This window comes from Coffea arabica, chromosome 3c, assembly GCF_036785885.1.
Source record: "Coffea arabica cultivar ET-39 chromosome 3c, Coffea Arabica ET-39 HiFi, whole genome shotgun sequence".
Classification (NCBI taxonomy): domain Eukaryota; kingdom Viridiplantae; phylum Streptophyta; class Magnoliopsida; order Gentianales; family Rubiaceae; genus Coffea; species Coffea arabica.
In genome coordinates this window covers 11,680,624-11,752,712 of record NC_092314.1, presented here as the reverse complement: position 1 = coordinate 11,752,712, position 72,089 = coordinate 11,680,624, and the positions used below count along the sequence as shown (strand labels likewise).

At 35.2% G+C, this 72,089-nt stretch overlaps 5 protein-coding genes across 8 annotated transcripts in view; 1 reads left to right on the top strand and 4 right to left on the bottom strand.

Moving 5' to 3' along the window:
- Nucleotides 1-6,120: 6,120 nt before the first annotated feature.
- LOC140004340 (putative late blight resistance protein homolog R1A-3) lies at nucleotides 6,121-10,162 on the bottom strand. Of its 3 annotated transcripts, XM_072082248.1 has the most exons (3): nucleotides 8,601-10,162; nucleotides 6,544-8,492; nucleotides 6,121-6,359 (listed from the first exon to the last, which is right to left on the bottom strand). In XM_072082248.1, exons 1-2 carry the CDS (start codon nucleotides 10,043-10,045, stop codon nucleotides 6,569-6,571), a joined length of 3,369 nt encoding a protein of 1,122 aa, XP_071938349.1. In that variant the 5' UTR covers nucleotides 10,046-10,162; the 3' UTR covers nucleotides 6,121-6,359; nucleotides 6,544-6,568. The 3 variants fall into 3 exon arrangements, with proteins under 3 accessions (XP_071938349.1, XP_071938348.1, XP_071938347.1); XM_072082247.1 differs by having other exon boundaries at nucleotides 6,121-6,437; nucleotides 6,544-10,162; XM_072082246.1 differs by having other exon boundaries at nucleotides 6,544-10,162.
- Nucleotides 10,163-31,673: 21,511 nt separating this feature from the next.
- On the bottom strand, nucleotides 31,674-33,695 carry LOC113735606 (protein FAR1-RELATED SEQUENCE 5-like). Its single transcript, XM_027262599.2, has one exon. The coding sequence runs from the start codon at nucleotides 33,693-33,695 to the stop codon at nucleotides 31,674-31,676; it is 2,022 nt and encodes a 673-aa protein (XP_027118400.2).
- A 6,810-nt stretch (nucleotides 33,696-40,505) lies between these two features.
- Nucleotides 40,506-41,201, top strand: LOC113735605 (uncharacterized). The gene has a single exon (XM_027262598.2). The coding sequence runs from the start codon at nucleotides 40,506-40,508 to the stop codon at nucleotides 41,199-41,201; it is 696 nt and encodes a 231-aa protein (XP_027118399.2).
- A 27,888-nt stretch (nucleotides 41,202-69,089) lies between these two features.
- The window catches only part of LOC113734650 (putative late blight resistance protein homolog R1A-3), a 4,357-nt gene continuing 1,357 nt past the window's right edge, over nucleotides 69,090-72,089 (bottom strand). The window contains exons 1-3 of one of the 2 annotated variants that reach the window (XM_027261275.2): nucleotides 71,403-72,089; nucleotides 69,569-71,312; nucleotides 69,090-69,385 (exon numbers count right to left, since the gene is read on the bottom strand). The exon at nucleotides 71,403-72,089 is cut by the window's right edge and continues 1,357 nt beyond it. In XM_027261275.2, the coding sequence (XP_027117076.1) occupies nucleotides 69,969-71,312; nucleotides 71,403-72,089 (2,031 nt within the window). In that variant the 3' untranslated portion in view covers nucleotides 69,090-69,385; nucleotides 69,569-69,968. Of the gene's footprint in view, nucleotides 69,386-69,568 lie in introns of both variants that reach the window. The other variant, XM_027261273.2, reaches the window with a different exon arrangement.
- On the bottom strand, nucleotides 69,599-69,907 carry LOC113735604 (putative late blight resistance protein homolog R1A-3). The gene has a single exon (XM_027262597.1). The coding sequence runs from the start codon at nucleotides 69,905-69,907 to the stop codon at nucleotides 69,599-69,601; it is 309 nt and encodes a 102-aa protein (XP_027118398.1).

The window sequence follows — 72,089 nt, the reverse complement described above, 5'->3', positions numbered from 1 at the left end:
ATATTCGATTAATTTAATAATCTACTGTCATATTAATTGATTGAATCCGTAATTGTTCTATTGATTAATACTAGTGGTGACTAGCGTGATTGGTTTCATGTTAGGAAAACGTATGATCTAATTTAAACAAACCCTCATAGCGTGTTTGCTAGTTAGGGTTGGACTTTTCTAATTCTTAATGTAATCGAGGAATTAAATCCTACGGTTGTACCTAGGGGTATTTCTTGGTTAGAGAAATAGTTAACGGTCGTACCTTGACTATCAAAAAAGTAAGGAAAGGTTGGTTGTTTATCGCGTGTATGACAACTATAACCAATCTAGTAATGAGTAATTGAATAATCTTTGCATCGATGATCAGTTGAATGAACCGTATCTGAAAAGTTGCACCTTTGACTAGAATCGTATTGGCTATTGATTAATCCTTGTTTAATTCTATTAGTAGTTTTATTAGTTAGTTAATTAGTTATTTTATATTCTTCAAAAATCCCCCATACTTTGGATTCTGGAAAAAATGAATTATCCCCATTCCCTGTGAATTCGACCCTACTCACCGCTATATACAAAATTTGTAATTTTCTTGAGTAGGTAATTATTATTGCACAGGCTCGACACCTATCAGACCATCACATAATTAAGGGCAAAAGTGAAACAAAAGAAAAAACCTTTTTATGGAGGGTACTATATATAAAAAGCATATATCCTCAAATATGACTAAATATTTGGGATGGAGGGAGTATTATTTTGCCTCATGAATAATAGCCAACTCTTTATTATTTTGCCTGAAATTAAAAATAAGGGAAATAGTGGACAAAAAAATTTTTTTTTCTTTAAAGCTGAAGGGTAGCACTGCATTGTCGACAACGAAACATAGTTTAGTTGATAAAATGCTTCACCTTGAGTCACATGCACTATCCTGTCAATCTCTCATCGATCCCTTATATAAAGGGCATTTGGAGGCCTATGTAAGTGGTGGGCTGAGTGGTTCAAAACCTCTACAATTGGATCCGGTTCTAGAGAATTAACGCGTGCCCATATTTTTCTTAAGGAGAATTATATACCGGTCATAGACATCCTTCTTAAAGGAACCACACTCCCATATTTCATTATTCACCGCAATTCTCCTCCTTGAAGAAGTAAAATTGTTTCTGGAAACTTTTGCACATTCAAAAGTTGGACATCTTGGGGTTAAAAAATATGACAGAGCAATATACATGTTGAACAAATGCTGCGATAGAACTACTCTAATCTGATGAAGCCACGAAAGGACTTTCGCTATCACAATTGCAAACGTTTTTAGATCATGCTATGCCCTTAACCGTTTTGAGCAGAAAAAAGATGATCATATATAGGTTTCCATATGACATGTATTTGTAGATCAAAGGTCTGCTGTTAATCTTCTAGCTGAATCGTGTTAGATTGCTGCGGTCTCACTCTTCCAAGAGCCATGAGATGAGACATAAATTGATCAATCCAAGTAGTGTGATTTATGGAGTTTCTACCTCCTAGAAAAACAAAAGCTCGGAGAGCAACAGGTTTCTTGACGGTAAAAAGCCAAACCATTTTGAAGTTTTCCAATGTACATTGTCCCCGTTTTCTAAGTCCCAATTCAGCAGATTGAATGAAACAAGTCTGAAAGAATTAGCACACAACAGTCGCTAAAATAATCAACACAAAATCCATGCACAAATTTGCTTCTTCAGCTGTCTTTTTCTTCACACTAACAGCAAATTGTTTGCTCATCAGGCATAGCTGTTAAACCATCATGCTGCATTGCTGACCAGTAACTTGATAACATGGCGCAGTGTGGAAAGAGCTCACTGATTGTTCTCACCATCTTGCAAATTTCAGTTTCATAGGAACAGCTGTTATTAATCTTGTTGTGGATCAACTGGTGGTCATGTAAGACACAATTAACTCAAGCGGAGAACCAAACCTCATCTTCTGCAGAGCTAGCAAGTTGAGTTGAGGGCGAGGAGGAGCCTAAATCGTGCAAAAGCTTTAAACGACTATAACTTTCAGTTCCGGAGGAACTTATCGGCTTATGATATAGCCTTAGGTTCGTCTATGAGAGCCCAGTTTCGGGGTCGAATTCCACAATTTTTCGAACCCCATTTCCTGTTTGTTTGGTAGTTTCCTTGTTTTAAGCCTGATGTTGGCAACTCTTGAAATGGTGGAATTAGATGGATCTGGCTAATCACGTTATAAAATGTATACACTAACACAATAAATAAAATATAGACAAGCACCTGTTGTTGGTTCTGATTGCATTCTTTTCGAGGCCATATCCAAGTATGTAATCAAGCTTATTATAGTGGGAACAAACACGGTTAAGAAAACTTAGATGGGATTGAAAATGTTTGCTTTGCTTTCTAGAGTGTGAATTAGCACTTTAAAGTATCCGAATCATACTGTGTAAGCCTGTAAATAGATTGAAGGTGATCCTTGTAGAATAAAGCTACTACAAATTCATCACTCACATAGCAGATGATGAGTACTACACAAAAAAGTCCTATTAGTTTCCAGATTGACCTCAACTTGCTAAGTGACAATAAAGTTTTTAGATTTCAATTCGGTTTCTCAGGCATAAAGCTGAGGAGCATAATTGACCTCAACTTTGGATTCTTAACTGCTAACTTATTGACTTTGATATGTAAATTATTCAAAACTCTCCACCACTAAAAGTATCAACTTAGTTAAACCGTCATCATATAGCATTGTAATTGCATGCATGGAATATTGCCATCTATTTAGTATAGGTTTTTTTTTTAGCTTAGTACAGCTTGAGAACAAGTGAGGATTTAAAATTATTTGAATCTCAATTTTTTTACTCATTTTATTATTTGTCTAGGTTAATTTTGTTCGAATTTTACTACTCTTACATCCGTTATAAATTGTTGTACTATTAACAATGGAGGAAATTGTTTAAATAATATTATTGTTTAAATGCCATTTCAGTATAAATTAATTAGCAATTCTTAAGTAAGTACTAGTTTTTGTGATTTGGAGTTGTGTATTGTCTCAGATTTGTTCGTTATCCTCTAGTAAACATTTATAACTCTAGCCAATTATGTCTGTGTGTTTATATTTATATATACACACTAAGTTTTAAGACTTTGTAACTAAAAGTGCAGTGGTCTCCACAAAAATAATGCAAAGGGGGGGGGGGGTAATCAGTGACGGAGCCAGGATTTTTTTCTTGGGAGGGCCAAAATTTTTTGGAACAAAATTACCTTAATATGTTATGTTCAAAATAATTTTCATTTATTTAAATGTATGACATCTTAAAATATCAAATATTAATTTTAATTATAAAGGTATGTCTATTTCATAAATATGTAACGTAGTCATAACTAAAATTAAGACAAGAAATAACCTTTGATTAAATATCTTGTAACATCACAAACCACCTAGGTTGCACATTATGAGAAGATGCTCTAATATGTCACTTGTGCAAAAACAAAAATATAACTATGCAATATAAATATAATTATTTTCAATTAATAAAAGATAAAAGTTATGTTAGCATACCTTGAATTTCAACCTCTTTTCTTAAAGTAAACTGAGCGTTACGTTCTTTTATAAAACTAAATTCATCTATAATTGAATCAGTACTAAATTTTTGAACAACTTCCTTTTTTTTTATGTAAATTGTTAGACAATCATTCAAGAAATTATCTTTTATCTTTATTTTGATTATATTCATAATTGAAAATGCCCGTTCTATAGTTTCAGTTGACATAAGAAGAATGATAACAAATATAATCAATCTGTCAACAACAGGATATATCACTTAATTTCTTGTCTTCACCAAGCGTTCAAGTAATTATTTGTATATTTGTATATGGGTCAACAAGAGTATAGATCACTAATTTTAAGTTTTTTATCAATTAGGTTAAGTTGTATATTTGTATATGGACCAATAAAGTAATTATTTTTGTTTTAGCCCATTGATAATTATGAATTGAGCCTTTTATTATAATATATCAAATTGGGTCAATTTACTATGGATTATCAAATTATATGTTTAATTTTTTGAATGTTAAATAATTAGCACAATAAAAAATAAATAACTTTTTTTGAAAAAAAAATTAAATCGAAGGTAGCTAATTCATATACACACACAGATATATATATATATATATATATATATATATATATATATATATATATATATATATATAAACTCTCATAATATAAACTAAAATTGTAAAAAAACTTTGTCTTATACATATATTTACATATTATAAATTAAAATTTTCAAAACTTAGGGGGTGCCATAGCCCCCCTCAACCCCCCTTGGCTCCCCTCAACCCCCCTTGGCTCTGTCATTAGGGGTAATTTTGGTATTCAAGTTATTAGAGACCATAGGCTTTGGATCTTTATGTCATTTTTAACGAGAAAAAAAAAAGGGTGTGGAGTACGTGAAGCTTTTCTGAAGTGCAAATATCATTTCCTTTTTTTCAAATTCACCTCAACTTAGTAATTAAGTGACAATGAAGTTTTTACATTTCAATACGGTTTCTTAAGCAATGCACTGAGTAATATAATTAATTGGGTATATGATGACAAGGAAGCAGAACATATTGCCCCCACGTAGATGTTAATTTTTTTTTCTACTGCAAGATTTAGAGGAAATAAAGTCTTCTATTAAACCGAAAGACTACTTGATTGTGTTTGGATAAAAATATTTCGTAGCTAAATTAGATAGGAGATTACATAACTACACCTTAATTAGTTATATTTATCCCAAACTCTTTTCTTTATCACAACTAAACATTGTGGTAGTTGGTAGACCTTTCTTTTTGGCACTGCTGAGATGTGTTATTGGTAACTAGGATACATATGTCTGCTATTAATTGCAGGAGACATTAATAAGTCTACAAATCATTCAAAGATGTTATCGATTGAAACAAGTGGATAAATTGAATAAGGAAAAGTAATTGACTTTAAAGGCTGAGTTAGACTTAGAGGGCTGCAAGATTGGGCTCTGACTTGGATGATGTAAGCAGAAAGGTAAGCATTTTCCTTTTTTTTGGTTTCATTTCTCGTATACTCATAAAATTTTTCCAAACATTTGGATTTTATTCAATGGTGCATTACCTTTCCAGAAACATCGGAGTTGCCAAAGATGACTGATGCATTTGTTAAATAGCATAATGGATGAGTTTGATTTTGATCACTCCTAAAGAAATTATGACAAACTTGCGAAATATAAAAATTCAAAGTGAAAAATGAAACAACGAGGACAACTGCAACATCAAATGTTAGAGAAGAGACTAAATAGTTTGACAAACAATGAATAATTTCTTTTATATATATAGCAGCTAAACTAAATAGCGTACCAGCTTTTGTTGTAGATCCAAATTAACTTGCAACAACAGTTGAAGAAAACGCTATTGATTTCAGCTCATTGCAGTCAATACTTTGTTGTCCCTTTTCTTTTCTTTTCTTTTTTTTTTTATAATTCAGTTACCTTTTCTTTTTGAAAAAAAACATATGCATAGAAAATGAGAATTATGAACCTTTTTCAGGGCAGATTACTCTTTACCCCCATGTGATTTAGTGTTTTTATACATAATTCCCCTATAGTTTCAAAAGCTATCATAACTTTCTCATGGTTTGGATCAAAGTGTCAAAGTGACAAAATTTGCAATTCATAACGAAATCACCTAAAATGTCAAAATATACTCCTATATAAAGTTGAAAATTATTTATTAACCACAAGAAGGGTTATGTGTATATTTTGAAAATCATAGGGGGATTTTATGATAAAGCATTAAATTATAAGAGAATTATATGATAAAATATAAACCCATACAGAGTTAGTATGTCATGTATATTATGTTTGTATATTTTGATCACGTCAACCATTTTAATTTTTAAATAAAGGTAATTTCAACATTTTAATAGGTTTCGTTACTAATGATAATTTCTGACACTTTAATCCAAATCATGAGGAGGTTATATATAACTTTTGAAACCACAGGGGGTTATGTACAAAAACACTAAATCATAGGAGGATAAAATGTAATTTGTCCAAAAAAATGAAAAAATATAACAGAGTTTCTTGCCGGTCAAAAACCAATCTTTTTGTGGCAGTACCTTCGTACATTATCCCTATTTTCCAAGTCCCAATGCAGCAAATTCATACATGTTTGAAAAGAATTAGCACACAACCATAACTAAATTCAGCAAAACGAAATTACACAAAATACGCCAACAGTAAATTATGTGAATAACCTCTATGCTGTCGTGCAGATTGATAAAGTGGTGCACGATGTACGAATCTCATTCATTGTTTCCACCATATCTTGATAAGAAAAGAGCCATCGATCCTTTCCAACTTTTACCTCCATCTTCTACAATAGCACCAAAGAAAGTCAGACCACACGGATGACCAATTACAATCTCAAGAGGAAAAACTAGCGTAGCACTCCCTGATGATATCATTAAGGAAAAATAGAGCAATAATTAGTTGTTTGTTCATCAATTTCAATGTGCTTGTGCATGCGCTACAGGCAACTGAAGTACAAAAAAAATTACCTGATATTGCACCAGCTGATGCCCTTCAATATTTTTTATAAATGATCTTCAGATTCTCATTTCCATTATTTTTCTGCTCTTCTTCAATTTCCCATACTAAAGATTTGACACCATCTCCGCAAAAATTCACCGCAATTGTTTCAAGAGTAGATATAACCCCTAAACAAGCAGGCATCATTTCCAAATTAGGAATTCCGCGGAGTTTTAATTGCTGAAGGCACGGGAAGTAATCATCACTGTCAGGGTCTGCCTCTGTCCACTCCACAATCCATGCATGTTCCAAAGTCAAGACCCTGAGTTTAGGGAATCCTCCTTCCATCAGCTCCCATTTTTGGCCCTCCATTGACTGGGCTCTTAATTTGAGGACTTCAAGATTGGGTAGTTGTTCGATCAATGACATTTTTCTACCAGGAAGACCCAGATTGATAAGACACAACTTCCTCAAATTCATGGGAAAAGAAAGCTCAACATGTTCCCGTGAACCTAAGAAGTAGTCGTCCCTTAAGGTGAGTGACTCTAGGCATTCTAGTCGACTCATGTTGCAGCATACTCTGTTTTGGTCCCCCAACTGGAAAATTTTAAGTCGGCGAACGTTGGGAATCCTTCTCAATATGTTCTCTCCCTCTTCATCAAGATCAAGATGCAGAGTAGAGAGTGTGTCTAAATTGGGTAAAATAGAGAGGTTTTCAACAACGTTGTTGTTGGAAGGCAGATGAATGACGACGCCACCCCTCAAACATACATGCCTCAAATTCTTCATGTTCCAGATGCTATCTGGCAATGATACCGTCACACCAGAAACGAGACAAAAGGTTTCCAAATGTGAGAGCTTGGCTATAGATGGCGGAATGAATTTCATGTACCAAGCAGTAAGGGCTAAGTACCTCAAACAAAGAAGTGATTCGACTTCAGTTGGAAGCTCCTTCAGCCATAGGTTAATGTTCCCTAAATTCAAAACTTTAAGATGTTTGTAGATGCAAAAAAGGAAGGAGATATTAAGCAACCGACGCCCATATCCTGGAGTAGCCTCGAAGAATAGCAGAGTACCTAAATGTGGACAAAATAGCTTTGACTTTATAAAATCCTCTCCATTGGAGCGAATGGACAACCGAGGTAGGTTGGGAGGCTCAATAAAGGTAGAAAGCTCATCATATCCTCGCAGGACCTGAAGAAAATTCTTTTCTTTTGCCTCGGCCTTACAAAACTCAAATATCAAATCATGAATGTAACAAGTTTTGACTCCACCAATGGATCCGCTTTTACTTACCATAACTAAGTTTCGACCAATAAGGTCCATCAGATATTCTTCTGCAATGACCTCTGATCTCTTTCCTTCAATTTTTTCCACAAACCCTTCTGCAATCCAGAGACGCATCAAATTCTTGGCACCAATTTTTTCATCTTCTTGAAATGCTGCAAAATACAGCAGGCATGCCTTCAAGTGATATGGTAAATGCTCATAACTGAGCTCCAATGACTTCTTCCACTGGTCTGTACCAGACACCGTGGTCGAAGTAAAACTTTCAGCAAACTTTTTCCAAACCAAAATATCATGATCTATAGTTGCTAGAATTCCAGCTACAACAACAACTGCAAATGGTAATCCCCTGCACTTTTTGGCAATCTCCATCATGAATCCATGCAATGCTTTAGGACAATCTTCTTCTCCAAACACCTTCTTCTGCAGTAGTTCAAAACTTTCTTTCTCACTGAGTGGGTGAAGATAGTGAGGTTCTCCACCATATTGAACCTCTGAAGCTACATTAGAAAATCGACTCGTAAAGATGATTCTACTTCCATTCTTGTCATTGGGGAATGCAATTCTCAGCTCATTCCATACCTCAATGTCCCAGACATCATCAAAAACAACAAGATACCGATTCTTCAATAGCCTTTGATAGAGCTTTTCAAGCAACGCATGTTCATCCAGATTTTGAAACTCATCCTTCCTAGAATGTTTGCCATCAGAGCACAAAATTTGAAGCAACGCATTTTTCATGTTAAATTCTTGAGAAACAGTATACCAAAGACGAATGTGGAAGTTACAGATTACTGACCTATCATTGTAAACTTTTTTGGCTAAAGTTGTCTTACCAAGGCCAGCCATTCCCACAATGGGAACAATTTCCACCTGTTTTGATCCGCTTACAAGTCGGTCAATTACTTTTGCTGCCTCATCATCAAGACCAACAATGACTTCATGGGCTATTGGCATTTTACCTTTTGATAGCATGCGGCTGGAAGTCCTGCTAACTTCTGGTGAGCTTAAGCTATGAGAGGAATTAGGAAGACTCTCTATAGTACTTGAGCCACTGATCTGATCCTTAAAATGCTTGATATGGATGTTGGTATTAGCCAGCATATCATAACAGCCAAGGGCATCTGTGGACTCTGAGAAGCTAACTTCTCCTTCTTTCACTCTGTTTAGAGAAGGCGAGCAAATTATAATGCCTGCCTCACTAAGAAGAGCACCAATTTTTTCGTTTTGTTCATCCATTTTCTTCTGATGCTCCCTTAAAATGCTTCTCAAGAATCTCAGTCCGGCATAGAGTATTCCCATTTCATCTTTCATAGAATCCATAAAGCTACAGCTGCAGCATAACAGCTCCCAGAGACAACCTATAAGAGAATCATTGAAGTTGTTCAATATCTGCTTATCCTGCACCCTTGGTGTACGTAATGATGCTGGGCAGTATGAAGCTCTAAGTACTTCCATATAAGTCTCGTAGACATGAAAATCAACAGCCCTGATCTTCTGTTGTTGTTCATATATCATGGAGAAGAACTTAGGATTGTGCATTTCGTCAGCATCATCCCAATAAGAACACATGTAACAGAGGCGTGCCGCGTTCAAAGCCACCACTTCGAAGTGCGCCAATAGCAAGGCAGGAATATCTGCAGTTCCTCGCATTTTGGCAAAGGGAATGAAGCTTTTCAAGAATGTCAGCTTTGCTTCAAGGGCTTGGACTTGAGCACTCAAAGCAGGAGAAGTATACGATTCACTAATTTTCCGATCCATATAGTAATTTGTCAAATCTGCTAGATTTTGGAGGATGAGGTCTATGAATTCCAACAGCTCATCATCTGTCATACAAGAATTTGACCTGCTGCTTGCCAAAGCAAAGTAAATTTGGATGATTTTTTGGATGATTTCTTGCTTCAGTGATTTGATCTGTTTCTCAATTTCGGGGAACACTCCATGATTAACAGTATAATAGTCATTTTTGTCCGTTTCTAATCTAAGGGAAAGAGAGTACTGAAAGTCCTCCTCATATTTGTGAAAGGTATCTTCAATGCAAGATAAGAAAGATGGAAGACTCACCTTCTTCACAACATTGTCAGATTCCAAGTACAAATCATTGCTTTGGCTCCACTTTCTTGCACACATAAGAAATGTTTTGAGAAATTTCATGTGTTTGATTGCATCACGAACATAGTCAGGAACATCCCGGTCTACATCAAGTAAGACACGATATATGCTGCAAGTGGAGGCCATCTCCATCTCTTATGCAGGGAATTTCCTCAGTTTCACTCTCAAATTTTAAGGGAGAAACAAATCTCACTAACTGCAGAGCTAGCAAAGTATTTCTTTCCTGAAAATTACTACTTCTTTGCTTTTCTTATTTGTTTCTGGTGAGTGGGTGAAGAAGAGTATTGAGATTATCAAGGTGGACCCACATAGTGATAATCAATTACTCAACTATGGTTGGGTTAAATTGGCTTCACCCAAAATCCCAAATTTATCTTGAACTAATTACAAATGGAAATTGATAAAATTAAGTTGACAATCTGTCATCATCAACATTTTAATAGGGAAATTGGATACAGAAAAATGCATTCTTGAAACATGTTCTGTTGGTTCATTTCGGTAACCAATGTTATATTAATTGGAGTTGTCAACATGGATGGCCTATTTTAAAACTCTAAAAAATTCAAAAAATCTCATCCTCAAATGCATGCTTGTCTACTCTTATGCAAGGAGTTTCCTCAATATCACTCTCAAATATTAGTATAGAATAAGGAGAAATAAATCTCACCTTCTCCAGGGCCAGCAAGTCTTTCTTTCCTCAAATTTACGTTCCTTTTATTTTATTGTGTTTTATTATTATTATTATTATTATTATTTTTGGTGGGATAGTGAAGAAGAGAAATCAGACACTCAATTGTTTAACAAACAAGAAACAGAATATCAGCAAAGTAAAGAGAAAATGCAGGAATTATCATAAAGTCAACTTTATGTTTAGAAAAATAAAAAATTTTCATTGGCAACTTTATTATTTTTCTACTATTTCATACTCGTGTTGTAGTTGAGAAGGCCTACTCTGGTATGGTCCATTGGCAAAGGGTGCCTACACCTATACTACAGAAGCACAAAAATTTAACCATAGCAGCTCAATTCAGACTTGTTTTACTTTAATCTTTACTTGATTGTTTCTTAAAAAAAATTTAACCATTGTTGCTCCACATAGTCCCATCATATTATTACATGCATAAATTCTGTGAAGTAACTAGTTTCCTTTTAGTTAATATGGAAAAAGTAAAATGACTTTAGAGGTTTTAGTTTAATGACTTTAGAGGGCTTCTTTTAAAATTGTGGAAGCAGAGAATTTGGGATTTCTGCAATTACTAGTGTCAATTATATCATAAAATATATGCATTACCATAATAAATGTAAACGCTAAGATAATAAATATAAACAGGAAAATGATAACGTGCAAAATTAATGTTACCAGCGTGCATTAATGTTACCAATATACAATGGTCAAAGAAAATGATTGGATTAAAGAAGAGGAAATTTCTACTAATTAGTTGTAATACTTCTTACAAGAGTCAAGACTTAAATCTAAACTAATTATTTGTACAAATTTATCTTCTTGCATAATAAACATATTTTTTAATCATATTTTTATTTCACATATACCATATCAAAAGAGTGATATAATTTTATTTTATTTTTTGTAAATTATTCTAAATAATCTCATATCCAAACACAAGTATATGCCCATTTCAGTGTTACATGAGGCCATTGGAAATCAATTCAAGTGTTCTCACTAGTCTTTCTTCCACATTCGGGGGGCAATGTTTTAGATGGGAGAAGATTTTATTCACAATGCGTAACCGATCTCTGGCCTTGTGATTCTAACTTGCTCCATTTTTTATATGTGAGCAACTATATTCAGGTTTTTGGGACCTGAACAATTTTGGGCTAATTGATATATGTCGCAAGAACATTTTCATATTCTCTTGTGGTTAAATTTAATAGTGGTATACACAGCTAATGAATTGATAAGGCTTTTATAGTGTTGTATTTATCTTTTAGGTAGAACTACAAAAGAATCTCGTAAGCCAGCTTTCTAGCAGCGAAACTGCCTCAATATTGGTTGGCTGAGCTCAAGCAGTTTGATCAAAGTATCAAATCAAGTAGTTTGATTAAGAAAATACTCTTAAACCTCATGATATGGAGGCATATTTTTAACATTAGTACTAATCGTCTATTTTAAATTCCTTCAAAAAAAATATTATAATTAATACTCCCTCCGTCTCATATATTTAGTCATGTTTGGGGATATGTGCTTTTTATGCATAGTGCATTCCACCAAAAAAATTTTCTTTTGCTCCACTTTTGCCTTTAATCATGTGTTGGTCAAAGTAAAAAGTTGAAAACAATCCCATTATATTTGTCTTTATACATTATTAATGAAGGGCATAAGGGAAATTTTAGAGTATAAAATAGTTAGAAATATCAAAATTTGGAACAGCCAAAAAAGAAAAGTATGACACTTTCAATGGGACGAAGGGAGTATGACACTTTTCATTGTTCTTTTTCTTTTTGTTGAAAATTCAAGCATTGTTGTTCAATAAGCATGCTACAAAAATAAATCTTATGAGATAGCTAGTTCTTATTTTCAAAATAAAATAGTAAAATGACTTCAATCCCTAATTACATTTCATGGGCCGAGCGTCCTTCCCGTCTAATCGCTTTGTAATCCGAACCAGTTCTATTGGTTCGACAAAAAAATTAAATTATAACTGTGTCCCGGAGGTACCGGACTTAGTACCTAAGTTAAAAAAGAAATCATAGTTTTAATTGAGAATTAGAAAATAGTTAAATGTCTAAAAGACTTTATTTAAATGTAATTCATTACTTGTTAAGAAAGATCACATTACCATCAATACTTGCATATTTAAGGTAAATTTTTTTTAAAATATCACTTATTCTCAACAACAAAAGCTAAATATATTATATAATTAGCAAGTTAACACTTTTATATTGTTGAAATAGTAAAGTATGTCATCTCAAATATAAATATTTGATGAAAGATGATTAGATATTCCTCTATTAATTTTACTTTTAATGGACAAAATTATAAGTATACCCTTGTATATGAATTGGGTTGGGTATCTGCGATTTTCAAAGCCTTTGAATTGTGAGAGGACGTGCTCACTTGTCAATCTGATCTACTACCTGAACTACATAATAAAATTTGCGGTTCAGATCGGATCAATGTTTACTATTTTTTTGGATTTATCCGATCAAAATAAACAACCTATGTTACATAAACTTGCAAATCCTTATTATTGAGGACCAGGTTAACTAGTATCAACATTAATTGGGTAATCATGATTTCTAGATCCAAATCTTGTCTTCCGTTTCTCACTTCCTTCTTGTAAAGTTTAGAGTCCTCTCACTCAATTAAAAAATTTTTAAAGAATTTTAGAGCGTTCAGCATGTAATTGGCATCAAAATGGACCCACGCGACGTTAGACGGATATGGGGCAGGTCCTTCTGAGGACCGCTCCTGAACGGTCCCCTCACAAGACCGAACGTGAGGCGAGAAATGGTCCAAGTCAGCAAGCCTTCAGGTGAGACCAAAATGACGACGTTCTATTAATTTAGAAGGGAAAAAAAAATCTAAAATCGTATCTGGTAACGGCAAGTTATGGAACGGCAGCAACGTTGGTAAGCGTCCTCCCGCCCAAAATGAAAGGTTGAAAATGAAGGTTCCCACTTAGACCCTCTCCCAAACCCACGAAGCAGTTGCCACTATTCGAAATTCATAACTGTCAAAAACTAGGGCAATAGACGAGAGGAGAAATAATAGAGAAAAAGAGGAGATTGGCAAGAACAGTGTGACATTGGAGTCAAGCTGTGGAACTGTGGCATTGTTGAAGGCTGAGCAGAGGAAGCAGAAGGAAGAAGTGGTGGCAGAAGGCCAATTTTGTTGTGAATCGGCTTTAGTAAAAGAAGAAGAAACGTGAACCTCAGCTTCAAAGTTGAAGAGCGTGGGATCCTGAGTAGTTAAAGACCACAAATCGTAAAGGTAAAACATGTGGAAACCTGGGATGATACAGTAATGTGTGTAATTTATACTTCAAAGTGGAAGGACCTTACTTGTGGTTGTTTTTGGTGTACACTATGACGCTTTTGTGTATAGTAAGTAAAAAAGTTCAGCGTGATAGAAGTGTTATGTAAAATTGTATGTGATCGTCGAAATAGGAGAGTGGGAAAGGAAGGGGAAATCTTGCGGCACAACTGCTTGATAAAATGTGTGAATGGGTTTGGGATTTCGTAGGCGTAAAAAATGGGTGTAGATTCTGAATTACAAAATGCTAAGTAGATAGTACAATGCGTTGAGTGTATCATACACTGCGAAACTAAATAGTGACAAGATAATTCAGTGCAATGAAGGGTAATATAGCACGTTGGCTAAAAATTATGTTATGTGGGAAAAAAATGACATGGAGAAACATTGATACGGTGTGTTAAAGTGTAAAACATTAACATAAGAAAGTCAAAACTTGTGAGATGTAGTACATAGTATAAGGAAAAGATCTAGAAAATGACAAATGGTAGAAGCGAAGGACAAATTAGAAATGATAGTCGGAGATTGGTATGTTATATTTGAGATTTCATTGGTGTATGTCTAGTGTATCAGTTGATGTACATGAACATAATGTTGGATAAGTCTTACATGTCGTGGACTAACAGGCACAGAGAAGCAAAGAGTAGAAATGTTAGTGTAAAATTGGTATGTCTCATTTTGTGATTTTCATTAGTGTATCTGTTCTATTAGTTCACGTGCATGAAGACAATGTTGGATAAATCTTACATATTGGTGGATAACTGTTACATGGTGTAGATTAATAGGTATAGGACAGAAAAAAAAGAGAAATGTTAAGACTGAAATTTGAATGGCGTATTTGGGACTTCATTGATGTATGTTTATTGTATTAGTTGTTATGCATGAACAAAATGTTGGATAGATGCTACATGGTGTTGGATAACTGTTACATGGTGTGTATTAGCAGATACCAGGCAGAAAGAGAAGAGAAATGTTAGATTGAAATTTGAATGTCGTACGTGGGACTGCATTGATGTATGTTTATGGTATTAGTTCTTGTGCATGAACAAAGTGTTGGATAAGTTTTACGTGGTGTTGGATAAATGTTACATGGTGTGGATTAGCAGGTACCGGCGAGAAAGAGAAGAGAATTGTTAGATTGAAATTGGAATGTCGTATTTTGGACTGCATTGATGTATGTTAGATTGTATTATTTATTGTGCATGAACACAGTGTTGGATAAATGTTATATGGTGTGGATTAACAAATACATAGAAGAAACAGAGTAGAAATGTTAGCGTGTAACTGGTATGTCGTATTTGAGACTTCGGTGGTATATGTTTATTGTATTTGTTGTTATGCATGAACAGGATGGCACGAATAAGAAACGAAAGACGGAACAAGAGTTTAGGCGAAAATGAAGGAATAGAGGCAGCGGGTACAAGTGAAGTTAGAGAACCAGTTCCACCGTTGAATGCGTGGATGAAGTTTAGGTAATATTGATGTTTATTGAAAATAATAATCATGAGTAGAATGCATAGCTAATTGGTTAATATTTAATGTGTGTAGGAAGGAGTATCAAAGCACTGTTCCAACGAAAGGCATTAAGATAACAGATGTATGTATTAAGAACTAAATAAAGCATTAATTGTTTATAGTTGTTGCACGGTAAAAGTAAAAAACACAATTAGAAAAGGGTTAATATCAGAAACCTCCCTTGAGGTTTCTTTTAATCACACCTAGCACCCTCCATGTGTTCGAAATCACACTTAGCACCCCTGCAATGACAATTTTGGTGTCATTGTCAGCCTCTCTATTTCAAAATGATAGCAAAAAAATGAATTGTAGGATAGAGACTTTATTTTTGTTCCACCTGTACCCATAGCCCAAAAAGAGTTTATTTCCTAGTAGCAAAACAGGTCTAAATCTTGTTTTTTAGTATATGTAAATGATCATCTAATAAATAATAGGATAGCATCAGGGTTGTAACACAATTACATATCTTCATACACCATGGAGTATGCTGATATGTATCGTTTGGAGGGATGTGAGGTAGGGAAGGGTGTTAGATTAATCATCCTTGAATAGTGTAACACATTTTGAACATTCTGTAATTTTATGTAAGTTTCTTGTATATCTTTACAATAGATTGCGTCTCTGCTATTAAGGTTTACAAATAATTCACGTAGAGTTACACATTATTTAAAAAATGTTACATTGATCCGAACGGGGATAAAAAATGTGAGTATGGATTCTCATAATGACAGCAATAGTTTCAGAATGTGGTTGTAGTTGTAAATAAACTTGCTCTTCCATATTTGGGAAAATGAGGTCGTATAAATAGCTTTTTTCTGCATCGTAGTCGAATGGAGTTTGTAAGTTATTAATATTGCAATCCTCAGTGTCTAGATTATTGCTTGTAGATGGTGTTTTGGAAACATATGGATTGCGATACCCCATTATGTAGTAGAAATGGCTCGCTTAGGGTATATACTCATGAATTCCCATCATCTTTGAACTACATTTAGATTGTGTTATTATGTAGTTAGGAATTGCGATTTTGGCAATGGCACTATGTCCATTGCCAAAAGTTAACATTACTGGAAACGGCATGACTAATTAATATTAGGGAGGGGGATAAGAATAGTTAGATCAATCATCCCTAAATAGTGTTACATTTTTTGATCATTTTGTAATTTTGTATAAACCTCTTGTACATCCTTGCAACAGAAGTGTGATAAGTTGTTAGTGTAGATATGGGTATAGTATGTAATAATCGTACTTGTGTTGGTAAGTTTTATAGATAGTTCAATTAGAGTTACATGTTGTACAAAGAATATTACATAATTCAGAACAGTTATCAGCAGTTTGTCAAAAGAATTTTTTGATTTTTTAAAATCTTTTTTGGTATGCAGTTTTCTTCTTAGTTCTTGTAGTGGAGTATTGGTCTCCGTATACTGCATTGATTATTTTTAAATTATGACCGTTCAACTTTGGTTATGGTATAACAATACCTATCCGAATTTCTTTTTGCCTCTGAACGAGTTAAGGTTGTTTGTGGCATGGGATAGATGTTGGTGATTTTTGGGTAATTTCTCACCTTTTGATTAGGAGAACCTGTCACATCCTACTGTCGGGAATGCTATGTGTGATTTCGAAAACTTGGGGGGTGCTACATGTGATTAGAACAAACATTAGGGGAGGTTTCTGATATTAATCTGTGTTAGAAAATGCTGAATTACATATAACATGATTCACGATTATATGCATCCAATGCAGTATAATAAAATGGTTAAAGCAGCATATGATAAGTTAAGCGAGGAAGAAGTCCAGAATCGAAAAGAGAAAGAGGAGTACAAGAGAGAAATGGCGCGGCTTGGAAAGACTATACTGGGAAAACAGCAGATTAAGGTAAGCACAAGACATGGATGCTGAAATAGGTTGTTACGTGATAATGTGTGTATGTCTAACTAGTTTTTGTGCTTGAACTTGATTATAGAATCCGAAATACACCATTCGTTGTTCACCAAATCAGATGGTTTGGTTAGTATCGAACATTGATGAAACAAAAAAACAGCAAATCAGAGATTTGGGGTTTGGAGGGCTGCTGGAAATAAAGTGTTGCTCCATTCCAAACGGCATAGCAACCTGGCTGATTGACAATTTTAATCCTACACTAAGTAGCTTTCAGCTACATAGAGATGGTGTGCTACCCTTAACAGCAAAAGACATCAGTTTAATCCTTGGAATCCCAAATGATGACCTCTTACCAGTTGAAGATACTGATAGCAGTGAGGGTGGAGATTCTGGACCAAGTCGCCGAACATACAAATGGAAAGAGCTGCCCGAAGAGTTAACTGGGCAGAGTACGTTAGAAATGTACTATGCAATAGGATATTAGAAGTACAGAAGAAAAACGGAAAGCAGCACCAATATGTTGGGGGTTGCATGTTTGTCCTACTGGTAAGTTTAGTTATGTGATATTGAAAGTTAGTAAGTGATCTAAGTAGTAGGGGATGCAACGAAAAGAAATTTTAAGTAGGCACATGAAGGTTGTTTATACATAGTACTTGAATTGCAGGTGATATAATTGATGTGTCAATGTCTAATTAAATTACAGGTGCATTACCTTGATCGAGTGACAATACTGAAGCACAGAGTGGCTCGAGTTACACCAAGAGCAAAGGCATGGATAGATGCTTTAATTTCAGAACGGGATGCATTGGAGATCGATAATCTCGGAGGTTATGGAAAAGGAAAACTAGTAAGAGCGATAATTTTTTTTTGATGGATTTTAACTTACTAGTTTGTATGTATAGGCCACACATACCATGTACTTATGAAGTGATGGTTTGATTTTGTTTTCGTAGATTGGGACGCATGAAGAGGAAGAGGCTGAATCTGGTGCACAGATAAATGAACTACCCCCTGAACTAGTTGGAATAATGATGGACAGCGGGCATCATGATATCGCAGTAAGTTGCCTAACTGTTAAAACTGATACTTCATTATGCGCTATTGTTGCTTAAGTTAAAGTTATACATTTTTTATAATTTGAACAATCATTTGTAAGCAGCCACAGCTACGTAACTTAGGAAAGTAATCTTGTCAAGTACAATCATTAAGTGTTGACGTACATCATACAATCATTTTGCATTTGCTATGCTTGATATATAAAATCAGGAAAGTTAGTTGTAAATGGAGTATGGGACAAAGAAGTAGTTAAGCTTTGTAAAAAGGTGGGAAGATTTTTCGAACGCCGATCACAAATAACACTAGTGCCCAGCTATAATCTAGCTACATTTGAAACGTAGTGTGCTCATGTCGTTTGTTCCATATTTTATGACAGAAACGAGAGAGAAAAAAAATTCTCGAATATTATTCATGCAAAATACAAAGTTAATTGTATACTTCATGCAATTCGTGTGCCAAATACACCTTAGTCATTTTCATGTAACTTTTCTTGAAAAATATTTCACCACCTGAAAACAAACAGGCAGATTTCATGAGGTCCATGAGGAAGTAATACAGATCAATGCATAATATGATGAATTCATCTGTTCAGATTAAGTCGAAACGGGCTATTCATTGTGGTTTGTTAATGTATAAACAAGTTGAGCTTTCAGAAGTGTACAGTATGACAGTGAGTTGCCAAAAAAGGATATTAAATATTGCAGAATTGCTGTGTTCTCATCCTAGGGCCAAAACAGCAACAACAGAGGTCGTTTCAAACGAAAAGCAGAAACAGAGGATGTCTGATTCAGAGCAAATACATCTTGATATGGACAGTGAAGATCATTCGGAATATCAATCCGCAGAAGCAGGAAAGGACTCCAATGCTGACGATTACGGTGATAGTGAAAAAGAACAAGATGCAGGCGGTAATGATGATGACATTGGGACCTCAACCAGAGCTGCCGATGAGACTGAACCAACAAATCGACATTCGATGGGGCAGAAGACAGTTGGAAAAGAGCAAAGTGGGAGAACCACTGATGGGAAGGAGGTAGAAAATGTTGGCAACACAAGTGATGGGAAGGACATTTCAGACAGTGTGTACAAGTCAAATGATACCCCAACAATCATTCAAGATGACTCAACAGGTCCCTTTCGAATTGAGCATCCTTTGGATCTGCCACACACACCGAGAAGGTTGCGGTCTTATAGTCGCAAAAGGAAAGGTTAGTGAACAAAAAAACAGTGTCTTGAATTTGATGTACAATAACTCACAAATTAAATTTATTATGTTGTGTCCATAGGATAGAAACCTTGATAGTATTTAGTCTGAATTAATAGTTACATTTGAGTTTTGCATATGAATTGAAGAATTCTTAGCTGATCGGTTAAACGTTATTGCAATGTGCTACCCCATTAAATTTTTGTATAACATGTATACCTAATCATTATTCTGTCAGTGTGAACTACATAACATTTCGATTTTCTGATGTATTGATATCTGCAGCAGTTGTTGAAGATGAGAATGAGCACAGGCCAGCTCGGGCAACGAAGAAAAGCAGCATGCTACGGTCAGCAGAGTACGTTCTGCCTTCGCACGTGACAATCAGCATTTACGACAAAAGAATCGCTGCATTCGCGTGGAAGGTACACAAGAATCCCAAGTAAGGTTCCTATATATTTATCATACGATTATGAGGTTATAATACAGGCACTTAAGGATTTATTGGTGCCACTATTTGTTAAATGCATCCCTCTAGTCCATTCGTAATCAATTCATGCATTTTTATGCTCTTCGAATTGGAATTCAATTTAGGCTAAAATGGTATCAATTGTAACCATAAGATTGTAACATTTCTCCCGAGTTACGTTTCTTGAACATCCTTTTTGTAATGAAGAACTAGCATAAGGTAGTAAAATTGATGAATATTAGGGAATGCATGGTTTATTAGCGCTAGTATTTGTTGGCTGAAGTTGAATGTAACTTTATGATAAAGCATTTACTTTTTTGTAGAACATGGTTGCTAACAACTGCCAATTTTAAAAGTAACTCTTTGTCCCACGTAATGGCAGGGAGACACTCATTCAGATGTTCCAACTTTCTCTAACACGAGATGACCTCAGGACTCTTTGTGATGGCATGCATGTCTCGACTCGGGTTAGGCATATTTTTTCTGCTCGAGAAATAATACATTGTGTTGGTTTGGTAAGGTAAAGCGATACGTTTTCCAAATGGCAGTAACTGTTACTTGGCTGTAACTCTACGCAGGTAATGGACATATTTGCCCGGCATATAAACTGGGGTGGGGAGGCTAGTACAACCAGTAGAGTCAAGCGCTATATTGTCGAGCCTATAGCAGTTGTAAGCATTAAAATTGTTGTTAGATAATGGCTACCATTCAATAAAATATTATCAAAGTTTTGCACAAATGCATGTACCAATCTATTACCCGAGTCAGTGAAATTCACCCTAAACATCTATATCCCCTTGTACTGATTGCTAACAGGATGGCATTTTGAATCTACGAAAATTCGAAACACAATCCGATGACATCCTAACTACTAAGCTTATGAAGTTGTTCAAGATCCGCGGGCCTGATAAAGCTGCTGATCCATCTAAGTGTCAGTTGGTATGGATATAATCTTATCGTAACTATTGATGAGACATGCTATATATTGGCAAGTTATTGGTAAACTACTCTATTATGCTCGTGCTGATGAAATTTTTTTTTATGCTGCAGATTCTTGTTCCTGTCCTCGTAGACAGCTGCTGGTTGGTGTACTCCTTCCATGTCTCACAACGCATAGTGCATCTGCTAGACCCCGACCCACAACAAGCAAAAAGCAAAGATATTACAGTTCTAAAGCGCTTGGTATGAGTGTTTATAGGAGTTGTTCATTAATTTTTATCATACAAATAGTTACTTGACTCTGTTTCAAGCAGCAACGTGCCCTCGGACTGATAATGACAGCTAAGTTTGGGATGGAACTTGACTTTGTAACTTTCAAACTCTTTGTTGCTAATGTACCTCATGTGTCACCTGATCGCATGTAAAATATGGGATCTTTCAATACCACCCCGATACCTTACTATTGCAATGCGTACTACAATCACTTTAGTATATTGTCCATATTTCTGAGTCACAATATGTTGATCTGTACAGGTTCGATAGTGGAGTTTTCACGATGACCTTTCTTGAACACTGGAGTGGGAGATTGGCTGTGCGAATTACTGAGGTGTGATCATATTCTATAACTATCTATTTTTTCTACTTGTGGCAATAAAACGGTTAATAAATATCTCAATCCCCGGGTTTACTAATACAAGAGGTGAAATTGTGCAGGAAAATGTTGCGAAATATCGAATTATGTACACCGCGCGGCTTTGTAGTTCGGAGCATAATACAAAGTTTCAGGACACTATTGTCGCCACGGTTGGGAGTAAACAGTAAAAGGTTGCAAGATCATCATAGTTAAGGATGTAAATTCATGACTCTTTTTGTATAGTAGCAAAGGATATTTTTGAAACAGTAGTTTTTCGACCTGGCCATATTAGCGACGAAATCTGCGTCTTTTTGTATCATACTATTTATTTATCGGTTTTGGCCATAAAATGTGATTTTAAGTCATGTATTTTGCGGTCTTCGAGCTGTAGTTGTCAGTAATAACATTAGCCAACCAAGTATATTTATGTATATTTGCCGTAACTCTATGCCAACTACGGCATTTTACGGGCACTATGAAGAGTATGGACAATGAAAACCCATGGCACCAATACCATTTAGATTGTGGTACGATGAAGCGTATGGACAATGAAGACCAAGTACTTGAAAACCCTAAAAAAATATAGGCATTAATGACATGCCCTTTTACGAGGGCAGAGTGTTACACACCATTCACTTGACCATAGTTACCTTCAATCAAGTAAGTTTTGTGCAAAATGCACGGAGTGTAACTCGGTATGCACATACTGGAACTTACCTTCAACAATGTGTAACTGTAGAACAAGCGCCCAATTGTACCGCAATTTTTTCGTTATGCAAGTGGATGTAACTTGTCTCTATGCCAATTGACATGTGAACAAGTCAGTAAAAAATGCAACGTTGCATTTGTCCTACAGATGTTCTCCAAGTATGCAAATTTGTCACATTTTCAAATCATTAAGATGCATCCTTGAAGTCCAAGCCTGGTGGGAATGACGCTGCCCTTCCAAATCTCCCTATTATATGGGCCAAAGACACCATTTATTGTCACTAATAACCTCCCTTCTACAAGTATTTTTATAAAAACAAAGCGTAACTATATGCTAAGAACTTGTAATACCGACCACAGGCATTAAAGTTTGAAGGCTTTGTCATCTGTATCCATTTATTGTCAGTAACTACCACACTTGCTCAAACGTAACACTTCTTTGAACAAGGTGTAAAGCCACATCAACTACTTGTGCATCAAATATTAAATATAGGGTCAAGACGATAAAGTGTGTGATGAAATAATGTACAGGTAAGGCATAAAGTATGAACTAAAAGCTCACAACATGCCCATTAGTAAAAAAAAATGGATTAACTAAAAGCTCAAAAATCTTTTCTTTATTCACTTTCTCATTTTAGTACAAAAAAGACTACAAAATTTTTAGCCACCATTACTTTCTTCTTAATCACAATGAGGTACACGAAAATGTTGGCAAAAGAAAATGAAGTCAGTGGGAAAGAAACAATTCCACTATAGGCCATAAAAGAAAAATGTCAAACATACCCATTCCAACAAATGTGAGAAAAATATTAATGCAAAAGAATGAATGGTTTAGATTGCCATTTATTCGCAAGATTTTATTTTGTTGTATCATATACATTTCAATCACCTATTTATCTTTTAATCTATTTATTTAGTCTCAAATATATCATATCACCATTTAAAGGGGAAAAAAAGAGATAGTCTTGTATCAAAAAACAGTTGTTGTTATTTCTATAATTTAGTCAATAATTGAATTAAGTATTAATAATACAAATGGGGATGAAATGTGTTCTACATAAGCTTTAGGGACAAAATTGTACAAAATTACAAAATTATGAGGATGAAATATGTTTTGTGTGAACCTTTAGGGCCGAAATTAGTGAACACCTTAAATATTGGGGATGAAAAGTACATTTTTTCCTATATCGTCTCTTCCCACATACCTAAATGTGAACCTTTGTGACTGATCCCGTTCAACAAACATTACCATTACATCATCCCTTATTACAAACATCAATTCCTAACATCTGCTCCAAGGGAGGTTTAGTTCTTTCAAATGTCTTCATCTAGCAATACTGGAGGCGGATCTACTGATCTAAGGTACCAATATCGCTACTGTAGTTGTGAAAGAAGGGCAGCCCTGAAGATCGTCGAGTCACAGAAACCAACGAAGAGGTTGTTGTACTTCGTGTGTGAAACAAAAGCATGTACTTTCTTTGCTTGGTGCCATCCGATAGGGAGGGATCACGAGCAAGTTCAGACAAACTACTGTCCCACCTCACCTAATCGACAGGCTATAAGCAAAGAAAGCTCCTTCGACAGTCCCGGAAGAGTGCTCCATGATTCAACCTCGTTCTCGCACCATATGCACGGCATCAAACACGACATTCGACAAATGAAAACCTTCATGAGGATTTCGGTAGCGGTCGCCCTTCTGTTGCTAATAATAGCAATTTTTCGCTGACTCCACTTTATCCAGATTGGACCCGTATTCGTGAACGGTTTGGCGGGTAGTTTGTCATCCTTGTATGGTATTAACACAAAGTAGGTGCTTCTAACAACTGTTGGCTTCTCATTTTGTCAGTTGATGAGCAAGCTATAGTAAACCATAGATGGCCTGTACTAATTCAATAATTTATCTTACATAACCTTGCAAGTTGTCGTGAAAAATAATGAAACTGTGTATGGACATAGTGAAATTTAACTTCAACGATGTGTAACTCTGTATCCACGTGACCCACGATGTTGGCGTACAGGTTATTTCACGATAAAAGCTGTAAAATTTGTGTTTTTGTCTGTAACTGATTACCCACGCGACGTAACACTTATCAACAGTGGCGGTACTACAAATTTCACGCTTTGTACCTAAATATTCCGAATTGACTTAGTTCAGGCGCAGCAGGTGTTGTAGCTGTGCAAGTGGTAACCAAACAAGGTTTTATACCTAAAAACAATATTATTGTTGATCTCGTCGAGTCACAGGGTCAATGTTGATAATGCACCTTTGTGTCAAAAACGATAACACCGTAAAAGCCAATTTTTTTACTATATAACATAAAAAGAAATAATACACTATTATTCCGGTTGCACAGGTACGAATCGCTCACAGAGGTAGTAAATTTGGGTCATAAACTTAGCAAGGCCATAGAGTGTTACACATCTGACCTGGGCCAAAAAAATGTTGCCGAAGGTTTGTAACTTACCTGTAGACTGTAACTGTGTATGCACATAGTGAAACGTAAGGTCACTGATGTGTAATCGTGTATGCACGTGACCCTTAATGTTGGTGTACAGTTCATTCCATGATAAAAGCTGCAAAATTTGTTTTATTGTTTGGAATGAAATGACATAGTTCAGGCGCTGCTTGTGCCATCAACAGCTTCCACTACCGTGAAGAAATTGTTGGCCTAAAATGCGTTGGCCCATGATATTTTAGCATATTGTGAGGGTCTTGCAGCCTATAAAAGGGCGCGGTTGCAGTTTTATATCCCACAACAACTTTACTTTGATCGTCCACCTTTCATTATTGTTTACACTTTTCATCATTCTATTTCACTTCACACTTCCCATTTCATACTACTGAATGGTGGTAATGGATCCGAATATTAAATATATTATTACCGGTCTTCCACTTCCCTCCAACTTCACTTCCTGTGTCATGAATAGAGTGCATCTCACGGAAACCAAGTTCTTGGAAGCCAAAAAATAATAAATGGGTTGCATGATGGTCGAGAAGATCTCGCTGATTTAATGAGACACCTAGAGAAGGTCTCGCTACATCAATTGTTTTGGGGTTCGGAACGATCATCTCTATATTCTCAATAGACACTTAATAAAGTGTCTAAAAAATTTAATGTGTCGGGGGAATGATTTATTGTTTGTGCCGAGGGCAATGGCACAGACAAGAGAAGAGGAAATGTTCATCGGATATTAACTAGTTGTAACATCTAGGAATTTGTACTTGTAATATCACTAGTTTTAACTACAGAAGACGAAAAGCTGCCGATTGCAAATTCAGTAATTGTAATGAATTGTAAGATACACCTAACCAGTTTTAACTCAATATGTACATGTCGTAATGACAATTTGCTGCATTGTAAATATTAGTTACCCCGCTTTCAAATTTGTTGTCCCAACGAAGTATCATCTTCATCTGCCAAACCGTTACTTATTATGTGATCGTGTGGAGCCAAACCGAGCTGCCAGTTGTAACTTCATTTCCGTTCTAAAGGAATAATACCTATTGAAGTGCCTGAAAGTTTATCTGTAATACTCATCGTTAATACAACAATTGTAAACAAATTGTCTAAGTTTTAACATACAGGAACATGATAAGGTGCCTGTACAAGCACATCAATAAGTTGTAACAGTTTATTAAAAGGTTGTAACGTACACATGCGGCATTTCCTGGTATTTTCGACAAGGCTGCATTTAGTGATCTTGTTCGTCAAAATACACCGCAAATCTGGTGCTAGATATTAAATGTCTGAAAATTCTGGTGCTACACACCGTAAATCTATTACTAGACACCTAATGTTTGAAGTAATTTTAGATTTACAGTCAACAAGCACTAATTAATTGTCTAATTGTGGATTAAAACAAGCTTAAAATACGGAACCAAGGGTATAGGCTGTTACACATATGAATCTTGGACAAGAAACTGTTGTTTTGGGGTTTCTTACTTACGTGTACAGAGTGTAACTGTGTATGCACATTGTGAAATGTACAAGTCATTGATGTGTAACTTTGTATCCACGTGACCCTTAATGTTGGTGTACAGGTCATTTCATCATAAAAGCTGTCAAATTTATTTTATTGTCCAAAATGAATCATGACATAGTTCACCAGCTGCATGTGACTCTACAACTTCCACTGTCGTGACGAAATTGTTGGTCTGAAATACGTTGGCCCCTGATATTTTAGGACATTGGGAGGGTCCTGCGGACTATTAAAGGGCGCGGTTGTAGTTTTATATCCCACAACAACAAAAGTTTGTTCGTCCCCCTTTCATTATCGTTTACACTTTTCATTATATTCCACTTCACACTTTCCATTTCATACTACTGAAGGGTGGCAATGAACTCGAATATAAAATTTATTATTAGTAGTCTTCCACCCCTCTCAAAGTTGGTATACAGGACCAGAACATGATAAAAGCTGTAAAATTTATTTTATTGTCTGAGTTGATTTGCAATAGTTCACTAGCAGCATGTGCCCCATCATGATGCTTCCACATTTGGGACGACATTGCTGTCCGGTAAACGATTAGAAACAGCACATAACACGTATATTCACTGTCGGTACTACAAATCTGACGCTTTGTATGTAACGAAACTTATCCGACATGGTTCAAGCACTGCATGTGAGTCTACAGTCTCTTCTCCCGTGATATACTAGTTGGCCTCATATGCAAAAATGTCGATCTCGCTATTTTAATGAGATATTCGAGAAAGCCTCGCTACCCAATGTTTTGGGGTTCGAAACGATCATTGTAACTATTCTCAATAGACACTTAATAAAGTGTCTAACAAATTTAATGTGTCAGTGGGAGGAATTATTGTTTCTGCCAAGGGTAATAGCACAAACAAAAGAAGAGGAAAGTTTCATCAAATATTAACTAGTTGTATTATCACTAGTTGTAACATCGGGGAATATCTAGTTGGAATATTATTCAGTTTTAAATAGAGCAGACGAAAAGTTGCTGATTGCAAATTCATTAGTTATAATGAATTGTAATATACACCTAACTGGTTGTAATGCAATCCGTACATAGTGAAACGTACATGCCACTGATGTGTAACTCTTTATCCACGTGACCCTTGATTTTGGTGTACAGGTCATTTCATGACAAAAGCTGTATAATTTGTTTTATTGTCTGAACAGATGTGACACAGTTCAATGGCATGCATCGAACTCTACAACTTCCACTGCAATGACAAAATTGTTTGGCCTGGAATGTATTGTCCAGTGATATTTTAGCACATTGTTCGGATCCGACGAACTATAAAAGGGAGCGGGTGCAGTAGTATATCCCTCAACAACAAAAATTTTTTCGTCCACCTTTCATTACTGCACAAACAATTTTCATTTTAAATTACTTCACATTTCCCATATCATTCTACTGAAGGGTGGCAATGAACCCGTGCCTGAAATTTATTATTAGTATTTTTCAACCCGCCTCTAACTTCAATTGTAGTGTCATCAATAAAGGGTTCACACAGAAATCAAGTTCTTGGGTGCCAAATAGCAGCCAGTAGGTTGTATGATGTTCGAGAAGATCTCGCTAATTTAATGAGATGTTCGAGAAGGCCTCGCTACATCAATTATTTTGGGGTTCAAATCGACCATCTTTATGTTCTCATTAGACACTTACTAAAGTGTCTAAAAAATTAAAAGTGTTGGGGGGAGGACTTGTTGTTTGTGCCAAGCGCAATTGCACAAACAAGAGAAGAGGAAAGGTTCATCAGATATTAACTAGTACTACAATCACTAGTTGTAATATCAGGAAATTTCTAGTTGTAATATCACTAGTTTTAACTAGATAAGACGAAAAACTGTCGATTGCAAATTCATTAGTTGTAATGAATTGTAACATATTTATAACTAGTTGTAACTCAAAATGGTACATGGCGTAATCAAAATTTGTTGCATTTTAAATATTAGTTACCCTACTTTCAAATTACTTGTCCCAACGAAGTATCATGTTCTTCTGCGAAACTGTTACTTATTATGTGGTCACGTGGAACCAAGTCGAGCCGCCAATTGTAAGTTCATTTCTGTACTGAAGGAGTACTACCTATTGAAATGCCTGTAATACTATCTGTAATACTTATCATTAATACAATTATAAACAAATTGTCTAATTTTTAACATACAAGCAAAAGACAAGGTGCCTGTACAGGCATATCAATAAGCGGTAACACCTTATTAATTTCTTGTAACGTACATATGCTAGTTGTAACTTCTTGTTACACTCGAAAAGTAAGGTGACTGACGTATAACTGGGTATTCACGACCCAATTGTTGTTGGAGTACAGGTCATGATCCAATCGAATTGAACCATTATTTCATCCACACACTATACATTTGACCAAACGTTGAGTCTATTCTCTCGTTAATAGGTGGTTGCCATGCCTTCATCTACTCACCCAGGAGTACTATCCTGTGGAGAACAGCATGAAATGACACAACAAGCAGTTGGTCAAGTTGCCAAAAGAAACCATTTACTATGCATGGTCTGAAACAGGTGCTCCGTTAAAAATTTCTACCTCTTTTTTTCTCCCACCTATTTCTTTATCAGTAGATCCTTTCTTTCATCCAACCAAAAAGCAGTAGATATCAGCATAGCCATGCAATCCACAAACGAAGGATCTCATACAAGCTCAACATCAAATGTTCGGCAAAAACGACGGAAAGTATCGTTGGGTCCAACAAATGCCATTAGCAAGTACGAAACACCAGACGGGAGGATTTTATATGGTACCAAACGCGAGTTCAAGAACGCTCCGCTTAACACCAACAACTATCTAGGACTAGCTGGTCACATTTTTAAAAATACCGTCAATAATCATCTATCGTCTGGCTATTCCGTTATGGATCATGAATCCATATGGGAGCCTGTTCGTGAGCGAAGAATGAAATTAGAGGTACTTTGTCGCTGGCATGGTCTCCGCGTCTCGACAACAAGGTCGGCGAATCTTGTTATAGGACCACAAGCCAATGATGCAAGCGTATTACATAGACTACAACGAGAAGTTATGCAGATAGAGCGTAGGCTTCACAGGTTTCATGAGATCCAAGCCGCAAAAAGACATGATATTGGAAAACAATTTGAGGTTCAGCACATTTTAGCAGATCCTATGCTTATATCCGATCCGGACCTATCTGATTTCACTGAATCAAGCGACGATGACTTTCAAATGTACATACCCCATTGTCTAATGCATGACGGCGTTCCCAAGTGTTGTATGGGATACAACTCATAACAAGGGATGTAGTCCAATGTTTGTCAGGGTAGCGATAAAATTATACTCATTATAATCTCTACTCAAACAAATTGCTTACCATATTTCGATATTAATCATGCCTGTTAAACAATCTTAACTAGTGGTAACGTAACAGTAACATATCCCTAACTGGTTGTAACCCATTGTGTACTGTTCGTTCTTCCTTTTTGTTGCATTGTAAAACTTCATTTTAACGTTACAAATTAGCTCTCCAAGGAATCATTTTCTTATGCGCACCTATTACCAACATGTGGTCGTGACCTGACTTGACCATAATTTAATTAATCTAAAAACTTGTAATACCAATAGATGTGCCTGTGATATATCATGTCAATGGTGCACTAAATTCGTCAAGCGATGCAAAACAAATGGCCTAAATGATAATGTTTTTATAAAAATAGTCCAATAATAATTCGAATTTATCATCATAACAAAATCAAGACAATTTATACTTTAGATTGTGTTATCTTATACATAGTACCTTTGGCGGTGCGATCTATGCCAATAAATATATTATTAAGGTATGCAATTGAATGTAGTAGAATGGTATACATATCACGACAACCATTCAACTGTTATGGTCGATTTAGTGAAAAATATCCGATCACAAAAAATACGTTCAATTCTATTGTAAAATTGTTACTTCAATTTTCTACCAACTTTATAATTTTCTAACAATTTTATATAACCCAATACAAACTATTGATGTCTATTAACACTAGATGCGATTACAATTGTAATTCACTTGTCTAAATTTGAAAATAGTGAAATATCAATGGTGCCTGTATAACCTCGTCAATAAGTTGTAACAGCTTATTAACTGCTTGTAACGTACATATGCAGCATTCTCAGGTTGGGACAACCACTTAATGTCTCGTTCAAAATGTATAGTTACACATCATTCATCAACCTCATTCTCGGGGGAGGCGACATCAACGCGTAGTTGCAATCCCTGTGTGTTATTTTTTTCCTGAAATGCGTAACGATGGCAAATCAGCAAATATTATTAATAAAATATACGATTAATGATATACGATGTCCAAGTCTCCAATTAATAACATTACATAAATATGTGCTGTAACGATAAAAGTTTGTCACCTAAGATGATGGTGTAAATACATGATATGCATCAACATCACAGTGTGTTGAAATTGCCCAACGCTCCTCCTACATTATATAGTATAAGTAATCGACTGTCAACAAATCATTACCAGTGCCCATATTGCTCACTTATAAAGTTAAATTGGACTAGACATTATAACAAAAATGATATATCAGACCATTAAAACATCTCTGAAGGAGTTATGCTTGGAAAAAATAGAAAATCTGGGATGCATCCATTCTGTAGGGACACTTGCAGGAGGCCCCTGATTAGCCAAACGGTGGACCTTAGAATAATAAAAAATAATACATTATTAAAGCGAGCATACGTTAACTACATAATTTGCATGATTTGACAGCCTTCGGGTGCCCACCATTACAATTAAAGAAAAAAAGGTAGCTCTACTACATGAACAAGAATGTTTTATTTTAACTACTAAATGTATGCATACCGTTTGATTTTCATCGATATCGGGAGCAACAGCATTAGGAGGGCCATTCACTGTCTGACTCATTGAATGCGTCTACAAGTTTCGTATGGGCCAAATCATTGTATAAGACAAACAAAATACGTATATCATGAGGGATGACGGCCGTAACAACATTATCACACAATGTAACATCAATGTAACTATTTATGCTGTTAGAAATATCCAAATAAAAGCAAGAGTCATGTCCATTTTATACTAACCGAAACAGAGTCAGTAGATGAACGGCATCCCATAAACATGTATTCCTCAAATGAAACCGATGTCGGCTCCGATTCTTAGACCTACAATATTGACACGGCAATAATATTATTTCATAATGCATGTTACCTAAACTTTAGTTAATAGTATAACAATAACTTAGTTTTAGCATAAATGTTCCCCAAGTACCAAAATTTGATCCATACCGTAGTCTATGTAGTCCTTGATAATCTAGATTTTCTTTTTACTCTGTCAAATTTATCGACCCAACTTCGCATCACTCTACTTTTCTTCCCACCGCCTCATTTTTTAATGCCTCTTGCGACTACTGCCTCCCCCATTTCATTTACAATTTCAATTTTATCTCGTTCCTCCATATTCAGATTTTTTTGATTTTGCAAAGGTTGCTCTTCGCTTTCTGAGAGGAGGAGCTCAACTCTCTTTGACAAATCGGATATGACAGTGATTGCTACTTTGCTGGTGTCCTCCGACATTGCTGCTCGAGTTGCGACCTTAATCATGGCTGGAGCGAGCTCTCGATAACGAGTTGAAATCATGACTTTAGGATCAGCCACAACTTCCTGTCCTCGCCGATCAAAACAGTCTCCAGCCCGAGCTCTTTTTGTCCATCGCCTCTTAATGTATTCAGGAGGAATTATTTTTATGCCCACGGTATCAAACACCTTCAACGCGTGCCCACATAAAATGCCTTCATTTTTGTATTTTTTGTAACTGCAACGTACACTTAGATCATTCCGATTGAATACTACTGTTTTTTTAGGTCCTCCATCATACCTCATGACCGCAAACTCCACAAACATCGCTGCATCTTGTTGTCTCAATATAACCATAGTTGTTGACTCGCCATATTCATTTTGGAATGCAACAAATACGGTTGGTGAATACGTCTCTGATGCATGTACAAGTATAGGTGTTTGCCTTAACCCTACCATGGGGAGCTTTTGCCTCATTTCATATTCTGCGATCAGTTCATTATATCTCTTTTCATCAACCACCCGATTGAAATGTCTAAAGAACTGCACAAGATCATGATCCAGTTTCAAATGATTTTTAATTGCTGCATTTAGGCTTTCGCTAAATTGGGTGCTTCGCATTCCCGCAGTCCATTTTTCTTTCATTATGCACCTTACCCATTTATCACGAATTCTATACAACCCGGAGAGCCATTCATTATTTTCAAGATTGTGTTTCTTCACCATCGCCTCCCACACCCTATTGAATTGTTTCACTTCTTCAAACTCATACATGCAGGCACCAAACATGTATGGAAGATCATTATTTTCCTTGTAATGATTGCCAAGATATTTCATAAAATTACGCCTTATGTGAAACGTACATAGACCCTGAAATGTTTCAGGCATGACAATTGAAAGAGCGGCTGCCATGGCATGATCTTGATGGGTTAGTATGGTACTTGGATGTTTTCCACACATTGCTTCTAGAAATGTACCAAACACCCATTTGAAAGAATCTATCGTCTCATCATACATAAGGGCAGCACCGAATATCACAATTTGCCTATGCTGGTTAAAACCCACAAATACTCCAAGTGGCCGGTATTCTTTATTTGTTTTGTAGGTTGTGTCGAATGTAACTACGTCTCCAAAAAAGTTGTAGTCAATTAACATTCCTGCATCAGCCCAAAAGATATTCGTTATTTGTTCTTCACAGTCCAGCTGTACGGCATGAAAAAAGAATGGATTCTCCAGTGTTTGCTCTTGAAAATAATTCAGCATGCTACCTGCTTCTCCATATTTCAAGCTCCTTTCCCGTCTCGTTCGAAGATATCGTTTAAGATCATCCCGAGTATATCCTACATTACCCATCCCACCTGCTTCCATTCCCATAAGCTTATGGCTCTGTTTCAATGAAAGCCCAGCATCCTCGCTTATTTCAGCTTGGAATCCTTGAGCCACACTCACTTTTCTTTGTGATGGCATCATGTGAGCACATTGAGCAATGTGCAACTCATGATTATGCTCTAAGACAAGGTCATGCACACGGTACTTCATTGTCCCTCTAAACAACACGATAACTATCTTAGCTCCACACCCTGTTTTCGTCGGCGCTCGTGTCGTCTTTGGCATCACATCACATTCGTACCTGCGTTTCACACCTTCCTTGCAGCAACTATATCTCCTAGACGTGGTCACGTCGTCTTTGTCTTTATTCAGATAGTCTTTACGTAAACTGAAACCCATTTTAAAGGCATACTTGTTGTAAAACTTGTACGCATCCTCTTCACTATTGAACTCCATTCCTAACTCAGGGGTCCCATTTTCTGTCAATTTGCTGCAATCCATTACTTCTGCTCCTGTCAATTATGCATCAAACACCCAAATTTGCAACATTTCATGAATAGTATGTACATAAACGACAATATAAATGTATATTACCATTTATAATGTGTTATGAATCACACATTACTCGTATACCAAATCCTATTATTACGCTTATCAATATGATTAATGATTCACATCACCTTACTTTTACTCTAAGACAACGGCATTATTTATGTACAAATATAACTCCATGTACACTAACTTATACGGACTGTAATGTATTGGTCAAACGATGTAAGTCTATTTTAACTGTATGTACATCCACGCTGGTGATTATATTTTGATTCTAGGTTCTTTAGCTCACTGGATCTTATGTCATTCGTTAATGACAACCGCATAAACCAACTCCACATTTTCTACTTTTTCTACATTTTGAGGGCCAAACAAGTACTTTCTACTCATTGTAATATATTTATTACATCATGTAATTGACTTACAACACAAGATTCACCCATTTATTATTCACATATGTGTCTTTTCCTCTGCTTCATCTCATTCAACTCTACGCCTCCATTTTATACACACTGTATGGTCAGGAGAGGGGCAAACTAATATTGCTCCATGAGCATGGACCAATTACTAGATGCACAATAATTCATATCAATTGTAATACGGTGGCTATAACATGTAACTAATTTACAACAAGATGTATATTCATTCACTTGTTAAATGTGACTTTGTTTCTCTCATCTTTCCCTAATTCCAGTCGATGGTTTACTTGACTACATAACCCTACTTTCTACTCATTGTAATATATTTCTTACATCATGTAATTGACTTACAACACAAGGTTCACCAATTTATTATTCACATATGTGTCTTTTCCTCTGCTTCACCTCATTCAACTCTACGCCTCCATTTTATACACACTGTATCGTCAGGAGAGGGGCAAACTAATATTTCTCCATCAGCATGGACCAATTACTGCATGCACAATGATTCATATCAATTGTAATACGGTGGTTATAACATGTAACTAATTTACAACAAGATGTATATTCATTAATGTTAAATGTGACTTTGTTTCTCTCATCTTTCCCTAATTCCAGTCGACGGTTTATTTGAATACATAACCCTAGGTCTTCCAAAAACTACTATCCCATTATAGTCCATCACTGAAAAGCTGAATGCTCACACACACACAGATACGGTACACACATAAAAATACAGTACAACTTCACTATTCTTCTATCATCTTCATATTATGTCTTCAGTGACTCTAATTTCATCCTTCCTTTAACAGATGTGCATTTGGGTGACAAATTATTGGCCACAATTACTGACATGGTTCAGTCATGTTACCTTGGTCTGCTAATACGCTTCACGTTTCACCGAAGTCGGAGACGTAGCTGCTTCTGCTATTAAGTTGAAGGACAAAATCTGGTTTCGTGAGATGCTGAATTTCCTCTATTTGCTTCTACCTTACCGCCGCTCTTGCACGAATTCAGAATACATACAACACTCTTATACCCAATTGGAGACCACAGCTGCTTCTGCTATTCAGTTTTACGGACAGACTTTGGCTTCATCTCTGTTTGCTTCTTCCATGCCGCCTGCCTCTCCACCCACTTTTCTGTCAATTGCTACCTTCATCAGAGTAGACTACACCCACTTCACCTAGAAACACCCAGTAGGTTGAATCCCACCCGAACTTCAGCTTTCTACCTTCAGTGAGTGGTTGGTCAGAGTAGATTACCTTCACAAGCACATGAAGACGCTTCCCTCAGTTTTGTTTTCTGCGGCTAATTCAAAATTTCAACTTGAATTTCAAAAACCAATTCTCTTCCGTTTGCTCCGTCTGCTCCCGTTTGGAAGTCAAGATTTTTTTATTTGGAACGGCGTCGTTTTTGTGCCCTGCTTCAACCTTGCTGACTTGGCTCATTTGTCTCCTCACGTTTTTTATTGTGAGGAGACCGTTCAGGAACGGTCGTCTGAGGACCGCTCCTGCCCCGTATCCACGTTAGACATTGCCAGCGAAGAAGTCAGTAGGCAATTATAAAATTATTTTGTGTCACGAGAACCACCAACACAAAAAGCTGCACCTCAGAAAAGCAAAAAAGTTCCCTTTAGGTTTGTTATCCCACATCGGGTCTGGTGGGGGGGTTGGGTTGGGTATTTACGTTCCTGGATTGGTTTCAAGAGTTATTGGCTTTTGGAGTTCAATTTGGGATTTGGGTTTAAGTAATCAACAAAAGTCTATTAATGGAGTTAGAAAGAAAAAAAAATACACTTAAAAGCATCTCAACTGACAGATCATTAATTTAAATGTCCCTCATTTCAATGTTTAAAAAAAAAAAAGAAAAAAAGTCCCTCATTTCAATGTCCCAAAAACTGAATAAAAAAAAAGAAAAAAAAAGTTAAAGCCGGATGAATTGCACTAAATCCCGCTCCAGAATTTATGTAACCAAGAATGATGGCCTCCTCTCTATTATATTTGCCTGATACAAAAACTAAATAAAAAAATAATGAAAATAACGAAAAAATTTCCTTCAATCCATCCATTACACAGAAAGGGACTTTGGGTCTGACACAGCGAGATGGCAGGGACAGCCGCGCCTGCAAAAGTTTTCAGAATTTTAAAATCTTTACTATAATTCTAGTTGTCAACTAAAATTATATTATTATTTTGGCTCTCTTAAATATAATTATCAGTAATTTTATTTGTTATTTTGTTTAATTTCTTTTGATAAAGTGTCCTATACCAGACTAACAATTAACTTTCTCAAAAAGTATATGATTGGTACCTACTTACCCTACGATTAGTATTACTTTTGACTAATAATTATAAAAACATTATGTGCCGTTTGGATTGCTATTTTTAAGAGTTTTTGTAGAAAAATGTATTGTAACGATTTGATATATGTGAGGTAAAAAGGTGATTAGAAAATGTGTTCATGAAAAACGTAAAAATTTTTCTATGAAAAATCACAATCCCAACTTTTTAAACCAAATTTCTTATAATGAATGAACTCTTAGTTTCTTTGGTTCCTATAACTTTAAAATAGCAATTAAGGTAATATTGTACACTTTACATGGGAAATCAAAGGGAAAAAAAAATTCAACTATCACATAAATTGAAGAAGTTTCAATTATGGTTATGAATGCCTCACATTCATAGTAAATATAATAGTATAGAGTCTAATTTTTACATTTTTCTTTATATTTTGTTTTTATGTTTTAAAAATTTCTTACTCCTAATTATAGTCTAATGAACTTTCACTTTACATTTAGTATATTTTATTTGCTACCATCACCGCAAAGGGTACTTGGAGGCATATGTAAGTAGGGGGCTCACCGCTTGTGAACAATTTTTTTTTTTTAATAAAATGAAAGAGAGAGCTACATAAATTAAACTACAAATGAGTCAAACACAATCATTTTAAGAAATTTAATGCTTAAATGTGACCAACTGAATTTGGTGGAGTAAAACTCTCCTCCAATCACAAATGATATGAGAAAGTACATGATGGTCAGATGATTAGAAGAAAGCAAATAAATTATAATCCTCGAATCATGTTTGATAAGAAGATGAGTAAATTGGTTTTGAATAGTAATCTTCAATCCATCTCTTGTCGTCCATGCCTCTGCCATATTTATTGTGCCTTTACCAACAATGTTCCTGCTGAAGCCCATGGTCCATTCACTTACAAACATTATTCATGTTTACAAACACAAAGAGCTCTAGGACACCTCCTAATTATATGTTTAGAATCCTTGCCCGCAAAAAACGCAGGAGCTGTCTTGAATGGTATTTCTAATGACAAGGAGTTCTCTCGAGGCAAGTCTGTTTTGAGAACACAACCAAAGAAAATGCTTGGTTCTAGATGAGGTTCTAGATGAGGCTTTAACTTTCCAAATCCATGCAAGAGGACTCCTAGTAGAATTAAGAATATTGCTACAAGTCAAAGCAAATTTGTATGCTGTAGCATAACCAATCTTACCAACAGGTGAAAATTACCTTGACTATAACTCTGTTTAGGAATGGCTTGAATCCTTCGCTTGATAAAGTCAGGGAGTACAAATGATAAAATAGAGAAATCCCAAGTGCTAGAACTAGTGTTAGAAAGCACCTCCTTCACTAAAATGTTACCATCTCCTACAGACAAGGTTCATGAATGATGTTTCTAATAGGGTGATAAAAGGTGCTGCAATATGCTACCTGCATTGCTTGGTCTTGAACTAGCGAGAACTTGCAGCAGAATTTGTCGAGTTGGTCCGCCGTGTTGGCTTCATCATCAATATAAGGAAAATTCGCACTACATTCCCTCATGATTCAAGAAAACATCCAATCTTGGGGTTTACTTGGTGGATTTCACAATAGTAATTTGAACATCAACACGAAAATCGTCCAGCTAGCTGAGCCAATTTAAATGCCTGTACCCCTGAATCATTTGCGAGCTCCCTATAATTTTTCTAAACATTTGTACAATTTTTGCATAGACGCCCGTTTTCTGAATCAACATGAATGCATTCAACTGCAACTTTGTCAAACTCAAGGATCTCATTCTCAAATGCTTGTTTAATCTCATCTGAATCATGCGGCGGTGCGGAATTCCAAACACTTGGGCATAAACAAACATTATCTATGGGTATAATTGAATTTGAAACCCATATCTAAAGCTGTAAATCATTTACCAAACACCTCCTAAATATCCATTCAATCATATCACCTTTAAAGCTCCCCGAGGAATCAATTATTTTACTAATTTTGTTTCCAGCAATTAACTCAAGAAACAGAACACCAAGTTGTAGACACCCTTCTCACCCTATTAGTATGGAGGATTTTTCTACAATGGAGTTTTCTTGAGAATATAGAAAATTGCAACCCAATCCTAGATTTAGTATGTGGTGCTTGTAGTAATTTTTTGATTTTCCTTTTTGTGCCCCAAAAAAATCAAGAACAAAAACAAAACTATGACGCTTTCACAAATAAAATATCTTGTTTTCGCATAATATTCATGATTCTGTTCTCGTACTATTAATTTTTAGCCTTGATTAGTTTTCTCTTTTATTTACTTTATGCCTCCAATTTATTTATTAAATTATAAACTTACACGTTAAACGGATCAGACAGGTCAACCTGTGTTTGATCTGATTTGGACCTGTTTGCCAGGTGGATATTTGGGTCTAACTTGATTTTGATCCGAACCCATGAAGAGTAAAACCATATCTACTAATTTTGTATTAGATTCGAGTCATATTTTTGAGTCATGTCGAGAATTGTCACCCTATGATTAATATGTTGATATGCACCATTATATCGGCTTCTCAGTTATGTTGGGGATTTATTTCTTAAGAATTGTAAATAAAATGAGCAAATGCATATCTTTTAGTGCACTTTTATTTGTAATATGAGTTGTTTGGACTGATCTGAGACACTTTGACAGATTTTAGGGTCAAAATTAATAGAACAAAATTAAAAGATGCAAAGTGATAATCTATGTAAACTTAAAGCATGGAAGGGGAATTTAATAATATGGGCCTCAGCAAAACTAAAGACCTTAGACGTAGGGTACAATCGACACCATGAGTCAAGCCGAATAAAGTTACCTCAGTTTCGGGTGGTTCATTTCATCATTTAAAAAATGTGAAATGAATCCCCAAATCTAGCTGTGTCGATTTCATTTGGCTTTACCCAAATGTCAACTCTTTATTCATCCGTCTTATTTAAAGTGTCATACTTTTTCTTTTGCTGTCCCAAAATGTTTGTCATGTTTGACATTTATAACTATTTTATACTTTGAAATTTCCTTTGTACCCTTCATTAATAATGCATAAAGACAAATATGATGGGAATGCTTTCTACTTTTTATTTTGACCAGCACATAATTAAGGGTAAAAGTGGAACAAAAAGAAAACCCTTTTTATGGAGTGTATTATGTATAAAAAACACATATCCTCAAATATGACTAAATATATAGGGCGGAGGGAGTATTATTTTGCCTGAAATTAAAAATAAGGGAAATAGTGGACAAAAAAAATTGTCTGTTATGAAACAATTAAATGAGAGTGAATGTCTATTAAACTTTCCTATGTTTATTAAGCTTATTTATTTCTATTGAATCCATCCAAAGATAAAAGAATATGGATGACGGTTTGATCTCCCTATACAATTAATTTATAACCCCTCAGTGTATCTATAAATAGAGATGCATTCTTGATTGTTATGGTGTGAATAGAAGAAATATAGTTCTCTACTTTTATCGGCTTCTCCTTATTTTATTTTACCCCACATCTTGTTATTTCATTAGTTTTATAATACGTTATCAGCACGAGACTCTATTTTTGAGCAATTGTGAATCACAAGACTCTGTCGAGATTCTACCAATTTCGAATCAACAATTGGGTATTTTCTCGAACAACTTTTGACTACATATTGAGGTAAATTTCTAACTTATAAATATATTTTAATTTCTTATGACTAATCTTCCAAAACAAGAGTTCGTACCTCTTAATATTTCTGAAAAAAATTATTTATCATAAGTATCAGATGTTGAAATTCATCTTGAGGCAATGGGTCTTGATAATACTATTATTGAAAAAAATGAATCTTCAAACCAAGACCGTGCCAAAGCTTTGATTTTCCTTCATCATCATTTAGATGAAGGATTAAAAATAGAGTATCTTACTGTTAAAGATCCTCTTGTCCTTTGGAGAGATTTGAAAGAAAGATTCGACCACCTGAAGTTGGTCGTTCTTCCAAAAGCCTGATATGATTGGCTTCACTTATGGCTACAAGATTTTAAATCTGTCAACGAATATAATTCAACCATGTTCAGAATTACTTCTCAATTATCATTAAGTGGTGAAAAAGTCACTGATGAAGATATGTTAGAGAAGACATTTTCTATTTTTCATGTCTCTAACATGCTCCTGCAGCAGCAATATCGAGAAAAAGGATTTAAAAAATATTCTGAACTTATCGCATGTCTTCTCTTGGCTGAACAAAATAATGAATTATTGTTGAAAAATCATGAGTCCCGACCAACTGGTGCAAGTCCATTCCCTGAAGCGAATGCGACTCAATTTCAAAATTTTGGTCGAGGTCGTGGACGTGGCCGTAGAGGTAGCCGTGGAGGAGACTGTGGACGTGGTCGTGGCCGTGGACGTGATCGTAGTAGATTTGTGCCCCGTGAAAATTACAATCGTGGCAAACAACAAAATATTTCTCAAAAGAGAAATAATAACTACGATCAGAAAAATGGAGAAAAGAAAAATTATGAAGAAAAATGCTATCGGTGTAGCATGGAAGGTCATTGGTCCCGTACCTGTTGTACGGCTGACTACCTTGTTGACCTTTATCAAGCATCTTTGAAAAAGAAAGACAAAATTGTCGAGACAAATTTTATCGACCAAAAGAATGATTATGATGATGGTGATGATGCTGATGCTGATATGACACACCTCAATGTAGCTGATTTCTTTGAACATCCTGAAAATGTCAACAAATATCCTATGATTGTTTAGATATTTTATGATACTTTATATCTTTCATGTAATTTTCTTTCTATTTAATATTTATTTTTGCATCTTTATTAATCTTTATTTTTGTTTGAAATTTTCTTCCTGAAGAAGAAATGGATATCAAATATTTGGGATTAAATAATAATGATGATGACATTTGTCACATTGATAGTGCTACCACGCACACTATATTGAAAATTAAAAAATATTTTTCTTATTTGAAAATGGGAGAGACAAATGTTAATACCATCAGTGGTAATGCAAAATTGATTGAAGATTCCGGAAGAGCCATTCTATTTCTCCTTGAAGGAACTAAAATTGTCATAAATAATGCACTACTCTCTCCCAAGTCTCGAAGAAATTTATTGAGTTTTAGAGATATCCGCCAAAATGGATATCACATCAAGACAATAAATGAGACAAATGGTGAAGTTTTATTAATTACAAATACCATTTCTAGGGAGAAATATGTATTAGAAAAATTACCTTCACTTTCTTCTGATTTATATTATGCACAAATTTGTGCAGTTGAAATTCATCATTTAGTAGACCAGAAGTCTATTCATCCCAATGATTTTATAATTTGGCATGATCGTCTCGGACATCCTGGATCTATAATGATGAGACAAATAATCGAAAATTCGCATGGCCACTCATTGAAAAATCAAAAGATATTAAAAGTAAATGAATTCTCCTGTGTTGCTTGCTCCCAAGGAAAATTAATTATTAGAACATCACAAGTTAAAGCTGGGACTGAATCCCCTACATTTCTAGAACGAATTCATGATGATATATGTGGACCTGTAGATCCACCATGTGGACCATTTCGACATTTTATGGTGCTAATTGATGCATCAACGAGATGGTCATATGTATGTTTATTATCTACTCGCAACCTGGCGTTTCCGAGATTGCTCGCTCAAATAATTAAGTTGCGAGCACAATTTTCAGATTATCCAATAAAGAAAATTCGTCTAGATAATGCTGGTGAATATTCGTCACATGCTTTTGACGAGTATTGCATGTTCATTGGAATAACTGTTGAACATCCTGTAGCCTATGTTCACACACAAAATGATCTAGCCGAGTCATTTATTAAAAGGTTTCAATTAATTGCTAGACCATTGTTGATGAGGTCTAAGCTTCCTTCATCTGCTTGGGGACATGCTATATTACATGCAGCAACACTTATGAGGATTAGGCCGACAAGTTATCATACTTATTCTCCCCTACAATTGACTTTTGGTTATGAGCCAAATATTTCACATTTACGAATATTTGGTTGTGCAGTTTATGTTCCAATTGCACCGCCCCAACGTCGTAAATTGGGCTCCCAAAGAAGATTGAGGATATATGTCAGATATGAATCACTTTCAATTATTAAGTATATAGAACCGTTGACAAGTGATTTATTTACTGTAAGATTTACAGATTGTCATTTTGATGAATCACATTTTCCGACATTAGGGGGAGGAAAAGATCAACTAAAAAAGAAAATTCCTATAAAGGAAATCATTTGGAAAATTTCATTAGATTTTCTGGATCCTCGTACAAAAGAATGTGAACTAGAAGTTCAAAGGATCATACATTTGCAAAATATTGCAAATCAATTGCCGGATGCATTCAGTGACTCCAGAAGAGTCACCAAATCACATATTCCTGCTGAAAATGTTCCAATTAAAATAAATGTCCCTGAAAGACAAATCACAATTGCTAATGAATCTAAAGCACGCCTGAAGCGTGGGAGACCTCTTGGTTCCAAAGATAAAAATCCTAGAAAGAAAAGAGGAACAAATGAATTCATAATTAGTGACAAAATTCAACCTCCTGAAGAGGTTGCTCCCGAAGAGCCAACTCTTGAAAAGAATGAAATTATAGAAAATTCAATAAACTTTGTCACTACAAGAAAAAGTTGGAACCGAAGAGAAATAATTATTGATGGTACTTTTGCATATAATGTAGCACTTGATATTATGGTAGAGGACGAGGATCATGAACCTACATCGGTTGATGAATGTCGACGTAGAAATAATTGGTCAAAATGGAAAGATGCGATCCAATCTGAATTGGATTCACTGGCTAAAAGAAAAGTTTTTGGACCTGTAGTCCAAACACCTGAAGGTGTAAAGCCAGTTGGATATAAATGGGTATTTGTGAGAAAAAGAAATGAGAAATATGAAATTGTGAGGTATAAAGCAAGATTTGTAACTCAAGGATTTTCACAAAGATCTGGATTTGATTATAATGAAACGTATTCACCTGTAGTGGATGCAATCACATTTAGATATCTTGTGAGTTTTGCAGTGCATGAAAAACTAGAAATGCATCTGATGGACGTTGTCACTGCTTATTTGTATGGAAATCTTGAAAATAATATTTACATGAGAATCCCTGAAGGATTCAACATGCCTGAAACATGTAAATCAAATCCTAGAGATGTGTATTCTATTAAATTACAAAGGTCTTTGTATGGGTTCAAACAATCTGGGCGTATGTGGTATAACCGCCTCAATGAATGTTTAACTAAAGAAGGTTATATCAATGATCCAATATGTCCATGTGCTTTTATCAAGAGAAATATGTCAAATTTTGTGATAATTGCTATATATGTTGATGACCGAAATTTGATTGGAACTTCTGAAGAGATCCAAAAGGCTATCGACTATTTGAAGAAAGAATTTGAGATCAAAGATTTTGGAAAGACAAAATTCTGCCTTGGTTTGCAAATTGAGCATTTAGAAGGTGAAATTTTTGTCCATCAAACTGCTTATACCCAAAAGGTATTAAAGCGATTTTATATGGATAAGGTACATACATTAAGCACTCCAATGGTTGTCAGATCATTAGATCCTAATAAGGATCCTTTTAAACCACGAGAGGAAGATGAAGAGATACTTGGTCCTGAAGTACCATATGTCAGTGCAATTGGTGCGCTAATGTATCTTGCTAATTGTACAAGGCCAGATATATCATTTGCGGTGAATTTATTAGCAAGATTTAGTTCCTCGCCTACAAGACGACATTGGAATGGTATTAAACATATTTTTCGCTATCTCCAAGAAACAATTGATCTTGGTTTGTTTTATTCAAATAAATCCAAACCTGAATTGTTTGGTTATGCTGATGCTGGGTATTTATCTGACCCACATAAAGCACGATCTTAGACTGGCTATCTCTTTACTTGTGGCGATACAGTCATTTTTTGGCGTTCTACAAAACAATCCTTAACTGCCATTGCATCAAATCATGTTGAAATAATAGCAATTCATGAGGCCAGTCGAGAATGCGTTTGGTTAAGATCAATTACCCACTACATCTGGAAGAGTTGTGGGTTATCCTCCAAGAAGGAAAATCCTCCAACAATTTTATATGAAAATAATGCAACTTGTATAGTTCAATTAAAAGGAGGATATATTAAAGGAGATAGGACGAAACACATTTCACCAAAATTTTTCTTTACTCATGATTTACAGAAGAATGGTGAGATTGATGTGTTACAAATTCGATCAGATAATAATTTGGCAGATTTGTTTACCAAGGCATTGCTGACTGCTACATTTGAGAAACTGGTAAAGAATATTGGAATGCATCGGCTAAAAGAACTCAAATAATGTTTACATCAGGGGGAGAAATTATTACACAAGAATAGTGTACTCTTTTTCCTTCACTAGGGATTTTTGTCCCACTGGATTTTTCCCTAGTAAGGTTTTAACGAGGCATATTTTTTGTGTAATGGACATCCAAGGGGGAGTGTTATGAAACAATTAAATGGGAGTGAATGTCCATTAAACTCTCCTATGTTTATTAAGCTTATTTATTTCTATTGAATCCATCCAAGGATAAAAGAATATGGATGACGGTTTGATCTCCCTATACAATTAATTTATAACCCCTCAGTGTATCTATAAATAGAGATGCATTCTTGATTGTTTTGGTGTGAATAGAAGAAATATAGTTCTCTACATTTATCGGCTTCTCCTTATTTTATTTTACCCCACATCTTGTTATTTCATTAGTTTTATAATATTTTCTTCTTAAAAGCCGAGGGATAGCGTGGCATTGTCGACAACGAAACATAGTTGAGTTGATAAGACCCTTCACCTTGAGTCACATGCACTATATTGTCAATCTCTGATCCATCCCTTATATAAAGGGCATTTGGAGGCCTATGTAAGTGGTGGGCTGAGTGGTTCAAAACCTTTACAATTGAATCCGGTTCCAGAGAATTAACGCGTGCCCATATTTTTCTTAAGGAGAATTATATACCGGTCATAGACATCCTTCTTAAAGGAACCACGCTCCCATGTTTCATTTTTTACCGCAATTCTCCTGCTTGAAGAAGCAAAATTGTTTCTGGAAACTTTTGCACTTTCAAAAGTTGGACATCTTGGGGTTCAAAAATATGACAGAGCAATATACATGTTGAACAAATGCTGCGATAGAACTACTCTAATCTGATGAAGCCACGCAAGGACTTTCGCTATCACAATTGCAAACCTTTTTAGATCATGCTATGCCCTTTAACCGTTTTGAGCAGAAAAAAGATGATCATATATAGGTTTCCATATTACCTGTATTTGTAGATCAAAGGTTTGCTGTTAATCTTCTAGCTGAATCGTCTTAGATTGTTGCGGTCTCACTCTTCCAAGCATGGTTCAAAGACTTGGCGAGACCGAGATGACTCGGCTGAGTCGTCACTGTCTCGGGCCCTCCCGATACGATACCGTGATGAAACGATATCGAGATATTTGACTCGGCGAGAAATCGACCGAGACGTCACCGTGACGGGTTGAAATGGACGAGTCATTCTGAGTTATCCCGAGTCAATTTGAATTCAACAAAAAACCCTTAGAAAAAATGGAAAAAAAGGATTAAAAAACCCGGAGCCATTGGAGTAACAACTACAGCTAGATCCCAACACACGAGAAGGAGAAGTCAATATTGAAATCATTCATTGGGAAATAGAAACAAATTTGCCAAAATACTGATCGTGTGAAAAGATGCGGTAATATTTTTCCAACTTGGTTCATGTATCAAGTATATGTACCTTCACTTTACTTTTCTTTCAAAGGCTATCACTTCCAACTTTTCTTTTCAAAAGTTATCACTTTACTTTTCTTTCAAAACCGGCAAGCATCCAAGGTGATAGAAAAAGTGAGAGAAGGAGGTTCAGAGGAGAAATGCCCAAAAGTGAACTAGAAGACCATCCCAGTCATAGTACTCTTCTTACGAACTCTTATGCCATGGTGGGATTCGCTTGGAGTTTTGTCTTTCAAATGGGATGTCCATAATGCGATTGCCATTCTTATATTGGCTTTGCTTGGCTTTCTCCTGCAACTTTCTGGAGCTTTGGCACTTGGGTACAAAACTCCTTAAATAAAAGACTAGACTGGTCATTTTATGTGTCGGTGCAAGAGTCCACAGATTTAAAATTTTTATGCTTTCTCTTATCTCTGTTCTTATTTGGACGTTCTTAGGGAAGCGAGATAGTACCTAAAATAGCAGGAATCAACTCGGAGAACTGGGATTTGTAATTACAGATCAAGCTTCTCTTTCCTATCAGAAACAGCTAGTCGTCAACTTTAGTTGCAGCAGCGGCCCTTTCATTGCTCTCCCTTGGTCTTTCCTTTGAAATAAGGACTTTTCCCGTGGGTTAGCAGCTATGAATTTATTTCTTTAAGTTTTCTATACTTATTAGTAGGTGTGAATTAGAAACATATTTGGATTAATTATAGCCTTTATGTAATAGGCCAAGGTTGGATTAATTATGATTGTGTCAAAAATAAAATTTAGAAATTTGGATTTATCTAGCTAATTTGTGTTGTTGGAATTTATTTTGGGCCAAACACAAGTTTAACACTTATCTCACATATAATTCAAAGTACATAATAAATTAGTTCAAATTCATTTGATATTTAGTGAAAATATTAAAATAACTGTTATATCTTTTAATATAAAATTTCTTGCTAGTAATTCATTTTACAAAATAAATATTAGTAGAAGTTTCATCTTTATTGATTTTAGCTATAATAGTAATTAATTATACTTATAATCATAACGATCCAGGTATTTGAATAAATTTCTAAAATGCAGTAATAATTTTAATAAATATTTAAAATTTTGAAGTTCTTTTAATAAATAAAAAAATGATCATTGTAGCAGGTTTACATTATAGATTAGATGTTTAACTTACTAATATAATAGAAATAAATTATTACTATTATAAAATGTTTGAAACTACTTTTTGTATTATTTTCATATATCTTTAATTATTTTGTGATGAATTAATTATTTATATTGATACGTGTAATAGTTACAATGACGAGCAAGGATATTGGTTGGGAATATGGTAAACCCGTGGGTGGGAATAGAAAAATTGTGAGACGCAATTATTGTGGAAAAGTAATACATGATAGCATTACAAGGTTGAAAGAACATGTCGATCATGTCACGGGACAAGTTGAACCTTGTTCAAGGGCCCCAAGAGAAGTTTCAGATGTAATAAAAATGCATCTAAGGGCTGGTAAGATTCAAAGAGCTACAATAAAATAGAAAAAAGAAGAAATATTGAACTCTCTGCAATAAGAAAATATGTATAGTAATTTCAACATGGTTGGCGACGAGGAGGACAAAGACATTTTTGAAATTGATGAAGAAAGTAGGATGGCGTTGGGAAAAAAAAGATGAAGCAAGCAATTTTTAGACAAACAATGAAAGCATTCAGTATTTGGGAGTCGACCTTCTATGTTTATGTCAGGTATCATTTGTAAACTAAAATATTATAACAAATTTGATATCATTTTATTAAATATAATTAAATAAAGTTGTAATTTATTTATTCATTTTTTATTTGTTAAACATTGTGAATTCTAGGGAATATGGGTGTTGGCACTTCAAAGCCAATGACTTCTGAAAATAGAAGAGGATTGTCACATAATTTTAGTGTCAGACAAGCGGATGAAATGACAAGCAGAGGAATTGACTCACATATGTTTTCTTCGAAACAAAAAAAACACAGTCAAATCAATGTTTGCGGGGGAAAATATAAAAGAGTTGGTAAGGCAATTTCAAAGTTTTTTCATTTCAATGCTATGCCATTTCATGCAGCTGACAATCCTTATTATCAATCGATGATTGATGAAATTGTCAAAGCTGGTTCTGGTATTAAAGGCCCTTCAGCTTATCAAATTGGAAATGAATATTTAGACGAAGAATTTGAAGAGCTTGAGAAATATCTTAGAGATATTTATGATAAATTTTACAACTTTTGGTCGTATACTTATGTGTGATGGGTGGAGCACCCGTACAAAACATCCAATAATAAATTTTATTGTATGCTGTGATAGGCACATGATATACTATAGTTCAGTTGATTGTACCAATGTCAAGAAAACTGCTGAATATATTTTCAAGTTAATGGATGAGGTAGTATAGGCTGTGGGAGAAAAAATGTTGTGCAAGTTGTGACAGATAGTGAATATAGTATGAAAGAAAAAATCTATTTTGGTCACCTTCCGCTGCTCACTATATAGATTTGATGTTGGAGGATATTGGTAAAATAGATAATGTAAAAGAAACTATTACTTAGGGGAAGAAGATAACAAGTTTCATATATAACAACGACAAAGTAGTGAATCTGATGAAGACATATACAAGAAAAAGGGAACTGCTACATCCAGGTATCACTAGATTTACAGCTGAATTCATTTCTATCAAAAGTCTTCTTCGGCATTCTACAGAACTGAAAAAAATGTGCACCTCAGATGAATGGACAAAGTTCAATAACACTACCAAGAGAAAAGCAGAAGCTGTTAAAGTAGCTGAGTTGATATTGTCAGAGAAGTTTTAGTAAAAAGTTAGAAATATGTGTTCAATAATGGAGCCTCTGGTCATAGTTTTAAAAATTATTGATCAAGATAATAAGCCAACATTGCTAATTATTTATGAGGCAATGGATAGAGCAAAAATGGCTATTCAAAAGTCGGTGAAATCTTGGAAAATGATTTGGGAAGTGATTAATAATAGATGGTATAATCAACTTCATCGTGATTTACATACGGCAGGTAATTTAAAATATTACATCCAATTTAAATATGTAATATATATGTATTTATTTATTTTCTAATTTTGTTATTTTATTGTATTTAGCATATTTTTTGATCCCGATCCTTCAATATTTTGGAACTTGTAAGTTTAATCTGGATGAAGTTCGAAAAGGGTTGAAGAAAGTTATTACAGGTTGGAGCCAAATTTAGATGCACAAGTTGATTCAATAAATGAGGTATTCTTTTGATTATTTTATTTATTTATATTGATGAACAAATTTTAAAATTTTAACACCTGTGTATATATCATTTTTGTAGATCAAAATTTTTGTAGACAAAAAAGGAGGATTTGGAAGTGCTATTGCAGCAAGAGCGTTACCAAAATCTTTACCAGGTTTCAACTTAATTCATATTTACATAAACATCTAAATCATATTAATGAAGTTAATATTTTTATAATTTTAAAATAATAATAATAAATTATTATTATTATTACTTTGTTTGTTTAGCTGAATGGTGGCTTAACTACGGTGAAGATGCGCCAAATTTAAGGAATATTGCAGTAAAAATATTGAGTCAAACTTGCACATCCTCTGGTTGTGAGCGAAATTAGAGTACATGGTCATTAATTCATACAAAACTATGTAACTGTTTGGCAGTTAAAAAATTGCATAAAATAGTTTTTGTACATTACAATATGTTATTAAAGGTGAAAAATTTGATGCATCAAAGAGATACTAATGATTTCTACAACCCAATTGACTTGAATAACATTTTTCATCAAGATGATATATTGGATAATTGGACAAGAAAAAATGAACAACCCACATTGTTTGAAGATAATCTGGATTGGTTGGATAAGAGCATTCATCAAACTGAATCAAAAAGTAGTGAATATCAAGAACATGACAATGATGGTTTTGGTAATACATTGTCCCAATATATTACCCCAAAAAAATGAGAAAGGTCTTGCTGAATCATCAAATAGGAAACAAAAAAGTAAGACTAAACAAACCAGTAAGCTTACAGTTTCATCATCTTCAAATAAAAGTGACAGCGGTAATGATGACGATGACAATGGTGACAATGGAGATGGAGGGAACAATTCTATCAAGCGTAGTGGTGGCTACAACCAAGATAGCCAACAAACAGAAGGTATGTCATGGGTTCAAGGACAAGATAATTATTATGCCACTCAAGATACTAATTACGGCTATCGTCCTAGCATAGAAGCACAATGTCAATTCCTCAATAATTTAACTCAATTTCAAGTGAGAATACTTCTCTCACCATTCAGGGTCACAAAGATATAGAGGAGTCGATGATCAGATGCAAAATTTGGGTATACACCCAACCTATGAGCATGAATCTAGCCAAAACTGCAATACTAGTCAATTGGGATATGGTTATGATCAATCATATGGAATCACTCCTGACTATTACAATGGATATCAGCCATTTGATGAATCTGGACAAGTCGAAAGGTCTATCAGCATTCATGGTAGTGGATACTATGAAAAAAAATAGATAAATCTCATGATAGTTCTTCTTTTGATTCCAATAACATTGGGTTTTATGGTCATGATTCTTGATAGGTTGCAATTTTATTATTTATTTTATTATTAATTTTCCTTATTACCTGACCTGATGTGAATTAATTGTTAGATTCTACTCACTTTTGGCAATTTGTATTTATTTCAGGGAGTAGAACGAAAATACCATAACAAGTGCCAATTTGGCAATCATCAGGAAAGAGTTCAAGTAGCAGGGGCATTTTTGGAACAAGAAGACGCAAGCCCTTTCTGGTAATTTGGCCGAAGACAAAAGGACGAAAAGGGGAGTCTTCTGAGGGCACGAGCCGCCAGACAGATTAGAGGCAATGAGAATAGGAAATAGCAGAGGCCATTTAGAGAAGAACGATTTTACATAGCAAACATGGAGCACTACTTTGAATTAGCTTTTGACTTTTCTTCCTTTTAGATCTTAGTAGCTTTCTTTTCCTCTATATGTCAGAAAAAGCAAAAACAATCAATTGCCTCCGGTAGCTTGCTTTTCTTATTGAATACAACGAATTGAATTTTCCCAATTCTTGGACACGATGGTTGTAACTTTACGTGGGTTTTTCGCATCAGATATGAATTAATTTCTTCACTCTAGTCAAGGAACAACGGAGGCTTTGGTTCGCCTAACTATTGTGAGATCGATTTAATTTTATCTTTTTCTATTATTTATTGGTATTTGCATATTTCTCTAATTACAGTGCTTATGCTTGTTCGATTAATTGATGGTTGACTGCCATCGTTTGTTTGGCAGTTATAACCTATTTATTAATAAATAATTAGAATTGCTTGTGCATCGATGATCAATTAGGTAAACCATTGCTGAAGTTATTTCTTGGCTAGATCTTTAATTTTTATTGCCTTGATTTTAGTGAATTGTCATTTAATTTTTAGTTGGTTATTTTATTTTTAGTTGAATTGTTTTAATTGTCATTCTTTATTCAGAAACACCCCCTGTGTTATGACAGGGTGTCGAGCCTATGTAATAATAAAAATAGAACCTAATTACCACTAGAAACAGTCAATAATTAATCCTAGGTACTGGAGCAGGGACTCTACGTGTGCAATGGGTTATTTGATTCACTCTGTTCCCGAAGAGTTTGCTTAATCCGATATAACAGAATTAATTAGTTGACAAAAATTACTAAATAGTAGACAGTGGCAAGCAAGGTCGTCTCCTCAGGGATTGGGGATATTTATCTCTCTGAAAATTCCACTTGAAAAAGGGGGGTTTTATCAGAATAAAGCTACGAATAATTAAGCAATTCAAATAAAACGAATAATTAACTAACATGAATGTAGACAGGAATTAATTCAAGAATAGATAATTCTAGCCAAGGATACAACTATTCAGACACAGTCCATTTATCCGATCATTGATGCAGGAGAGGTTCACTTAATTTATTAATAGGCTAGTTATAATCGCCGAAGAACTCTAACGATCAATTTTTTCTTAATTTATTGATAACCAAGGTACGACCATTGATTACCCCTAACCAGAAAATACCCCTAGGTACGACCGTAGGAATTAATTTTCTAATTGCATTAATAACTAGAAAAACCTAACCCCAATCAATAACACGTTACGAGGGTTATTTAAATTAGATTGTACATTCCCCTAATGTGTAAACACACCAGTTGCCACTAATATTAATCAATCAAATAATTACGGATTTAATTGACTAATTTGGCAGGAGATTAATAAATCACATTGAACATCGGGCCCTTGACATCCAATTAATAAAATAATCCCACGAGAATTCAAGCAGACAACGTGCAAATATTAATAAATTGAGAAACACGTGAAAACTAATTAGATCTCACAAATTTTCGAAACTGCGCCGTCGAGTTGATCCTTGGGTAGGTGGAAGGCTTAGCCACGCTGCATAAATAAATCTCCACGAAAATTAATTGATTGCAAAGGCATTCCATTTTTTACTAAAAAACTAGGAATAAAAGATATTTTCCCCGTTGGAAAATATTGTCGAACAGTTGGCGTGTGCCAGGCAAGGATAAAGAAAGAAAGAAAGAAAGAAAGAAAACTAAAACTAAACTAAAACTATCCTAAAGGCTAAAACTAGAGCTATCTCTTCGGTACGTTTTCTTCCTTTTTAAAGCCAAAAGAAGTAATTGACCAATGCTATCTATCCCGTGGGCCCCGCCGAAATTGAGAGTCAAACTACCAGGAGCACTGCCTGCCGAATTGCTTATTGTTTCCTATTCCCAGTAGAGCTTTAATCTCCTAATCAGCAAGCAAATGCAGTCCGTCTCTTCCTCTCCTTGTGGGCCAGGTCGATGGAGCCTTCTTGAAGTCTCCCACTTATGGAGCAAGTCCCTCCTTTTTTGTAGTTTCTTGCTCCAATCCCTGAAAATAAGTCCAAATACCAAATATAAGTAAATATTATTAATTAAAACAATATTTGATAAAGACAAAGGGAAAAATTAATAATAAAATTACTAACAATTAACACCTTATCATGTTACTTTGGATTTCTAAAGAGACAAATATTCCCAATCTCTGAGGATACTACCCTACTTGCCCTGTCTATAAATTCATAATTATTTGTGAAAAATAACCCCATTCGAGTATATCGGATCAAGCAAACTCTTCGGGAACAGGGTGAATTAAGTAACCCATTGCACACCTAGAGTCCTTGCTCCAGTATTTGGAATCGGGTTTTGGTTATTTTAACTGACAATTAGGTTTATTTTTATTATTGTACAGGTTTCGACAACCTGTCAATTTTTTGCGCCGCTGTCGGGGACTGGTGCCAGATTAATTTGTTTCATTTTGAGTTTATCTTTTTTTTCATTTTTTCATTTATTTTTCTCTTATTTTTTTATATAGTTTATGGCTGCTAACATTCCGTATTTTAATGATAGACTGAACTTTATTCCTGAATGGGGTTATGAGACTCGTATTTTTTCTAATGATCAATGGGCTGTTGCAAATTGTTGAACTTATTTTGCCTCAGGTTATTCAATCGACACATGCCCCGCATTTCAAGATAATCTAAGTGCTCCAATTGATACTTTTGGAGAATTTTCACATCGATTTCAAACGTTGTATGGCCCTTTTCCAAACAGGTATGATCAAGGATGGTGGGATAATTTCAATTTTAATTATGCGACCAGGCCAATAGATTTTCAACAGCAAAAGTCTCAACAACCATCATCCATGTCAGGTACGTCTCTTGAAAAAATGATTGAATTACTAGCTGCTAATACATATCGATTTCATCAGGAGACACAAACGAGTATTCGTAACATGGCGGATCAAGTGCAACTATTGACATCCGGGATGACAGATCAAGTGCATCTATTGATATCCAGGATAACGCAATTGGCTTCTCACATTTGTGAAGAATTACCCTCACAGACTAATGTGAGGACCCGTAATTTTCTTAATTTTTAGGTTTTAATTTCTTTTAATTGCACGTTTTTCCACATTTTCTTTATTCAAAAATTTTAAAAATAAATTTTATGAGTAAATATAGTTTTAAAATGATTGTTCTAGTATCGGTTAGTTTTTGAGAAATTAAGAGTGTATACCGGACGTGGGACCCGCTAGTGCGGAAAGTTCGATAAAATTCGGCCAATTAAGTTAAGTGTTGGATACCGGGTTTATTTAAGCAGGTGTTAAGAGATAATTAGAAGTTATCTAGATGAATTATTATTGGAAAGACAAAAGGATAGAGATGTATTAAATGAAGTGACAAGTGTCACTTGGAGATTAATTCTTGCTTTGACCACTATTCACTACTTTACCAATTTAAGCAAAAATGACCCAAAAATCATCCTTAATTTTGCAAGCTTTGGCCGGCCCTCCCTAAGGGAAAAAGAAAAGAAAGCTCTCCAATTTCTTACCTCCAATCTTGTTCAATCTTCAATTCCAACCGATTAATCTTGAATCTTTTCCATAAAACCTCTTAGTTTAGTGTTTGTGAGGTGATTAGTGAAGTGGTTTGAAAGGTTAAAGTGCTAAGTGGTCTCTTTTCTTGAGTTGCTAAGGTGAGCATCTAAGGAACTCCTCTTTTGTTCTTGATGATGTATAATTAATGGTTTGTGGTCGCCTAAGAGGTGTTTTTGTGGGTTATTTCATGATTTTAGTGAGATTGATGACATTTTTCTATTTATTCATGAATTTTCTGTTTTAATATGATTACCATTGTGTGGCCATGTATGATGGTTGGAAAAAATCTAGAATGGAGCTAGAATGCATAAATTGTGGTTGTTGCGGAAAATTTCCGCATTTGACGGAAAATTTCAGAAGTTAGGGTTTCATGTAATCACATTCTGCCCGGTACTATTCCTCATAGTTAGAGGCTGAATTAGCCTTGGGTTAAAACATGAAAGTTGTAGGGAATGATATTTTATAGTTTTCTGAAAAATTTCAGGCCAATTGGAGCAACGTAACCTATGAAAAGACTGAAATACCCCTGCTACCCTGTTTCAATCCGAACATGCTAATCAGCCTCTGTAATTGGTTGATTTGACTAGGAATACTACTGATTTGATTGTCGATGTCTTCTTAATACTTATAGCCCTGTCTCTTAGCTTTCAAATGGCTTTGGAATCACTTGAATTGGAGTTGTATATGCTGAGATATGACTGAATGAATCAGGACTGCCACAGTGAACTTCGAATTGGAAAAATCTGAGGTTGTTTTGGTAACTTTGACCTAGTTAGGACGAGAACAGGACTAAGTAGTCTCATCAAAGTTATAGCCCTCTGTTTTAGCTTCGAAACGGTATAACTTTCACATCAATCCAATAAGCGTATTTTCGGTTAGGTCCGATACGCTAAGTAGCGGCGAATCTGCCTTTTTTTTCGTAACTTAGATTTCATTTCCGGAAATGTTTCTAGCTTGATTTTTGTATTTATATGACTTTAAGCCTAGTGAACGGCTTTTGGAAATGAGATTATTTTGTATGAGTTGTTGGGACTGATTTGAGGAAATAATGAAGCCACTAATGGCTGAAAAATAGGTAAACACAAGGGATATGCTGCCCGAAATTTTACTTGAAGGTTAATTGGATTTACTTGTGACTTGAGCGAAGGGTTTTAGGGTTGTTCATGTCTTTGATACCAACCGCTACCTTTTACTCCAAAATCACATTGTTATTTCTTTGCACTGGTAACTAATTTGATCAGGCACACGACTTATAGTTGAGTCTTATTTATGCATTTCGTGTACTGGATTCGTGAAAATGGGAACCATAATTGTTTCACCTTGGTTATTTTAGGGTTTCTTGGTGATTAAACCTCTATTTTGGGCAAAAACTTTTGAAGTATCTGTACTGAAACCGGTGAGTGTACCACTCCCCTTATTTGTTACTTAACTTGATTTCTGCACTTGCAATCTGTGATCTGAATGACTGTACTATCTGTTTATTCTGTTTGAGACGAGGGTGTACTTTATCACACTCGCTCTCTTGTCTGTCCATGTGCCTATTTACTGTGAATAATCTGTTAACTGTATCTGAATCTGTTCAGACGTCGTTTGGAGGCAGGTATCCAACGATCTTTCTGTGACTTTTGAGCTCAACACCTGTGGCTAGTGACTCAAGTCGGGCCGGCAAGGGTCTGGTCGATTAGATAACGAACCACAGTTGTCTGTTGTGGGAATCTTTGGGTATTGAGACTCTTGATTCCGGTATACTCGAGTATTACCATTTCTGTACTGTATGGAGTTCGGGCCCGTTAGGGGTATGTTTGGTGGACGGAAATTGGTGTAAAGTGGGGTCTACGGATATGTTGGTTCTATCTACGTTGACGGAGAGTCAACGGGTTTGGATCAAATACTGCAAAATGGAAATCTGGCTCTTGAGAGCCACCTATATCCTTTTCCTTTGAACCACGGTGTTTAAATGCTTTCCTCTATATCTGGTATATGTATCTGATTGATTCAACGTGAAAGGCCATGATTTTACCCCTATATGTTTGGTACCTCATGGAACGTAAACTCACCCCTTTCTGTTACCTTTGTTTTCCTTACAGGGAACCACTTTTTGGGAACTGTGACTTTGAAGCATGAGTTGAGCTAGTTTAGATTTTGTATAGCTCCTTAATGGTTGGAAGCCCTAATTGTATTTTGTGTAGTATGACTACCTCGGATTGCACTGTATCTGAATTTGTTCAAGACTTCAATGTAAATATATGTATAAGTGTTTAATCGACGTCCCGTACTTCCGTATGGTTTGGTAAGCTCTGTTTAACCCTTGGTGGTCTCCAATTGTTCGTTTTCGTTGAGTTCTCATGCGTACTATAAAGGGTTTGTATGAATCAACTCCGTAGTCCTGGCGAGAGTTGGACAGGCAGTCCGCCGAACCCTTTGGTTCGTCTTAGGGTGAGGTGGGGCTGTCACACTAACATCAACCTTGAGGAAGATGAGAGTGCAATTATCCGATCAAATGACATGGAACTACAAGAGTTTCAAGGAAACGAATCTAAAGATGCAGTTGAAAAGGAAGTTAATGTGCAAAAAATGAGTCCCCAATATCAACTCGTCCAAGTGAATGAATCGAGTGAACAACCTCCAAATGCGGTGACATCTCCTCCATTCCTTAATCAATATTCTCCTGACTCTTATTCTTCAATTCCTGTTAATGAAATTGGCTTTATTATACCAGAAAATCTTGAATTTCATGACAGGAATAAATTAAGAGTGGCGATGACAAGATATCTTGGACCAATAAATGCATGTGAGGAAGGAGTGAATGGAGAATTCAAATTATTGTTGACTTGTTTGGCGCCATTTACTAGTCCATGGAAGACCGTAACCCGTGTGCTCAAGGATTACTCTATTTACGAGGGTTATCAGGACTATATAGAGGATAAATCATTAAAACGAGTCACAAGATTTTATTCTCCATGAACAAATATGACAATGTCTAGCTTGGGAGGCAACCCAATTTCTTTTAGTCATTTGTTCATTTTTATTTGTTAGTTTAAATATGTTTTCCTTCAATTTGACTGATTTCTGGTTTCAATTTTCGTTTTTGATGATTCGTAGGTATTTATCTGACATGACGCTCCTGCGTCAATTGGGCGCGTGGCACATTGCGACTTCCTGGTGCTTAGTAAAAAGGGTTTCAATCCCCTTGAAGTACCCGCGTCAAGTCATCTAGAGAGCTTATTGTCAAAAGGGATCTGGCCCTCATGGCGCATCCGCGTCAAGTCACCTAGGAAGCTTTTCACTTCGTGCTTTCATGACGTACCCGCATCATATTCGCGGGAAAGGTAAGTATTCAAATCTCGAGAAAAATTTCGATTTCCTTTTAATCTCTAATGTTGAATTTCAAAAATAAATTTTGTTAAAGATAATACAAAAAAATTAAAAATTAAAAATTTTTTAAAAAAAAGAAAAATTTTTTCTGTTTAACCGTAGCTTCTGATTTTCAAATTATAACTTTTTAACTTTACAAAAAAAAACCAAAAACTATTTCTTTCTTTTTCTTTTCTTTTCTTCTTCTCCACTGTTTCTCCTCTCCTCTTTTGACCGAAGCTTCCGCCGCCTCCCTCTCCCTCTCTATCTCTCGTGCGCCGCGCCACCACCTCGCTCTCCCTCTCTCTCCTTGTCGCAACCATCCATAGCCGCTGCCGCCCTCCCCAATCACGCGCGCCTCGTCTCCCTTGCATCCCCCTCTTTCACACAACGGTGGAGATATTGACTCTTCTTAACTCCCACCTGATTAATTGGAGCACAAGTTGCCGGGTTTGATTGTTGGATTCACTCTTCTCTTCGCCTCTCTCTCCACTCGATTTCCATTGCTAATTTCATTGGCGCAATTGTTGAGATTTTGGACTGCATAGATTTTGTTTTTGCTTGATAAATTGGGAGACATTGGTGGCCATTGCTTTGTTATTGCTCTGCTCTGCGAGTTGCTTTGTTTGTTGGAAATTCTATTCCTTAGTTCACCACGTGGATGAGAGAGTGATGAACATCGCCAATCAGGTGGCTCAAATGTCTCAGGATCTGGCTGCGTACTTCCACCACATTGGCTTCACTCCACCGTTCCCTCCTATTCCTTAGCCACTCGACAGGAAAGTTCCATTGTCCTCTTTGCTCTCTTTGCTTTATGATCTCCATTGAGGACAATATCGGATTTAGGTGTCGGGGAGAGCTGTGGTACAGCTAGTATTTCTAGTTTTTAGTTTTTAGATATTTTTTTCTCTTTATTTTTCTATTTTTCATTTATTTTCTTTTTACTTTTATTCGTGATCAGGTCTCCTATGACTGTCAAGATTTGATGATGGTTGTTGACTCTATTTCTACTATTGTCAAGTTTTAATAATAAAAGTGTATCTGGTTAATGTGGTTGAACCCAAGAACATCTCTTTGGTGAATATCGGTGATTATTTGACTCTTCTAATATTTGGTTAACCTTTCTAGGCATTGGGAATGATTGTTGCCATTTTCATGTGAATTGGTCCAGTGATTAACTTTAGTTCTCTATGTTTGAAAAAAAAATTAGGCTAGCTGCTTTTTCTTTGTGATATTGTGAGATATTGTGTTATCTGGTTATGAAATAAAGTTGACTGTACTCCGCTATTTGGTACTACTGAGTAACCGGGGATTTTTACCTAAAGTGTCGATTCTCGAGTCAAAAAGTAGTAATTTCTATGAGTACGTGGTCGTATAGCGATAGGAGTTGAGTAACGGGGTTCCTTCATCTGGCAAATGTTGGAGTTCGCGTCAAAAGGCTCCGATGGCTAGAGACTAAGTTTTTTGTGCTATTGAAAATAATAATAATAAATAAATAAATAACGAAAAAAAGAAGTGAAAGTTGTGTTAGTGTGTGATAAAGTCAGCTTGCCGATTTGTGGATTTAATATTGAGATTTTGGTTAATAATTGGACCATTTGCTGATAAATGTTGTGTGCCATTCCTTTTTCTTAGATTAGTTAACTTAGAATTGAAGGAGCTTGTGGTTTAGAAGTTAATCAGGGTGATGTTTCTTGGGTATTGATCACTGATGCTTGATATATGTTTTTCTTGGTATCTTGGCAATATGGTAGATGGAGTAATGACCATTGTCAAATATTGGTACTTGTTTGCTATTCTCGTGCTTGAGGGCCAGCATGGTTTAGGTGTGAGGGGAATTGATAGGTTACAATTTTATCATTTATTTTATTATTAATTTCCCCTATTACCTGATCTGATATGGATTAATTGTTAGATTCTACTCACTTTTGGCAATTTACATTTATTTCAGGGAGTAGAACAAAAATATCATAACAAATGCCAATTTGGCAATCATCAGAAAAGAGTTCAAGTAGCAGGGGCATTTTTGGAACACGAAAACGCAAACCCTTTCTGGTAATTTGGCCGAAGACAAAAGGACGAAAAAGGGAAGTCTTCTGAGGGCATGAGCCGCCGGACAGATTAGAGGCAATGAGAATAGGAAATAGCAGAGGCCATTTAGAGAAGAACGATTTTACATAGTAGACATGGAGCACTACTTTGAATTAGCTTTTGACTTTTCTTCCTTTTAGGTCTTAGTAGCTTTCTTTTCCTCCGTATGTCAGAAAAAGGAAAAACAATCAATTACCTCCGGTAGCTTGCTATTCTTATGGAACAGAACGAATTGAATTTTTCCAATTCTTGGACACGATGGCCGCAACTTTACGTGGGTTTTTCGCATTAGATATGAACTAATTTCTTCACTCTAGTCAAGGAACAACGGAGACTTTGATTCACCTAAAAATTGTGAGATCGATTTAATTTTATCTTTTTCTTTTATTTATTGGTATTCATATATTTCTTGTTTGCAGTGCTTATGATTAATTAATTAATTAATTGTTTTGGATCCGGATAATTAGTTAATTTGGTAATCTATTGTCAATTAGGGTATTAAATTCGTAATTGTTTAATTGCCTTGAAATAGTGACAACTGGCATGATTAGATTTGTGTCAGGCGGATACACGGGCTAATCTAAAATAACCCTGATAGTGCGTTATTTGGTTAAAATAGGGCTCTTCTAACACGTAAGGCAATTGAGAAATTAAATCTTATGGGCGTACTTAAGATTATTTCTCAATTAGAGCAGTGATTAACGGGCATACTTTAATCACCGATACAGTAAGGAAGGGTTGACTGCCATCGCTTATTTGGCAGTTATAACCTATTTATTAATAAATAATTAAAATTGCTCGTGCATCGATGATCAATTAGGTAAGCTATTGCTGAAGTTATTTTTTGGCTAGACCTTTAATTATTATTGCCTTAATTTTAGTGAATTGTCATTTAATTTTTAGTTGGCTATTTTATTTTTAGTTGAATTGTTTTAATTGTCATCTTTTATTCAGAAACACCCCCTGTGTTACTTTGGATTTCTAAAGCGACAAATATCCTCAATCCTTGAGGATACGACCCTACTTGCCCTGTCTATAAATTCATAATTATTTGTGAAAAATAACCCCTCATTTGGGTATATCGAATCAAAGAAACTCTTCGGGAACAGGGTGAATCAAGTAACCCATTGCACACCTAGAGTCCCTGCTCCAGTACTTGGAATTGGGTTTTGGTTATTTTAACTGACAATTAGGTTTATTTTTATTATTGGACAGGTTTCGACAACTTGTCAATTCTACTGCATCATATGGTACTAGCGATAGTGTTAACTATCGAGGGTTTGGATACTACCATCATACTCAGCGATTCATCTCCAATCCAGAAGTTCTTCTGTCTAATGATTATGGAACATCTAGTCAATCCTCACATCCAGTAAATACACCAGATGACTCTTATACACTACCTACTCATCGAGAAATGAGGGTGATTTTGAACCACATCATCATTCTACTTGGTATTAATAGGTATGAAAATATAAAGTACTAGTATATCTTTTTACATATTTGCCTTTTATTTAATATGATATTTTTTTTTTGGCAGGAGAGTGATCAAAATATTCCAACTTTATGCTATAAATAAATCCTTAGTTTGTATTGTTAATGGTTGATATTACTTTTGCAATTATTAGTTTTAAAATTGTGGTCTATGTTATTTTGATTTTATTTGTGACGCCATTGTCTTAAATAATTAAAAGTACTTATTGTGTTTAATATGTATAAAAATAGTACATTTTACAAATTTTCTTTTGTTTTTTTAAATTATTTTTGTTTATCATATTTTTTTATATTATTAACGACTTTTAGAATGTTAAATGCTTTAAAATTTGTGTCTCACCGAGACCGTAACCGATATGCCGAAACCAATATGGAGTGTTCCGGGTCACAATCGCGACTTTGAACCATGTTTCCAAGAGCCATGAGATGTGACATAAATTGATCAATCCAAGTGGTGTGATTTATGGAGTTTCTACATCCTAGATAAACAAAAGCTCAGAGAGCTACAGGTTTCTTGACGGCAAAAAGCCAACCATTTTGAAGTTTTCCAATGTACATTGTCCCCGTTTTCTAAGTCCCAATTCAGCAGATTGAATGAAACAAGTCTGAAAGAATTAGCACACAACAGTCGGTAAAATAATCAACACAAAATCCATGCACAAATTTGCTTCTTCAGCTGTCTTTTTCTTTCACGCTAATAGCAAATTGTTTGCTCTTCAGGCATAGCTGTTAAACCATCCTGCTGCATTGCTGACCAGTAACTTGATAACAGGGCGCAGTGTGGAAAGAGCTCACTGATTGTTCTCTCCATCTTGCAAATTTCAGTTTCATTGGAACAGCTGTTATTAATCTTGTTATGGATCAACTCGTGGACATGTAAGACACAATTAACTCAAGCAGAGAACCAAACCTCATCTTCTGGAGACCTAGCAAGTTTTTGGTTCCAGATTCTTCTTCTTCTTTTTATCATTATTTTTATTTGGAAAGTGAGGTGGAGAACTGACATATTCAGTTATTCAATACAAAAACAGAGCAAGGAGCAAAGCACAAGACAATTGTGACAATGTTTGAAATTATTGAAATTGGCGTTAACATTTTAAATTTAAAACTCAATTGCTACTCGATTTAGGAAGTAGAGAAATCCACAGGGTGTACACAAACCGATGTGGAACCTGTTGCTGAAATCTGGGCCTCGCGAGATCATTGCAAGGTGAGTTGAGGGCGAGGAGGAGCCTAAATCGTGCAAAAGCTTTAAACGACTATAACTTTCAGTTCCGGAGGAACTTATCGGCTTATGATATAGCCTTAGGTTCGTCTATGAGGGCCCAGTTTCGGGGTCGAATTCCGCAATTTTTCGAACCCCATTTCCTGTTTGTTTGGTAGTTTCCTTGTTTTAAGCCTGATGTTGGCAACTCTTGAAATGGTGGAATTAGATGGATCTGGCTAATCACGTTATAAAATGTATACACTAACACAATAAATAAAATATAGACAAGCACCTGTTGTTGGTTCTGATTGCATTCTTTTCGAGGCCATATCCAAGTATGTAATCAAGCTTATTATAGAGGGAACAAACACGGTTAAGAAAACTTAGATGGGATTGAAAATGTTTGCTTTGCTTTCTAGAGTGTGAATTAGCGCTTTAAAGTATCCGAATCATACTGTGTAAGCCTGTAAATAGATTGAAGGTGATCCTTGTAGAATAAAGCTACTACAAATTCATCACTCACATAGCAGATGAAGAGTACTACACAATAAAGTCCTATTAGTTTCCAGATTGACCTCAACTTGCCAAGTGACAATAAAGTTTTTACATTGCAATTCGGTTTCTCAGGCATAAAGCTGAGGAGCATAATTGACCTCAACTTTGGATTCTTAACTGCTAACTTATTGATTGATATGTAAATTATTCAAAACTCTCCACCACTAAAAGTATCAACTTAGTTAAACCGTCATCATATAGCATTGTAATTGCATGCATGGAATATTGCCATCTATTTAGTATAGGTTTTTTTTTTTAGCTTAGTATAGCTTGAGAACAAGTGAGGATTTAAAATTATTTGAATCTCAATTTTTTTACTCATTTTATTATTTGTCTAGGTTAATTTTGTTCGAATTTTACTACTCTTACATCCGTTATAAGTTGTTGTACTATTAACAATGGAGGAAATTGTTTAAAAAATATTATTGTTTAAATGCCATTTCAGTATAAATTAATTAGCAATTCTTAAGTAAGTACTAGTTTATGTGATTTGGAGTTGTGTATTGTTTTCAGATTTGTTCGTTATCCTCTAGTAAACATTTATAACTCTAGCCAATTATGTCAGTGTGTTTATATTTATATATACACATTAAGTTTTAAGACTTTGTAATTAAAAGTGCAGTGGTCTCCACAAAAATAATGCAAAATGATCATTTATTATGCCCCCCATGGGAGGGAGGGGGGGTAATTTTGGTATTCAAGTTATTAGAGACCATAGGCTTTGGATCTTTATGTCATCTTTAACCAAAAAAAAAAAAAAAGGCGTGGAGTACCCGAAGGCTGAAGCTTTTTTGAAGTGCAAATATCATTTCCTTTTTTCCAAATATACCTCAACTTAGTAATTAAGTGACAATGAACTTTTTACATTTCAATACGGTTTCTTAAGCAATGCGCTGAGTAACATAATTACTTGGGTATATGATGACAAGCAAGCACAGCATATTGCCCTCACGTAGATGTTAATTTTTTTTTCTACTGCAAGATTTAGAGGAAATAAAGTCTTCTATTAAACCGAAAGACTATTTTATTGTGTTTGGATAAAAATATTTCGCAGTTTTGGATGAATTTTCACTTAACTGGGTTATATTTAACCAGTTTAACTTTAGATTTGGTTAATTTTGGGTTGGGTCATCTCAAATTCATGAGCCAAATATGACCAATTTATTAATTTATAGATTTTGATACATAAATTCTTTCAATTATATTTTTACTTACAAAATTTTTTTTCACATACATAAACACATTTTCACACACTAAAACACTTTCACAAATACAAACACACTCATTTCTTAAGTTCTTTAGAAATATATTATTTTTACACACTAATATACCTTAGCAAATACACACACATAATAACTGTTTAAACTATTTGGATGAACTCACTATTTTTTATACAAGTAAGGATTTTTAAACTGAATAGTGGATGAACTCCTTATTTTTTATACAAATAAGGATTTTGAACTGGATAGTGGATATAGCTTTGGTTCAAACTAAGAGACCGGAGCAACAATTTTGGTCCAAGTTAAATATAGCATGAAAAAATGGTATACCAATATACTTTTTTCCAAGTCTTGTTATTTGATTTAGCATTAGCTGTACCAAATATATTTTTAGTCTCATAAAAGATCCAATCATGCCTTAATTAAATTGAAATTTTGATGAGAGAGATACAATTCTCAACCAATTAGTTCAAGTATCACTATCCAATTCACTGATTACATACTTCCATGAAATTATGAAATTATCAACAATTTTGTAATGAAAAAATGACTATATTATTGAGATAAATAAGTATCAATATCTTTGTGATCAATATTTTTTATCACACACAGCCTAAGTATCAATATTTCTGAAATTATCAATATCTTTGTGATCAATGATGCACTTTTCACATGTCAATATATATTAACATTAGATGTGTTAAAATGGGCGACTTGGATGGATTTCTATTCAATAATAAGTATAATTGGATTAACCCATTTATACCTATTTAATAAATGTATATGGGTATACTCAATTACCAATTTATGACTCATTTGAAATTCTATTTATTATTATTTTTAGTTTTTGCATGTCGTTTGACGAGAGAGAACGATATTTTATTGTTATTAGATTCGTAGGAAATTCAAATTTATCTTCTTAATACTTATTAAAAATTTAGTTTAAATGTATATAAATTGGTGAGTCGAGTCAATCCACTATCCACCAATTAAATGGATTTAATTAGGTACTCACATAGACCTATTTAAAGTTAATGAGCGGATTTGGGCGGGTTATTAGAAGGCGGATTTGGAAGAGTTAATATAATTGAGTTGTGATTGACACTTCTAATTAACATGTGTATACGAAATTACGAATTATGCATATCTATTTATTGGACAAACTACATACAATCTTGGACTTGAAGTTATGTGGTGTTTTTTTTCACTCTTTTTTAAATCTGATTTTAGAACACCGAATAGATCAATCCAAATCATAAAAAGGATAAAAGAAAGAATGAGGGGATGGCTGGTGAGGGATTAGTGGTGTCCGGATCTATGCTTTGAAGAATGACCCATGGCGGGCGGCTGCTGGTGATAGACGAAAATAATTTTTGAAAAAACAAAAACACAAAAACAATTTTTTTTGTCTGCAGAAGGTTGAAAACCTTTAGTTCCTAATAGGGTGGGATCTAATCAACAGCCCTTTGGGCTATTAGCCACCATTAAAGACTTTAAATTATGATGGGATGGAAGGTTAAGGATTCAAACTTTGCCTCCCATCATAATGCCACTATATGTAGGTTATCCAAAATCCATATGGTATATAGTGCACTTGTTTGATCTGTTAATGGTTTAGTCTCCATCATCAAATTTCTAAGTAATCCAGTTGGACCTCCACTCCCCCTAAAATAAGCTAGAACAGGAGTCAAAATACGAGTAGAATAAATGTTATCGATTGACAAAAAAAAAAAAAAAAAGGGTGCGAACTAATCGACATATCCAATCCATGTTGTGGACTACAAAGCCCGGTAGACCAACAATCACAAGACTGTCATAATGGTCGGAATTGACCCATTGAAAAAATTGGGTGACCAAAGAATCCAGAAAACAAATTTCTAATACTCCTCTCCATCTGACCGATTATTAGTTTCATGTTTTCACTTTTTTGATAAGTCAAAAGAAGATCTAAAATCAAAATAAAGTAGGAGAATTTGTTGCCCTCTAGATTTGCCATTTGAAAAGTACCTTCTCTAATTGTGAATGCACATTTATGAAATCAAATATCTTAAATTTGAAGGCTACTTGTTTAAATTCATCTGATGTTATCTTAAATTTTTGCATATTGATTACATGTTTGCATGAAGAAGTTGAATTCTCGAAAAAATGACTCTAATATTAGGATAAATATCTTTGTGATGAACGGTGCACTTTTTACATATCAATGTATATTGACATATATGTGTGCAAAAATCCCAGTTTAGTTCACCAATGAGTTTTCCAATATGTCTTAACTTTGTAACATATTAATGAAAGTCTGCTTCTGGGGGGGAGGGTTGGGTTGGGTGGTACGGGGGGAGGGAGTGTAAGCAAGAGGTCTCGGGTTCGAGTCCTCCCGCTTACAAAAAAAAAAAAAAAAAGAGTCTGCTTCCTATTACTTGGTATGTAGATTCTATTATCTAATTCTATAAATAGAGTTCAAAGAATCTTATTCAATAGTGTGCCCTTAATGAAACAATATCCTCACTCCGTCGAGCTAAAACTTGAAAGCCTTGTGAGCCAAGTTGATTCTTGGCACTTCCACTTCTTCTAATGATGCAATTTTCAGATAAAACCAGAGAGAGAGGAAACAGTGGACAAATTGCAACAAGTGAACAAATTTAAGTCAAGATAATCAGTACAATAACACACAATTGAAAATAGGATTCTACAACAAATATAAGCTTAATTGACACTTAATTGACATTAAGGCTACAAGGGAAGCAAGCCTGTTTGGTCAAAACTCATTTCGAACTCAAAGTTGCTTGAGTCGAGTCGATTTTGAGCTCGCTTAACAACTCAGGTTATTGGCTCATTGAGTCGATTTGATTTTATGTATTTTTACTTTTTTTTTCTTTATTTCTAGTGAAATTATATGTATGTTCCCTATATTTTTATCATTTATTAGAGAGAGATTTTATCAATTTTTAAAATTTAAAAAATTATAATTTATGTTTATTTGAATTAAATAAAGCTCAAATTTGAGCCTGACTCAAATCGAATTTTGTACTAAAAGGTTGATCGAGTTTGAACTCGAATTCGAGCATGGTAAAATAAAGTCAAACTCTGCACAATTAAGTCGAAATTCAATTCGACTCAATTCATTTACAATCCTAATTCACAACCAATAAAAAAAACAGTCAAGAACGTATTCAAGAACTTTTACCTCCATATTAATGAAAGTCTACTTCCTCTTACTTGCTTCCTCTTACTTGATATGTTGATTATATTATCTAATTTTATAAATAGAATTAAAAGAATCTTATTCAATAGTGTGCCCTTAATGAAACAATATCCTAACTCCGTCGAGCTAAAACTTCAAAGCCTTGTGAGCCAGGTTGATTCTTGGCACTTCCACATCTTCTAATGATGCAATTTTCAGGGAAAAACCAGACAGAGAGGAAATGGTGGGCAAATTTAATAGACACTAAAGTGTTGGTTAGACTTTCGGACTTGGATGATGTATGCCCACAGGTAAGCAAATTCTGTTTCTTTTATAACATATAGTTATCATATCGGGTGCTTAATTTTCCAAAAGTATTTTTTTTTTTGTGAGCTCTATTACTCCTAAAGAAATTATGACAAGCTTGCGAAATATAAAATTTCAAAGTGAAAAATGAAACAATGACGACAACTGCAACATCAAATGTTAGAGAAGAAACTAAATAGTTTGACAAACAATGAATAATTTCTTTAATATACCAGCTAAACTAAATAGCTTACCAGCTTTTGTTGTAGATCCAAATTAACTTGCAACTACAGTTGAAGAAAAAGCTATTGATTTCAGCTCATTGCAGTCAATACTTTTTTGTCCTTTTTTTTTAATAATTCAGTTATTTTCCTTTTTGAAAAGAACACTTGCGTAGAAAATGAGAATTATGAACATTTTTTTAGGGCAAATTACACTTTACCCCCATGTGATTTAGTGTTTTTATATATAATTCCCCTATAGTTTTAAAAGCTATCATAACCTTCTCATGATTTGGATTAAAATGTCGAAGTAACGAAATTTGCAATCCATAATGAAGTCACCTAAAATGTCAAAAATATCCCTATATGAAATTAAAAATTATTTATTAACCACAGGGAGGGTTATGTGTATATTTTGAAAATCATAAGGAAATTTTATGGTAAAGTATTAAATTATAAGAGAGTTATATGATAAAATATAAACCCATACAGGGTTAGTGTGTCATGTATATTATGTTTATATATTTTAATCACTTCAGCCATTTTAATTTTTAAATAAGGGTAATTTCAACATTTTAATAGGTTTCGTCACTAATGATAATTTCCGTTAGTTTGACACTTAAATCCAAATCATGAGGAGGTTATATATAGCTTTTGAAACCATAGGGGGTTATGTACAAAAACACTAAATCATAGGGGGTAAAATGTAATTTGCCAAAAAAAGAAAAAAAAAAAGATAATAGAGTTTCTTGCCAGTCAAAAACCAATCATTTTGTGGCAGTACCTTCGTACATTGTCCCTATTTTCCAAGCCCCAATTCAGCAAATTCATACATGTTTGAAAAGAATTAGCACACAACGATAACTAAATTCAGCAAAACGAAATTACACAAAATACGCCAACAGCAAATTATCTGAATAACCTTTATGCTGCCGTGCAGATTGATAAAACAGTGTACATTGTACGAATCTCATTCATTGTTTCCACCATATCTTGACAAGAAAAGAGTCATCGATCCTTTCCAATTTTTACCTCCATCTTCTACAAAAGTATCAAAGAAAGTCAGACCACACAGGTGACCAATTACAATCTCAAGAGGAAAAACTACCGTAGCACTCCCTGATGATATCATTAAGAAAAAATAGAGCAATAATTAGTTGTTTGTTCATCAATTTCAATGTGCTCGTGCATGCATTACAGGCAACTGAAGTACAAAAAAATTACCCGATATTGCACCAACTGATGCCCTTCAGTCTATATGATGATCTTTAGATTCTCATTTCCATAATATTTCTGTGCTTCTTCAATTTCCCGTATTGAAGATTTGACACCATCTCCGCAACGCGCCACCTGAATTGTTTCAAGAGTAGATATACGCCCTAAACAAGAAGGCATCATTTCCAAATTATAAATTCCGTGGAGTTTTAGTTGCTGAAGGCACGGGAAGTAATCATCACTGTCAGGGTCTGTCTCCGTCCACTCAACAATCTTTGCGAATTCCAAAGTCAAGACCCTGAGTTTGGGGAATCCTCCTTCCATCAGCTCCCATTTTTGGCCCTCCATTGACCGCCATCTTAATTTTAGGACTTCAAGATTCGGTAGTTGTTCAATCAATGACATTTTTCTAACCGGGAAGACGCAGATTGAAAAGACACAACTTCTTCAAATTCATGGGAAAAGAAAGGTCAACATGTTCCTGCGAACCTGAGAGACTGTAGCCAGCTAAGACGAGTGATTCTAGGCATTCTAGTCGACTCATGTTGCAGCATACTATATTTTGTCCCCCCAGATTGAAAATTTTAAGTCGGCGAACGTTGGGAATCCTTCTCAATATGTTCTCTCCTTCTTGATCATAAGAAAGATACAGATTGGAGAGTGTGTCTAAATTGGGTAAAGAGGAGAGGTTTTCAAGAACGTTGTCATTGCAAGAGAAACGAATAACAACGCGACGCCTTACACATACTTGCCTCAACTTCTTCATGTTCCAGATGCTATCTGGCAATGAAACCAGCCCACCAGAATATACACAAAAGGTTTCCAAATGTGAGAGCTTGGCTATAGATGGTGGAATGAATTTCATGGTCCGACCTGTAAGGGCTAAGTACCTCAAACAAAGAAGTGATTCGACTTCAGTTGGAAGCTCCTCCAGTCTTAGGTTGATGTCTAAATTCAAAACTTTAAGATGTTTGTAGATGCCAAAAAGGAAGGAGATATTAAGCAAGTCAAACTCATATCCTGGAGTAGCATTGCAGAGCAGCAGAGTATCTAAATGTGGACAAAATAGCTTTGACTTTATAAAATCTTCTCCACTGGAGCAAATGGGCAATCGTGGTAGGTTGGGAGGCTCATTAAAATTAGAAAGCTCATCATATCCTTGCAGGACCTGAAGAAATTTCTTTTCTTTCGCCTCGCCCTTACAGAACTCAAATATCAAATCGTGAATGTAACAAGTTTTGACTCCACCAATGGATCTGTTTTCACTTACCATAACTAAGTTTCGGCCAATTAGGTCCATCAGATATTCTTCTGCAATGTCCTCTGATCTCTCTCCTTCAATTTTTTCCACAAACCCTTCTGCAATCCATAGACGCATCAAATTCTTGGCACCAATTTTTTCATCTTCTCGAAATGCAGCAAAATACAGCAAGCATTCCTTCAAGTGATATGGTAAATGCTCATAACTGAGCTCCAACGACTTCTTGCACTGGCCTGCACCAGACACCATGGTCGAAGTTAAACTCTCAGCAAATTCTTCCCAAACCAAAATATCATGCTCTGTAGTTGCTAGGGCTCCAGCTACAACAATTAGTGCAAGTGGCAATCCCATGCATTTTTTGGCAATCTCCATTCCCAATCCATGCAATGCTTGAGGACAATCTTCTTTTCCAAAAACCTTCTTATGCAGTAATTCAAAACTTTCTTTCTCACTGAGTGGGCGAAGATTGTGAGGTTCCCCACCATATTGAACCTGTGAAGCCACATTAGAAAATCGACTCGTAAAAAGGATCCTACTTCTCTTCTTATCATCAGGAAATGAAATTCTCAGCTCATTCCATACCTTAATGTCCCAGACATCATCAAAAACAACTAGATACCTCTTCATCTTCAGCCTTTGATAGAGCTTTTGAAGCAATTCATGTTCATTCAACTTTTTAAGCTCTTCATCCATGCTAGATTGTTTTCCATTAGAGCACAAAATTTGTATTAACAAGCTTTTCATGTCAAATTCTTGAGAAACAGTGCACCAAAGACGAATCTGGAAGTTAAATATAATTGAACTATCATTGTAAACTTTTTCGGCTAAAGTTGTTTTACCAAGCCCAGCCATTCCCACAATGGGAACAATTTCCACCTGTTCTGGTCCACTTAAAAGTCGTTCAATTACTTTTTCTGCCTCATCATCAAGACCAACCACGACTTCATGAGCTATTGGCATTTTAACTTTTGATAGCATGTGACTGGAAGCCTTGCTAACTTCTGGTACTCTTAAGCTATGAAAGGAGGGAAGACTTTCAATAATGCTTGAGCCACTGATCTGATCCTTAAAATGCTTGATATGGATGTTGGTATTAGCCAGCATATCATAACAGTCACAAGCCTCTGTGGATTCTAAGAAGCTAACTTCTCCTTCTTTCACTCTGTTTAGAGAAGGTGAGCAAATTATAATGCCTGCCTCAGTAAGAAGAGCACCAATTTTTTCGTTTTGTTCATCCATCTTCTCCTGCTGCTCCCTTAAAATGCTTCT

What these genes read in the sequence shown, in the direction of transcription:
- LOC113735604 (XM_027262597.1), bottom strand. Translation starts at nt 69,907, where the DNA reads ATGGAGGGCCAAAAATGGGAGCTGATGGAAGGAGGATTCCCCAAACTC.
- LOC113735606 (XM_027262599.2), bottom strand. Translation starts at nt 33,695, where the DNA reads ATGGATTGCAGCAAATTGACAGAAAATGGGACCCCTGAGTTAGGAATG.
- LOC113735605 (XM_027262598.2), top strand. Translation starts at nt 40,506, where the DNA reads ATGTTCAGAATTACTTCTCAATTATCATTAAGTGGTGAAAAAGTCACT.
- LOC140004340 (XM_072082247.1), bottom strand. Translation starts at nt 10,045, where the DNA reads ATGGAGATGGCCTCCACTTGCAGCATATATCGTGTCTTACTTGATGTA.